We start from the raw sequence: 57,500 nt of genomic DNA, 5'->3' as shown, positions 1-57,500 counted from the left end.
TTAACATCTGCTTCAGAAAAGTAACTTTCTGAACCTCCATGGAAAATAAAATTTTGAGATGAGAGCTGTAACATCAAGTTCCTGACCAAGCTTGACTAAAACCAGGAAAATTATTGAAGCTTTGCAATGTTTATGGAGATTTTTCTCATCTAAATGAAGCAGTTTATGATTGATAAAGCGATTTTATGATGGTCGTGGAGGACTTTAAAGACAACCCAAGAGAGGGAAGACCATCGACTGCAAAAATGAAAGAATTGTGCTTTTTATGTAGAATCTAGTGGATGAAGATCGTCGGATTACTATCGATATGATAGCCAATGAAACTGGGATTCCATGGTTCCGCATTTTCAATTTTAAATGAAAACTTGGTTTGAGAACTTCAGCACGTTGGTCCTAAAAGCGTTGCAAGAAGACCAACTGCATCAAAGAGCCGGAACTTTCTCTCTTTGCAGTTTTAACGAAGATTGAAATCAAATGAATCAGAGTTTTTTGACCGGATTGTTACTGGAGATGAAATCTTGATCCATCAATATGACCCAGAAAGTAAAATTCAATCAAAGCAATGGTTATCAAGAGGTTCAGCTGCACCAGTGAAGTTCAAAGTACAGACCGCCCAGAAGGTTATGGCAACAGTGTTTTGGGACTAAAGGAGTGATTTTGATTGATTTCCCTTAAGCGACAAAAAAACAATCACCGGAACTACTACAAAGGTGTTTTAAAAACTGAAGACTGCATTGGCTAAAAACGTCAGAGGAAAGCATTGCACCGCAGAATTTTGTTCCATCATGATAACGCTCCAGCACATTCATCAATGGGTTGCAAAGAGAAGTCCTACGGAAATTAGGAAACCTCTCCACATCCTCTCATAGTCCTTGATCTTGCTCCTTCAGATTTTTCCTGTTCCCAAAACTCATGAAACACCTTAAGAGGAGTCCGGTTTAACCTTGATGCTGCCAAACATGCAGTTCAACATGGTTTAATAGAAAGGCCCCAAAATTTCTCAAAGCAAAGAAGGCAGAGGTGGGAACAGCGCCTGAAAGTGTATAGAGTTAGATGGGTAGATATGTAGAAAATGATGCTTGAATTTCCTTAAATAAAGAAAGTATATTGAATTTTTTTCTGAACTTTTTGACTCTACCCTCAAATATATATATATATATATATATATATATATATATATATATATATATATTGTATATATAAACATAAGTTATACTTGTTTTCTTTTACTTCATATATTTCAGTATGATGAAAGAACCAAAGAAAAGTAAATATGCAAAACATGAGAGAGAGAGAGAGAGAGAGAGAGAGAGAGAGAGAGAGAGAGAGAGAGAGAGAGAGAAATAACAAAACAAAGCTATTTAGAAAACATCCGACTCTCTTTTCACTCACCGAGGGGAGAGAGAGAGAGAGAGAGAGAGAGAGAGAGAGAGAGAGAGAGAGCCTTCCTCCCGATGTCGAGTGTAAACAAGGCGCTTGGGGATGATGTTTCCTTGTAGGTCAGAGCTCAATAGACGCGGATAAACCTCCCTTGATGCTCAGCAAATAGTTCGTAGCAATTTTTCTTTACATTCAAACTCGTCTTCCGAACACAAATACCGCATGCGATTTTTTATTTATAGCTTTTCCAAAAAAAGGGCTTCTCCAGGAACCGCCAAAATGGACCGCTGAGCGGTTTCTATTGGTTCTTGGTTTTTGAAACTGCCATAATGGCAGGTGGGCGTTTTCTATTGGGCGTCTTGGTTTCTGGAACGAGAAGGCAGAAGCTGCGGAGAATCTCTTTTCATTGCTTTTTCTTATTTTCCTCACAGATTGATTCTATAAATATTCCCGGCGCCAGAGAAGCAACGATTCGTTTACATTCATTTTTTTAATAACGACTGGGTGATATTGTGACATATGGCGTCGCAAAAAGAGGGGGCATATGATGTTTTTCATACTTTTATTAACGTCAGAGACAGTAAGTGGCCCTGGTAGCTGTAACGGAAGATAACTTATACAGGTAATTATTCGAACTATCTATCAACGCTAGAAATGCGATGATTTAGTCACGATCATTTTTTAATTTTTCGATAAAGATGGAGAGATGTTATGACCAAACATTTTCTGCAAAAGAAAAAGTCACTAACGTATAATACTTTTTATCAGCAACTTTCATTGACTTTATAAACAATAAATGAAATTATTTTCCCAAGAAAACATTTATATGACCTATAAAAATAGAGAAAATTAGGCGTTTTCTACCGTGGTTGCTTCTCGGAAAGCCTCACCCTTCTGTTTTCCTATTCCTTTTTCATATTTTTTCATTTTTCGGGTCTACGCCCCCCCAAAAATAGGCATTTTGTTGCCTATTGCACTGGTCTTTTCACATAGGTGAAAATAGAACGTCCTCTATGTATTCTGTTATTATTGTCTTGAGCAAGATTTTCTTTAAATTTAAACATTTTTGTAATGGTGATGGACTAACGTTAGAATTACGATGGAGTCAAAGAAGTGCAGCTCGCCCTCATAGGCCTACTTCATTCTATGATTTTGATTTAAATGTGAAACTGAAATTCTTACTATTTTTTCACCTATAATAATAATTTCCAAGTGGATCTTTCTTGTCCTCCCCGGGGTGACACTAGGGAATCTGGGAATTCCGGAGGCCTTTAGGGGATTCCGAACGCTTCAAGACAATCTCCAGGCTCTGTAGTCTTTGGATTTCTTGCACAAAACTAAAGAACAGAGTTTTATGGAGAAGAAATCGGAGACGAAATGCTTCGAAGATTTCTTTGGGAAAAACCCACGTTCTTGGAAATGAATAAGCCCACGCTTGTGGAGAAGAATTCCGGAAGCTTTTGGTGCTTCCGAAGACTTCAAGACGGTCTTCAAACTCTGAAGCCTTTGGATTTTTTTATGGAGAAGGAATGGGATTTGGTCCTTCCTGGAGACGAAAGGCTTCGAAGACTTCTTCGGGGGAAGAGGATCCGACAGGAGCTGAAGATGGCTTCACAGGATCCTGGAGTCTTTAAGAATTTAAGAAGACGTTATAATCCAATGGACGTTTCTCCAGGAAAGCTTAAGGAGCTGAAGACTGCTTCAAAGGATCCTGGAGTCGTGAAGACGTCTTCAAGAATACGTTTTAATCTAGTTATTCAACGACTTTATTTTCAGTGCGCCATTGTGCTCTACGTTACTGATTCTGATTAGTCTGCGTCCCAGACTAATTTTGAATCATGGGTTTTGTTCTGAAATTTTGTTTCCCATAAAAAAAAATCAAATGCGGTGCGACAATGGACCCAGTTCACGACTGGCAGCCGCGTTTAAACAGGGAGTCTTCAACTCAAGTCTTGCTTCAACTGACCTCCTGTCCCGCGCAGCGTAGCGCGCTCCTCTAGTTACTGTTTAAGTAATATATCACCGATATACAGCATGTAGATAAAAACTAGCGTTGAAATAACAATGGTCATTGCACACTGACCGTTTGCCTTTGGTTTTTCGTTGTTTCTTCGAGAAGGCAATTGCTACAAAAACAAAAAGTTCATCATATTTTTTTTTTACACTAATTACTGATTGACGTTATGAATAAAAAATCAAATGAAGGTCATTATTACCATTTCTTATTTTTTTATCAACCTCAGGAGCAGATATGAAACGTTTTTTGTTACACTTTCTAATTAAAGCACTGAAGTCATATAAAAACCTGATATGACAATGATAATATCTACTGATTCCTATTTATCTTATAATATTAGTACAAAGTGAAATTATATCTATAACACTGTCTTGCATCCAGTTTTTACTTTGAAATAATCCTATCGGGTGACTATGTATAATTTTCAACATAATTCTGCGGGCATTTGTGTACAGTCTAAGAATTATATTCATTATTATCATTCCCGCTTCTCTTGTCAAAATTAAAACTTGGTTTTCGTGTGTCGAGATCACCTAGTCATAATGCTGATGTACTGTAGCATTATTATTATTATTATTATTATTATTATTATTATTATTATTATTATTATTATTATTATTATTATTATTATTATTATCTATCAAAGTCATCCTATCTGACTGGGTGGTTTTCATAGTGGGGTTCCTGGGTTGCATCCTGCCACTTTTCTCACTGTGTGCGCTGTTTCTAATAGCACACTTTCCATGAGTCCTGGAGCTACTTGGCATCTAGTTTTTCCAGATTCCTTTTCAGGGATCTTGGGATCGTGCCAAGTCATTTCCTATGATTGTGGGTACAATTTCACTGGCATATTCCATATCCTTCTTATTTCGATTTTCAGGTCTTGATACTTATCAGTTCTCTCTCTCTCTCTCTCTCTCTCTCTCTCTCTCTCTCTCTCTCATTTACTCTGGTGTCCCATGGTATTGTCACATCAATGAACGATACTTTCTTCTTGATTTTGTCAATCAACGTCACGTCTGGTCTATTGGCACGTATCACCATATCTGTTCTGATACCATAGTCCTACAGGATCTTTGCCTGATAGTTTTCTATCACTCCCTCAGGTTGGTGTTCGTACCATTTCATTACTGCAAGCTAGTTGGCGTTTCTTGCACAGGCTCTAGGAGGGCTTTTGCTAATGAATCATGCCTCTTTTTGTACTGGTTCTGTGTGCAAGCGCCGGACATTCACTTACTATGTGGTTTATGGTCTCGTCTTTCATATTGCACTTCCTGCATAATGGCGATGTTGCTTCCATCTGTTGTTCTTTGGACATATCTGGTTCTTAGGCCTGATCTTGAGTTCCTCCCCTCTGTAGCTATTGCCGTGTTTCATCCCTGGCCAGTTGTTTTTATCTGTCTCATGTACTGTCACGTGCATTGGCGTGTTGTGCCATTCCTCTGTTCCGTTTTCATTCTTCTGTCTCTGTATATTTCTGGGTATTCGTCTACTTTATCAGTCCTTCTTCCTTGCACTCGTTAGCCAGTCGTCTCACTGGTTTCAGATATTGCCCCAGTGCTCTGCTCTCGATGTTGACGTAGTTCTCTATGTGAATATGGCCTTCCTTCCTTTCGCTGTGTTATGTATAGTCTCTCTGTATTTGCTCTGGGTGTAGTGTTTGTGTATTGGTCATGTGTTTTCCTGGTTTTTTCTGGTCTATGCTGCGGAGTTCAGCCCTCGTCCATTCCACTATATACCCCGCTGCATCTGATTACTGGTACTGCCCATGTTTTATGGCTTTCGTCATGTTTCGGCGTTGAGTTTTGACTTGAGTATCACCTAAAGTCTCTGCATATATTCTTTCCTGATTATTATTATTATTATTATTATTATTATTATTATTATTATTATTATTATTATTATTATTATTATTATTCATGGCAAAGGAGAATTTAACAGTGATGAGAAGTCATCGTGCTTACCCCATACAAAAATGGGAAAAAAGCACGTTAAAAGAAGAAGAAGAAGTTAGCAATATCATCATCACCAAGCACAATAGCAGTATAATGAAAATGAGCTAGAACATGATTATTTATACCTTAGTTATTGCTGTTAATTTATACTTTTCACCAATTGACAACTTCCCATCAAAAAATATGATTTTCATTATTATTTTTATTATTATTATTATTTCTAAAAGGCCAATGACACCTTAACTACCAAGAGTTCGCTGAACAGAATAACGGTAAGAAAAAAAAGGGAATAGGACGAATTAAATGAAACATGAATAAAAACAATAAACAAAATTGGACCAATATTTATAATCAAATTAATATTACAATAAATTAGTGATCAACGAGAAAAGAGTTTTGTATTGCAAAGGAATAATCCTTCCAGGGAGGTATTACAAAATGAAGTCTTACGAAATGACTAGTCTTGCCGACGTTTGCTGTTTTTTTAAATGGCTGAATTATTTGCTTGTTTGAATGAGCAAACTGCTTTCAATAACTTAAGCGGTGTGCCTAAACCATAGTTGCTAATTTTCGACAGACTTTGCGTTTAAAATTAAATATAGGCCTATCTACCCACTGAAGTCAGCTTATTGTGTGCCAGCAAAATACTGAAGAAACTGGTCTCTAAAAATGCCATACAGTACAGTTTAAAACGTTCTTTTCGTAATTGTCTCAATACAGCAAATGGGTGAAAATACTTGAGATCCTTTTACTCTATTTCTTAACAAAATACGTTTGTACTTGGATGAATATACTGTTATCTCAAACACTTTTTTTCATCTTAATAATTAAGGTTACCCCCTTAATTATTGTGTGATTCATCAAGACTCGTAGCATTCACATCTCTCGTCCTGGCCTCACAGTGCCAAACACCTCAAACTCTGACCTCACTTTTTGTAAAGACCTCAGCTATTCACACTTCACCCTCGACCGCCACCGCACCCCCCGGAAATTTCACATTTTGATACAGAAATAAAAAAACTTCCCCCTTATCAGAACTTCTCACTCTCTTTAGACCTAACCTAACCGCACTGCTCGACCGGTTTCCAAGACATCACACCCTAATAAACTGATATAAACTAAGTATTCACATGTCAACAGTTGAGCCCTACCGAACTTAAGGTCATATCCTGAACCTTCTAAATTACGAGAAAACTCCCTCCCAAGAGACCTCACCTATTTACAGGTCAATCCTAACTCATACTGCAGGACCTCGTACTCTGGCTCCTTCCCCATTACAAAAATCCCCATCAAAAACACCTTACGCATCACCTTCTCCCCGCCCCTCTCTCTCAGCCTCAGCCTTCAATAAAAAGAATCTAATTTTAACCCTTTAAACGCTGCGGGTCCACTAATATACTGACAGGGCTTAATTGGCAAATAACTGCTCAGGGTGCAAAATCATAAAAATTGCCAACATGCCTTTTTATGGCAGAAGGGCAATTTGTGTCCTAAAGTCGAAGGCTTGTATGTATGTGTGTGTGTGTGGTGTGTGAATGTGAGCAAGAGTAAGTGTGTATATATACATGTCGTTGCTCAAATGGGTGGTGGGTAAATATATTCGACTGTGGGAAATTTGAAAGGATGATCAGGTTCATTTAGTAATAATTTTGGGGGAGAGAGAGAGAGAGAGAGAGAGAGAGAGAGAGAGAGAGAGAGAGAGAGAGAGAGAGAGAGAGAGAGAGCGAAAAGGTTCATTCAATTTTGATTCTATGATTGTATAAAAGGAAATGTCAGTACAATTTAGCATTATATGATGAGGAAACCAGATACAACAAACAAATATAGCCTAACTCTTCCTTCCTCCATCCATCTCTCTCTCTCTCTCTCTCTCTCTCTCTCCATTCCAAACCCTCTCTCCGGCCAAGTGCTAATCCTTTCGGATAATTCAGACACTAGAGACTAGGACAAATGCGTGATGTTTATGAAAAACTCTTGCAATGATAAAAACATCATATGCAACTAACCGACATTTGTTACTAATGTTAGACGTCTGCAGAGAATCTATCTGTCTGTCTATCTAATGATTCTTTCCCTGAGACATCTCCGCATTCAACGACCATCCTTCCTCATTATTCATCTTATTCAAGTTCCACATTCGTTCCCACCAACTTATTGATCCATTTCCCTAATAAAAATAATCTACCATTTTGCTTCGTCGTCTTTTCATTACACAATTTTTAATATCGATACGTGGTCTTCATTAATACCTTTTCCTCTCCCTCGGAGTTTATTCAAATGTCCGCGAAAAAATAACACGCCAACTTTACGAGATTATTAAATTTCCAGTTAATTACTCAGAGAGAGAGAGAGAGAGAGAGAGAGAGAGAGAGAGAGAGAGAGAGAGAGAGAGAGAGAGAGAGAGAGAGAGAGAGAGAGAGAGAATAGGGAAAAACAGAATGCATCAATCTGACTGCTACAGAGAGAGAGAGAGAGAGAGAGAGAGAGAGAGAGAGAGAGAGAGAGAGAGAGAGAGAGAGAGAGAATTGGCAAATAGAGAAAACAGACAGACAGACAGACAATCTGATAGCCCAGCAGAGAGAGAGAGAGAGAGAGAGAGAGAGAGAGAGAGAGAGAGAGAGAGAGAGAGAGAGCTGGAATATAAATAAAAACAGACACAGGCATCTGACTGCCACGCAGAGAGAGAGAGAGAGAGAGAGAGAGAGAATTGGCATATACGAAAAAAAGACAAACAAGCAATCTGACAGCCATGCAGAGAGAGAGAGAGAGAGAGAGAGAGAGAGAGAGAGAGAGAGAGAGAGAGAGAAAAGAGATTTCACTTTTAGAGAGAGAGGAAGAGAAAGAGTGGTCTTACTCTCATCTCCTGAGAGAGAGAGAGAAACATGAAGTTAAGGCTGTAAAGCCAAGCACTAGGGTACTTTCAGCTATTCAGCGCCTAAGACTTGAAGAGTGAGGTGAAGTAGTTGGACTGCAAGCCACGAAATAAATGAGGTGAAGTACTACAAGGGTCTTCAGGTGAAACTGGGAGAAAATCCCACTTTTGTACTAAAAAACAATAATTACTGAGGTTGGACCACAAGATGGAAGAAAAGAAGCAGGAATGAATGAAAAGCGAAAGGTTAACGAGTGGATGAGGCTACGGGACGAAGGGACGCTGCATACTCCACTTTGCTAACGCCTACAGTACGCCGCATGAGGTGTACTGACAGCGAATTTTAGTCATTTTCTTGACCATTAACGTTCAGGATTCTATGAATTACTTCACTTTTAAACTTTAAGCGAGTACTCAGCAGAAAATACCACTATACCAAGAGGAAGGGAAAACAGAAGATGATATTCCTTCTCTTTCAGATTAATGTAATGGAACATCTTCCTTATGTCTACATTTTATTTGTTGAGGGACTTCAAATAGTTATAATAGTTAGAAATTTTCAGATTACGTTTTTCTTTTATGTTCAAATCGATCAAGTATTTTAGCACATATATATCGCTTAATTAAAGAACATATCTTAAAAAATATATTCTTTTTTATACGCGTTGTCTTTATTGTTTTATTACTGAAAAAACGGCTGTTTTTACAAACTTCTGTTTTGGTAGCAATAAAGATTGTCTGTTTTCATTAAGCCGGTCTTACGGCAGCACAAACCGTAAGTGCAGTCAAGTTTTAAAGAATATAAGAGACCTAGTGTGGACCTCTGGACTCTACCACCTAAAATGATAATGGTACCAACAAGGACAAGGAAATGTTTGGAATTATGATTTTTGAGATAAGCCATCAAGGTGGATACTTCAGTACACTAACTTTAGTAAGATTTCTTAAAATCATTATCTCTTCAGTAATTACCATTTCATAATCCGACATTTGACAACTCAACACACTTTAATGAATACCTTACATTAATGAGTATGATCTGTGATTACTTTTGAAAATAATATTAAGAGGCTCAGAACTCTTTGCAGGTATCTAATACTAATTATTACATAATTACTTATGACAAGATAAGGGAAATGAAATATTACGAGATTGAATTACTCCTTTTATCGTCCAGAGTAAATAAATTTGTGTGAATTAATTGTTGACAATCAAATGATTTGGTTATAATGTGACGCTTTATACGTTCTTGATAGCCACACAGAACTGAATTTCCCTAGCTCTCTCCCAGTAAAACCGCACTTGATACTTGAAAGTGTTCATTCGGAAAATATATGGCAACTGTACTAACCAAAGGACGTGGCATGTGTTCCTTGTTTGTAAACCGTGAATGAAAAATGTTTCTTTATGGTCAATAATGATATTAATCTGTGGATATTACAGCTATTCGTTTCTGTTACAGTCACTGAAACTACTGGGGTAGCATTTCCCGAGTATTTTCTCATATCTGAAATTATTAAAACAGGTATACTGTAGGTACAGATTTTACATTTATGAAATCTCGTAGATTACGGGGACATGGTTCCAGAGCTCATGAAGTGAATGGACACGGCATTTTGTACTTGAGAAATTATAGAAATGCTGTTATATTGTCGAATAAAATGTTGGATGAAATTCTAGGAAATTAATGTAAATTCATGAAGTGTTTGATGAAACTGATGGAAATAACAAAAATCTAATAAAATGATTGATGAAGTTTTGAGTAACAATGGAAACTTTACTGAAATGACTGATAAAATTCTTGGAAACAAATGAAACTTTCATGAAATTTTGATGAGATTTTGGGAAACAATGGAGACTCTTACGAAATTTTCGGAAATCATGGAAACTCTCATAAAGTATTTGAAGAAATTCTGTGAAACAACGGAAAATTTTATAGATTGATCAATCAAATTCTTAGGAAAAAAAAGAAACTTTCATGAAATGTTTGATGAAATTTTGGGAAACAATGGTAACTTTTAAGAAGTGTCGGGTGGAATTCTGAGAAACCATGGAAACTCTCGTGAAGTTTTTGATGAAATTTTGGAAAATAATGGAAAACCTTTATGAAATGATCGATGAAATCCTGGGAAAAAAATGAAAACATGAAATATTATGGAATTTGGAAAGTAATGGAAACTCATGAAATGGTTGATGATTTTCGAGGAAATGACGGAAATTCTCACGAAATACTAATCATAATGTGACAAGCTGACATATGTAGAAGAATTAGCCTGAATCTTGAATTTCCAGTCCTGCTCAATAAAATGCCTGAAGTTATGTCAGAGAATTTTGAATATCATGGTGTCCCCTTAAAGCGTATGAAGTAATCGTTAAGTAATCATTTGCATGCTAACACTTCATTTTACTGTATTCACGTAATCTAGAGAATAGAACACCAATTACGGAAAAATGAGACGGTACAGGTCCAGTTACTGGAGAAACTAAATTCCTGCCCAAAATCTAAACGTGCAGCGAACTTTTTTCCTGTGTCCTACAAACAAAGTATATTAGTGGTCACGAAGCGTTTTAGTTGGTTGGATAAGTCCAGAGAGCTAAACCAGGCCTTTTATACCTTTTATAATCCTACCACAGTTACGGGCTGCTCCGAGGCAAGGGCCAGTGCTGACATAAGGCCAGCTTAATCTAAAACCAAGCGACCAAGGTCACGAAGATAGTAGACAGGTCTCTATTTTCATTTTACCCTGTAATCTTCTCTATGGCCATCCTAATTTAACTGTAATCTCCTCTTACTCTCCTTAACTTTTCTCTCTCTCTCTCTCTCTCTCTCTCTAGTCTCTCTCTCTCTTTCTCTCTATATATATATATATATATATATATATATATATATATATATATATATATATATATATATATATATATATATATATATATTTTTTTTTTTTTTTTTTTTTCTTGCAACTTTGTTTTGTCATTCGTTCTTCAATAATCTATTCTCTGCGGTTCCGAACAATGGCCTTGTTCTTCACCGATCCTCTTCTCATTTCTTAATAACTTTTGCGATATTTAGGAAAATATTCCCTCTTATGTTGCTCTTCCATTTTTCTGAGAGTAATTTGCTTGGGAGACAATTTGATGGTGGATTAATGTTTTCCAAACTTTTAATGATGTAGAGTAAACTGTATTGCTTTTGCTTTACTAGGAAATGAGATGATTTCGTCCAACATCATTAACTTTCTCGATTACAAAAATTTTACGAAGTGGCTTTTGCCCGGAGACAAAAGTTTTCCACATATTTAGAGAAAATGGCTTATGCAAATGATGTAGGGTACACACAAACAAGAGAGAAACGCGTTTTTACTAAACGATGGATAACGCCAAACTCATGATGGCAACGTGATTATGACTTTGTTACTCTAGTAATGTGCTGAATTAATCAATCATTAGATCAGACACCGAATGATACTTCTAATGTTACCTAATTACATTTTCCAGTTTACCTTATCAAGAAATAAACATATAGAATCTGCATATAAACAAACACTTGAAAACCATAAATATTCTTGATTAGAGAGCTTACTTCAAAGTTTTCATGCACTTCCGGATTTCATCGTTAAACGATTCAAAATCAAAAGATAACAAAGGAGACTGAAAGAATGATAAAGGCATAACTTTGCGGAGGTTATGGTAGGATTTTGATTTCTGGCTGAGTAGGTAAGACAGATGAAACAATATAATTATGAAAGGGGGAGAACAGTGTGGGTTTAGAAAAGGAAGAAGGTGAGGATTAGGTACTTAACATGAGATAACAAATTGTTTGTGATATTATGATACAATTCTCAGAGGCAAGTTGGAGGATGCTGAGTTATGTGGTGTTGAGTTGACCGTTGAGAGGCAATGCAATTTTTTTGAGGGCGAATCAAGAGCATATAAAGGAACGGTGACTGGTCTGACTGAGAGTGACAAAGGGGTACGTTACGTCTCAATGAAGGGCAAAGTATATATGTGCAAGTTTGTATGTGCTTGCGGTTCAATACACTGTTGGTGAGGCTTCTACCAAGGTGTATTAAGCTGCAAGTGTTGCGGAAGTTGCCCGCAAAGGGGTTCATCGACAAAACTGCAGTATACATGCGAATGTGACTTGGTCATTGTTTTATTCCCGCTTTTGAGATGTTGCAAACATTAGAATATGTATATTATATATATATATATATATATATATATATATATATATATATATATATATATATATATACATATATATATATATATATATATATATATATATATTCTAAAATGTATATATACATATATATATAGATGAATATATATATATATATATATATATATATATATATATATATATATATTATATATATATAACATATATATATATATATATATATATATATATATATATATATATATATATATGTATATATGTATACAGTGTTTATGTGTGTAGACGTAATCAACACTTAATCACACATTATTAAGGCAGAAATAAATTTCTGACTCACATCAGGGACTGAACCCATCTTTCAAGTTGAAGGCAAGGGCTCTGCCAACGAACCACACAGGTCATAAAAGACCTGTGTGGTTCAGTCGGCAGCGCCCTTGCCTTTCAATCGAAAGAATTGGGTTCGATTTTGATGAGAGTCAGAAATTTTTATGTGCATATATTCTTTGTGGTCCACAGCTCGGTATTCCTAGCCCCACTAAACGGTCAGAGGGGCGAGTTAGTTCATATAAGTGATAACATCGTTGGTTTTTTTTTTCTTGTAAAATCGAATGCGTTCTGTTGACCTCAGTAGTGAATTATGTGCCTTGTGGTAAGTTGACTGAGGTGGAACGCAGCCAATGTAGAGAAGAGCATGGAGTGGTAACTCCATAGAAAACACTCTTTTAGCACTGTATGGTGAAATTACATACATACATACACACGCACACACACACACACACACACACACACACACACATAGTATATATATATATATATATATATATATATATATATATATATATATATATATGTGTGTATATTTATATATTCATAAGAATATATGAACATACATACCAGTATATATATATATATATATATATATATATATATATATATATATATATATGTATGTATGTATATTATATAATATGTGTTTATATATACATATATTAGACTACTGTGTTGGTTTCTCATCAGATATATACTGTATATCATATATATTTCTTATAACCACAAATACACCTCAATATCCCAACTTCATCAAACTTCTTTGCATACACTTATCACTGCAAGTTTATATCCGAGCAGGGAATAAATGAAGAAACTTTCCTCTGCCACGGCGACTAGAAAAATGCGTTGACGTGTTCGCTGCAACGTCTTGTGCTCGGGGTCGAATCCTGCCACGGATGATCAAAGGTTGTCATTTATTCCCTGTTCGGATACACGCTTGTACTGATAAGCATATCCAGGACCCACTTATAAGTGGGTCCTGAGCATATCCAAAAACGCGTGATGAAATTCGAGAAAAATAAACCTTTGTATGTTATTTGTTTAAAAGACCGAAAGAACGAATATATACAGTATATATATATTATATATATATATATATATATGTTATATATATATATATATATGTATATGTATATATATATGTATATATATATACATATATATATATATATATATATATATATATATATATATATATATATATATATATATATATATATATATATATATATATTATATAATATATAGTATAATATATTCATAATTATATAAATGGATATATACATATATGTGTAATATGTATATGTATTCAACATATATGTATATATATATTATATATGTATATATATGTGTGTGTGTGTGCTTAAAAAATCACAGTAGATGCCTGTGACTTCAATAGGTAAGCGAATACCGCAAGAAAATGACAAGCAGAATTTAATTTTCCTGTGGTATTCGCTTGTACATATATGTGTATATATACAGTATATATATGTATTAGTATTTATATATATATACATATATATATATATATATATATATATATATATATACAGTATATATATATATATATATATATATATATATATATATATATATATATATATATATTTCCGTTACAACTGTAAAAGAACAAGTGTTCATAATAAACAAGCAAAGAGAATATGATACGAGGGGGAAGCATTTTTCTCCATTATCGCATCAATTAATTATTAAATTGCTATCCCATTTTTGGACGTCAGTGTCACTTCTCAGTCTGTTATTCTGTTGTTGTCGACTAATAAACTCCTATCAAAATTTAATTGCTCGCCTTTTGCCATTTCAGATCACTAAGTATATTAATTACTTCATTATCATTAAAGAAAAATCATAACTTGGGTGTGCAAAATAATCATCAAAGCCAGCTGAGGAATCAATAAAATACCGAACCAACAAAATTAGAACCATCACTTACATCAAACACACACACATACACACAAACTTGCAAACACAAACACACACAAAACCATCATTGCCATCATCAGATAAAACAGTGACATCCACCACCATAAAAAAAAAACAAACAAACAAACAAACAAACTAACAGCTGCCATAACAACAGAGATCGAATACGAATATAGAAACTGGTATCTTTCGTTCATAGTTTGGTGTCCTTTGAAAATTCACGTTTTGCATAACGGTGCACTTCATCCCATGCGCCCTCTCTCGTTACTTTATGACAAAAAGAATCATTCTTGTCGGCACTGAATGTTAGTTACCTATGTCAGGTGCGCCCTGACATTTCACAATTCCCAGACATAATGAGGTTCTTGATTAGTACAATCACACATTCATCACTTCTCCCACCACTGGTGCTGTTGCAGACTGCAAATGCATGGAAAAATTCTTCCTTCTTCAGCGATTTATTTATTTAATTTTTTTTTTTAGATATTTGTCACTTTGTGTGCCCAGCTTCATTTCCCAGATGCTGTAGTTAGCTACTGGCAGATTGTTCGATTTACAAGATTGACGAAAGAAAGCGGGAATAGAGGCAATTTAAAAAGCTAAAAAGTGGGTGCAGCTTGCGGCCGAAGGGACGCTGCAAACACCCTTCAGTAACGCTTACAGTGCACCACGTGAAGGGCACTGACGGCACTAGCCCCTTACTGGAATCAGCTATCGTTGCTGCGGCTGTTTTTAATTTCCGCACAAACATTTCGGTTTCCCTTGCTACTGATTCAAGAACAACCAAGACATTTTCATTCGATAAAACAAGTAGTTACTCAAGACATTAACCAAGTTTCATTTTCTTGGATATGACTGTAGATCATTCGAAATAATGATGGTCACTGGTGCAACAACAATAATGGTGACAATAGCAACAAAATGAGCTGCAGTAATAATAATAAGAAGAAGAAGCAGGAGGACAATAAGAATAACACAGGTAACATTAATAATAATTCATATACACCTCCGCTAACGGCAATACGTAGTTTTCTCCACTCCTCTCCTTTCCTTCCTTCCTTATTTCCTTTTACAACGAAAAGAGGGATCACCGCCGGCCTTCTTTCCAGCCCCAGAATGCAAATGAAGGAAGCCAATGTTATTGAATTACACGGCAATTGAATATTGGCTTCATTGTTCAGGTGTGTACGATGAATACAGGGTGGTGCTAATGAAGTCTTTGTTTTGAGACTTTGTTTGAGAGACAAAGCCGGATTATGCTCCCTTAAAATACCAATACAAGGCCACGAGGACCATCTGGAAGAAAGACAGAGCCACAGCTTCGAAGAATGGGGGAAAAGAAAAGAGAAAATGGGAGAGGAAATGGAAAGGTGATTGCGTGGCGAGAGGGGGAATAAGGGTTGCATCGATGGAAAACGGAATATTCTATCTGGGGGGAAAATTCTGCACACAGACTGTTAATATACTATATATATATATATATATATATATATATATATATATATATATATATATATACATATATATATATATATATATATATATATATATATATGTATGTATATGTATACATATTATATATGTAGAATCTACTGGTCACTTTTTACCAGATACATATGTAATTGTAATAGCCACAATGCCCTCTTAACTTCTCGAATTCTTCACGCTTTTTTGGATATGCTTGTCACTACAAAGCCTTGTGATTATGGTGACACGGGTTCGTTTCCCGCGACCGGACATCCAAGCCACTTCAATTTCTTGCACTTGGATCTTTACGGCTTTGTAGTGACAAGTGCGAAGAATTCGAAAAGTTAAGAGGGCATTGTGGCTATTACAATTACATATTATTTATATATATATATATATATATATATATATATATATATATATATATATATACATACATATATATATACATGTATATATAAGATATATATAATATATATATATATATATATATATATATATATATATATATATATATATATATATATATATATGTATATGATAATTAACTGGATGGTGTGAAAGAAGTATTGAAAGGAAGGGGCCTCGACATCTAAGGAGCAAGATAGTCCGTGCAAGACAAGAGGTGAATGGTGCAATGTGTGTGAGAGTGATCAATGCAGTATTGATGAGTTTTCAGTGAGAGTGGTAGAAATGGCTGGTAAAGGGGTCACGATTCACCAATTAAAGTACGGAAGAAACTGGTTGTCTCTTGTCTTTCTGGGAGCATCTCGCTCTAGGCGAAAAGGTTTAGATATATATATATATAAATAGTATATATATATATATATATATATATATATATATATATATATATATATATATATATATATATATATATATATATATATTGTCAAGAATTTCCATTCATCCCTCATTAGGCAGCTAGGAACTAAATTATACAAGAAATAAACCCATCTTTCAGTTGAATTGTAGGCCGAGAAATCGGCGAAAATCCCAGGTTAGCGCCCATTTTTTGAACTAAGAGGAGTCCCCTACATTCCAGTCTCCTGGCCAGAAATGCCCAGGTCTACCAACAATAGAGTTCCTCCACCCTCAACCCCCCTACTACAAGAACACGTCTAGATTTCTAAGAAGCAAGATAGTCCATGCAAGACAAGAGGTGAATGGTGCAATGCGTGTGAGAGTGATCAATGCAGCATTGATGAGTTTTCAGTGAAAGTAGTAGAAATGGCTGGTAAAGGGGTCACGATTCACCAATTAAAGCGTGGAAGAAACTGGTCGTTGTCTTGTCTTCTCTCAGGAGCATCACGCTCTTAGGCGAAAAAGTTTGTGTGTATATATATATATATATATATATATATATATATAACATATATTGTCAAGAATTTCCATTCATCCCTCATTAGGCAGCTAGGAACTAAATTATACAAGAAATAAACCCATCTTTCAGTTGAATTTAGGCCAAGAAATCGGCGAAAATCCCAGGTTAGCGCCCATTTTTTTAACTAAGAAGAGTCCCCTACATTCCAGTCTCCTGGCTGGATATGCCCTGGTCTACCAACAATAGAGTTCCCCCACCTTCAACCCCCCTACTACAAGAACACACCTAGATTCCCTCCCCCCCACTCTCTCGGGTAGTCTTTGTGCCTTCAGATCAGAGAGATTATAGACAGAGTAGGGCGCACGCCATGCACAGGGGAGTTAGGATCTTAAACTGTAACCATCTAATCTTTAAGACCATTTTTCCCTTGACTTCTTGACTGGTGCCTGGATGGACGAAGACGTGCCAAGCCCGCGCCGTCTTGAAAAACAAGGGCATAGACTTCCCTGCCGGGCTCCGAATCACACGCTTTCTCCCATGTTCTCTGGGTGCTGGGCAATGACATTGCAGACAGCGGCTGACGATATATTCCGAGTTCACGTATGTCTAAGGTAAAGTCTGAGAGTTAGTCTGCGCCAGTACCCACTGTTCCCCTTTTCAGTCTATTTAATCTTTTCTTAGTGCATCTCCAAGACTTTCACATTTTCCTTTTCTACTCAGGCTTTCCCTTTGCGTAAGCAGCGCCATCTACATTCATCCTTTAAAGCACAATTGTTCAGCACCCTCATAACCTGCAATTAAGTCCTCCCATTAAAGTGTTAAATTGGGCTAACTAAGATTTAGAGGGCAAGATTGTTCATGGGACTTTGTTTAGTAACAAGGGAGGTTTCATTTGCCCCCCCTCCCCCCACCACCCGTGGTTGTACTAACTCTGGAATTCTTTTTCAGGAGACGAGATAACCTCCCCAGTTCGCAAATTTATGCCAGGATACCTGTTAATGACTGCCATCCAAATTTCACAACCATTCCTGGTCGCAGCCTGATCGCAAGAATCCGTTGCCCACACAGAAATCATCTTGATTAACTAATGTCCATTATCTTGGAATTTACCCCTCCCATGTATTACTGCCTGTGAATTGATGCATTTTAGTTACTTGTTTTAACTGGGATTGTTGTATCTGTGGCCCATCACATTCTACATTGCGTGTCTGTAACTTACTGCATTATTGATCTAGCATATGTGATTTATGTGTCTGTAAATCGTTACATTTTTGGTCTCACATATCTGTTCCATTCTCTGATTGTAGAAGAATTCTAATTCCAAATTGGCGACCTTCAGTATTTACGTAAATCAAGAAGATTCTAAGGTAAGTTCCAGTAGTTTTCCTTTTGTTCACAATCGTGGACACCCCCTTGGTACCGAGGCAGTCTAAAATAATAAATTGTCCCAATTCCCATCCACACCATAGACCCAGTTAATGACAATATATATATATATATATATATATATATATATATATATATATATATATATATATATATATATGTGTGTGTGTGTGTGTGTGTGTGTACAGACACGTGTTAGGAGAAAGAAATTTGTCATCGTTAAATCAGAAAAAGAAGTCAGCTCAATAACGTTTATATCAGTACAGAGATAAAGAATTTGTCTTAACGTTGATGATAGAAAGTGAGCTATCAAACTGACATTAAATATAGCAGTTTCCATTCAGAATATAAGGAAAATATGATCTTGAATCATATTTTTCTAAGGGCATGCACCAACGGAACAGAGACACCTACTAACAATTTTTAGCTCACAGTCAAACGAGACAAAAACAAGTAAGAAATGCACCGAAGTTTCTTCAGCGCAATAGTTTTCTGTACAGCCGTTACAGCGTATAATCAAGGCCACCGAAAATAGATCTATCTTTCGGTGGTCTTGGTATAATGCGGGATGAGCCGCGGCCCATAAAACTTTAACAACGACCCGGTGGTGGCATATCCTATACTGTTGCCAGAAGCACGATTATGGCTAACTTTTACCTATAAAATAAAAACTACTGAGGCTAGAGGGCTGCAGTTTGTTATGTCTGATGATTGGAGGGTGGATGATCAACATACCAATTTGCAGCCCTCTAGCCTCAGTGGTTTTTAAGATTTGAGGGTGGACAGAAAAAGTGCGGACAGAATAAAGTGCTGACGGACAGACAAAGACGGCACAATAGTTTTCTTTTACAGAAAACTAAAAAGGACAATAACCCTTATAATATACATATATAATATACGCTACTGAATCAGCTATAGGGCCCTGGACGTTTTTCTTTTATTTCATTTTCATTTTGCGCAGACCTCATATATCTGTCTGGTTTTATTTGAAGTCAGCACGGTCTTCATTAAGGGATACGTATTTTAGGGAAGAGAAAAACTGTTGCTCAAGCATGACCTGAATAAGACTTTTTTGCAATATTATACCTAAAACACAAGCGTCTCACGTCTGTCACAATCTATTTTAGAAACATGTGCAATTTCAGAAGCTCTTAGAACCTCTGCGATATTCTAAAAACTCTTCTACAATTGTTAAAGCATTAATTTTTCATACTGAATTGTGCAATGCGTTATGATTCATGCCTGAAGGATTACCGAAACCCCTGCTTTTTCTGAACTGATAATTCCACAACTGCGAATATTAGACGTAACGCTTTCCCTCTTTTTTTGCGATGTTTTTCTTTCTTTGTAATCTTTCTTTGCTTATTTTAAATATTACATCATTTAAGGACGGAACGTTTTATTAATTTATTGTTTACTGTCTTCACCCCTCTTCACAATTCTTTCTTTGTTATTACATTGTATGAAAATGAAATGCAGTATCTGTTCTTTCATTTCAGCTTCTTCAACACCTTCCCACAATAGCTCATGCTGGACAAGACGTCCTAATCTCTAAACCAACCAACCGACCAATCTGTAGTAATCTCTGAAGGTACATCTGGCAACTTCATGCCGTGATAGGCGGGGCTTTTTCTCAGCTGAAAACGAAAATGTTTCTGTTTGTTCAGACATGAAAGGGCATGATCTTCACTGAAATTGCACATTGATCACGAAAGCCTTAATAATCATGGATTCCAGAAACTTTAGTGTCAAGAGTTAACTATTTTCGAAAAATAAGCAGAGTGAGAGGCCGATTGCAACTGACATAAGATTGATAGAACAAGGGCCTGCGATGATTAAAGTGGGAGCTAGAGGCTTTATCTTTTGTAGATTTGAAGGGATAATTAAATACCCACACAAAAAAATTTTAGCGTAAAAGGAGGCTTTAATCTCCATTGTAAAATCTGTCAGTGCAAATTTCCCATAACGGAAAAACATAAGGTCTATTTAAGTATGTCTTAGTATTAGAGGCTGCTTATGTTGTAAGTAATGTTTTAGACATACCAAGTAATTGAATACAAGTCTAAAACCATCATACACACAAACGCACACACACACACACACACACACACACACACACACATATATATATATATATATATATATATATATATATATATATATATATATATATATATTTATGGAATTGTCTCTGTGAAATATCATGCTACAAGAGATTATACACACGCACATATATATATATATATATATATATATATATATATATATATATATATATATATATATATATATATATATATATATATATATATATATATATATATATATGAAAGTGAGTGTATGTGTGTCTCAGTGTGTGTAATCTCTGATAGCATAATATTTCACAGAGACAATTCCATAAATGTCACCGTCCACATGCAGAATAACCAACGTGCTCAACAAGATGCTGGTATGTACCAGGATATCTCTCGCTCCGATCATTTGCCGAGTTGATCGACCTACAACACAACCCCTCATGGTGACATCGCATCGGTGGATGTAAGGAGGCCGTGAACATGATTTTGAGTTAGGTTTGTCGATCAGATGCTGAGCCCTTAACACTGCTGAGAACGTGTTTAAGAAAATGCTGTTATTCTAAACAAGTAGGGTACCAGCTTGTTACACAAAGGAGAACTATTCCGCTGGCTAAATTGTGAAGCTGTGCTTTCCTCTCGGGTTGACCTGAATGTAACTGTCGTGGACGAATCTTCCACAAACACCAGAAACCGATCATTTGAGCCAGGTAATTTTATAATATATTCCTCATCATCAGCAATGAACAAGAAATTAAACATCTTGTACTGATAGCCCATGAAAATTTTATTCTAGTTTTTGCGACAAAGGGATCGCAAAACGTAGTATGCTTAACCAAGGAAGAATTAATGACTGAGAATTGTATTAGATTTGTGTAGTCCTTTGCCATCCTAGTTCGGGGGAAACTAGACGATCTCATACTAAGCGATCTGCCTAATAATACAGGTTATTCACATTTCGATGTTTAAAATTCATAAATATCCTCATCAAACATGCAGTCGATAACCTTTCCGCTCATAAAAAGAGCGGCACGTCCAAATTTGAGTCGAAAATCCCAATAATAAGCTTCATACATGAATAAATAATGTTCATATCCTCTATCGAGTTGCGCTGCATTGTTTTGCAAGCAGTACGAAGAGCAAACATCATTCGGAGTTGAAACTACAACAGAGAACTGATACAGTTCTTCAGTTTTGAATCTGGGACACATTGCCTCCGCTTTGGATATCGTCCTTTTCATTTTGGAGGGTATCACTTTCATCTTGGGATGCATTTCCTTCATTTATAAAGTTATCATTTTCATCTTGGGATACATTTAATTCATTTGTAAAGTTATCATTTTCATCTTGGGATACATTTCCTTCATTTATGAAGTTATCATTTTCATCGTGGGATACATTTCCTTCACTTATAAAGTTATCATTTTCATCTTGGGATACATTTCCTTCATTTGTAAAGTTATCATTTTCATCTTGGGATACATTTCCTTCATTTATAAAATTATCATTTTCGTCGTGGGATACATTTCCTTCATTTGTAAAGTTATAATTTTCATCCTGGGATACATTTCCTTCATTTGTAAAGTTATCATTTTCATCTTGGGATACATTTCCTTCATTTGTAAAGTTATAATTTTCATCTTTGGGATGCATTTCCTTCATTTGCAAAGTTATCATTTTCATCTTGGGATACATTTCCTTCATTTGTAAAGTTATCATTTTCATCTTGGGATACATTTCCTTCATTTGTAAAGTTATCATTTTCATCTTTGGGATACATTTCCTTCATTTGTAAAGTTATCATTTTCATCTTGGGATACATTTCCTTTATTTATAAAGTTATCATTTTCTTCGTGGGATAACTTCCTTCATTTATAAAGTTATCATTTTCATCTTGGGATACATTTCCTTCATTTGTAAAGTTATCATTTTCATCGTGGGACACATTTCCTTCATTTGCAAAGTTATCATTTTCATCTTGGGATACATTTCCTTCATTTGTAAAGTTATCATTTTCATCTTGGGATACATTTCCTTCATTTGTAAAGTTATCATTTTCATCTTGGGATACATCCTTTCATTTGTAAAGTTATATTATTTTCATCGTGGGATACATTTCCTTTGTTTGTAAAGTTATATTATTTTTCATCGTGGATACATTTCCTTCATTTGTAAAAAGTTATCATTTTCATCTTGGGATACATTTCTTCATTTGTAAAGTTATCATTTTCATCTTGGGATACATCCTTTCATTTGTAAAGTTATATTATTTTCATCGTGGGATACATTTCCTTCATTTGTAAAGTTACATTATTTTCATCGTGGGATACATTTCCTTCATTTGTAAAGTTATCATTTTCATCTTGGGATACGTTTCCTTCATTTATAAAGTTATCATTTTCTTCTTGGATTTCATTTCCTTCATTTGGGAGGAAATCACTTTCATTTTTAAAATTATTTTCTTATTTAGGAAGTAATAATTTTCATTCTTTTAATTTGTTTCCTTCATTTTAGACGTCATCGCTTTCACTTTGGGAAGATATGCAAGTTTATATGTAGGTACTTTATATGGAAGTTATCACTTACATTTGGAATAATTCTGCTCTTTTTCGAAGCTATCACTTTCAGTTTAGAATCTGTTATTCTTTTCATTTCCCGGTATTTCCCTTTCTTGAAAGTTATTCCTTTCATTTTCCGATGTTTCCTTCATCTTGTAAATTATCACTTTCATTTCAAGGTTATGACTGATTTCCTTTTTTAAAATTTATGACCCACACTTTGGAAGTCAGCATTTTCGCTCTGGAAACCATCATTTCAGTTTTGGATGTTGTCTCCTTCATATTGGAAATGACCGCTTTCAACGTGGATTTTTCTACTTTCCTTTTGAAACTAGTTCATTCTGTTTTATGAATATTAATTACGTTTAGAAACAGATAATTTTAATTTCGAAAGTTTTCATCTTCATTTCAGAAATTAACGTCATTTTGAAGTTTACGATTTTCGTTTCCTTTCCTGATTTGTACAATTATTAGTCATCTCACAAACTAACAATTATCTTTGAGAATTATCACTTTCACTTTAGAAGCTGTCACCTTCATATGGGTAATCGTCACTTTCATGTAAGAAATTAGAATTTTGATTTTTAGAAATAGAACTTCAGTTTTAGAAATTATTAATAACGTTGGAAACCATTACCTCCATTTTGATAATGAATCTGGTTGGGGAAGGAAGAAAAGACTATTAAGTGTATTGTGTTTTAATGAGGGTTAAGTCTAATGCTTAGCAAATATCATCAAATATACCCCACAGTGCTTTGGACGAGAGAGAGAGAGAGAGAGAGAGAGAGAGAGAGAGAGAGAGAGAGAGAGAGAGAGAGAGAGAGAGAGAGAGTCTAATAGACTGAGCTGTTAGCTGTAACAACGAACTATACTGAAAAGTAACATGGAAAACAGGTTTTAAACGGCACTTGGAAGAAAAAGAACATTGAAAACAGTCGTACAAATTGACAGATAATATTTGTCACTTTTTCCCTGTCTCTCCTTTTTTGAAGCGTCCAGGAAATCCTGCTAGAGTGTTTGCTACAGTGTCAAGTGGAATTTTTAATTGTTTTTATTTATCCACAGGAAATGAAACACTGAAACAAAGCTGACTTAATCCCACAGATGCCGCATTAGTGAGAGCTCTTATCTCCCATTTCCCTTTCCTTCTTAAGGGTTTTAATAAAAGTCATTGTAAAAATTCATTACAATTTTGCTGAACTATATATACAGAAACATATTTAGAGAGGAACGGAGGGAGGGAAGAAGAGACATCGTTTGCTTTATTCGCCAGCGTGTGTGAGAGAGAGAGAGAGAGAGAGAGAGAGAGAGAGAGAGAGAGAGAGAGAGAGAGAGAGAGAGAGAGAGAGAGAGAGAGAGGTCAGCAATAATTGCAACTTCTGTTAATTATTCATTTCGAAATAATACGGGATCCCATTGAGTATGTAATACTTCTTAACGAGAATAACCTCTTCTTAGTTTCCAGTTACCATTCGCTGCTGTATCACTTCTTCACCGCCCGGAATTTCCTCGGTTTTTGAGGAGAGTAAAGACAAGATAGAGCAACTTGCATCATACAAGTTCGGCCACCGCATCTGCCCCTCCCCACCTCCCGAACCAACAACTTATACACAGCTGGCGTCCTTGATATAGAAGCAATATGACTTACCAAGAAATAGGCTCAGGGGCTCCCTTATTTTTGGGGACTTCTGGTGGTACCAGACGGTGATGCTGTGTTCTGGATGACTATTCTGACTACCCTGATAGATTAATTTACACATTTTTTATATGAGTCTGATAGAATAGCGCCAGCTATTTGTTTCTCGGAAACAAGGTACTAGCGCGAAAGGAAGGAAAAACGGAGAAAATGATGAACAACGACCAAAGTCAACTTTTCTAATTACACTCTCTTTTTATTCTAAGTTACGTTTCATCATCGCTCTCTCTCCCTTATTTTTTGTTATATAATATATATATGTTGTGTATACAGTATAATATATATATATAATGTATGTATAAGACAAAATCCACGAAGGAAAGAGAAACAATGGAGTGCTGCAAGGCCTTTCGACCTGTGGTCCTTTACTTAGCAGTGACAAGTCGAAAAGGCCTTGCAGCACTCCATTGTTTCTCTTTCCTTCGTGGATTTTGTCTTTATTTATATATTCATCACGTTCCATATTTTCGTGATTCAGTTATACACACATACTCTCTCTCTCTCTCTCTCTCTCTCTCTCTCTCTCTCTCTCTCTCTCTCTCTCTCTCTCTCTATATATATATATATATATATATATATATATATATATATATATATATATATATATATATATATATATATATATATACGGTATATAGAGCCTATACATCCTTCCAATTTTCTGCGTATCAATATTACATGCATGTGTGCACACTGTCAGCTTATACTTAAATGTTTCCTGACAGGAAATTAAGTTTTTACACTTTCAATACAGTGCATACCGTTTGGTGCGTTCATTTTCGTGTTGTCCCCTAACTATGATGTTAGCCATTTTATATATAAATAAACAAAACATCTTTTAATTTTCCAAGTCTATATTTTCCGCGTTAACTACAGGAATGGTAATGCAGCGTTTCAAGCTGTACATGATCGACTGAAGTGTGGGAGACACTTAATGTTAAAGGATCATGTAATCGTGTTGCTATAAAATCTGTTTAAGCTACGTCCAGTTCCCTCTCTCTCTCTCTCTCTATGTCTTTTATTTCAGTTAGACATTGAAATTATGTAAAAAGTAAATTCCTACAATTCTCCTATGCATTACGTTCATCCGCCTCTCCTCTTTCTTTTAATTTTCCGCTTCTGCTAACATTCATTGAATTCATGATGTCAAAGAACTGCTTTTTTTTTTTAATAATGTCCTAAGATTCTCTCTCTCTCTCTCTCTCTCTCTCTCTCTCTCTCTCTCTCTTTTAAGGAACATTTTCCCCCCATCCCTCGAAAGCTGGCTTCGTCCCATCGGAGCTCGACGTCCACATTGTGTGTTCTCACTGAGCGTAATAGAGCTTTGTGTCGAAAACAAAAGCTTCATTATCAACGCACATCTTCTCCATATTCATAAAATGACGAAGCCAATATTTGATTTACGGTGTATCTCAGTAACATTTGAGTTCCTCATTTGCACGCGACCGAAAGGCCATTGGAAATTCCTCTCGATAAGAAATGAATGAAAAGAAACCCTCCGAGTTGCTGCTAGACAGAATTTCGATCAACATTTTCGGGAGGTCTCTGGGGTATGTGAAGGGGTTGCCCGGTGAAAGGGTTGTTTATCTATTTTTAATTTTTTTTATTTTTTAAATGTCAATTATAAATTCTGTGTATAATTTACGACAGGAAGTCGGAGTAGATGGACCGTAAGAATACGAAAAATACAGATTGAAGTTATGTTTATTTATATGAATGTCAGTCTTATCTTTTCATAATTAAGCTCAAATTAAAATTATTTTACAGAAGGGAAGTAGATTATCCTTGGATACTTCAGACAAAAAAAAAAAAATCTAACTTGCTTAGAATTTGACTGAATGTCAAGATATATTCCCATCCTATGTTAAATATTAGGATTTGTTTTCTAAAGGAAACATCAGTTTAGTCTACTTGAGCAATCTGTAAACTATTTTTTTTTCCTGTCATTTTTCGGATTTTACGAATAAAAAGCGTAAAAATTCTGCAATATTCTTCTAGAAATGAATTTTCTTTTTCAGTATGAAAAAAGTGTCAACACTCATAAGTTTTCTAAGAATTCTTTTTCCGTACGGAAAATGTCTTGAGGCTTATACCTATTTGTAAGGTTATTTTCAGCATGAAGTATAGAAAATGTACAAAGTATAGAAACTCGTACGCTAAATTTCTTGGAAAATCTTTATTGTACGAAAAAATATATAAACTCATATGCTAATTTTCTGAGAAAATTTTGGAAACTAAAAATCTCTCTTTTTACTGAGTGAAAATTTTGGAAACTGTAAAAATCTCTCTTCCTACTGAGTGAAATTTTGGAAACTAAAAATCTCTCTTTTTACTGAGTGAAAATTTGGAAACTGTAAAAATCTCTCTTCCTACTGAGTGAAAATTTTGGAAACTGTAAAAATCTCTCTTCTTGCAGAGTGAAAATTTTGGAAACCCGAAGTGCAACTCTTTTAGTTGGGTGGTTATTCTGAAAATTGAAAAAAAAATTCTTAACAGAATGAAACCGTGTGAACTGGAAACGCATCTGTTCTTATTGAGCGGAAATGTTGGAAACTGGGCATACCCTTCACCTTACTGGGAGACAATGGATAAACCAACTTTTTTAGTCGGATGAAATTTTTAAAACTGGAAAATAAGTTTCTCGTTGGTAGGAAATTTTGAAAACTAGAAAATCCCTGCCTCTCCTTAACAGAAAATCGAAAATCAACCCTTCTAATTTCCTGAAAACTTGAAAATTGGAACAACAAAAACTCCTGTTGGCTGAGAAATTTGAAAATTAGAAAAAGAACTCTGCTTCTAGGACAGAAATTTGGAAACTGGAAAAACAACTCTGCTTGTAGGATAGAAATATGTAAACTAGAAAAACAACCTTTGTTATGTTGAATTTTTTACACAGGAAAAACTTTTAGATAGTTTGAAAACCAGTGCGAAAAATATTTTTTACTAAGCTTTCCTTTCCTTTGATCTCTCCCTTTTATACATACAGGTAGGCTTGATTATTTTTAGGCTTACTTCATGTGAATGAGAAATTAATAATAATAATAATAATAATAATAATAATAATAATAATTGTTCTAAAGGGTCCCCCAATAATAGAATTGTTAAACGCTCCTGTAAAATATGTAAACGCTTTCGAACTTTACTCTGGGTTCATCTTCAGTCAAAAGTGATTTTTGACTAAAGTTGAACCCAGAGTAGGGTTCGAAAGCGTATAGGCTACAAATTTTACCCGAGCCTTTAGCCATTTTATTATTGTGGACCCTTTGGAATATTTATGAACTCTCGTGACAGAGAGTTTTACTCCCAATAATAATAATAATAATACAGAATCGAAAATTAACATGAACTGAATATATTCTACAATACTATGCAGCTCTTAATTACCAAGACAGTCACATCTTATTCTGATCTAAGATGGAATTATTGCAAGTTTCAAATACGAAAGCAATCTCCGCCCAGCCTCTGAGACAAGATATCCCGACACTATAAGCCTCTTCACATGATGATTTCCGATGAACTGCGTAATTATCAAATGAATATGTGTGTTCCTTCTAAAGCGAAGATGCAAAGGGAATAATGTTGACTGGAATGACTATCATACAACCAGGCGGATTAATAACATTTCTCATTAATAAAAAAAATTCGGCTCTTTCAATAAACTCTTGAATGGAAACTAAAACATTTGCAAATATGCAACATGCTGGACTTATGAAAAAAGGTCCTAATTTCCTATAACATATAAAGCCTAGTCTCTGAACAACATGCATTGGTATTAATTGTATTTCTGTTCATTCTTTCACACTGAATGGAAATGAGATGATTTTCAGACAACGTAAAGCTCTTATTCATTTCAACACTTCATTATACAATACATATAACAGGGCTCGAAATGGAAACATAAAAAAAATACATTCAGGTTTGACAAAAATATTTATTTACAGTTCTTATTAAATATAACGAGAAATGAACGCTTGTCGGAAGCCTCTCTGAATGTCAGGCATATCCTGACTTATACATATACATATACATATACATATACATATATATATATATACTGTATATATATATATATATATATATATATATATATATATATATATATATATATATTATATATATATATATATATATATATATATATATATATATATATATATATATATATATATATATATATATATATTCATGATGTTGCCTTGTAATATGTATGACTTTCCATAGTTTTGATATATTTACTCTTCTATTTATCATGTGTTGTGTGTAATAATACAATTGTTGAAATATTGTATGTAGTGGTGTCAGATCTCAAAAGAGTTAGTGATTTGAATAACCTAACAATAGTAATTTAGAATCAACAATATCTTTCTTGATAATAGCATTGTAGTGGGAGAGAGAGATTCGAGTTTTAGACCAGATGTGCCATCTGTCATCAGTTCAGATAAAAGAGCGCTTTGTTTTAGGTTACGCGATAATAGGTTGGAATAACAATTGCTGACCCATTCTGGAAAGCAACTCAGGGTTTTTCATTTTGTTTTTAAAACATGCCAGTCATATTTAGCCAGTTGCAATCTGTTTGATCATGTTAAGATTTCTGCAAAAGCTTTGCCTCATACAAGAAGAAGACGAGTGATTTTGCAATGTTACATGTATTCCATACGATTTTCTGGTAAAAATGTGTACCTTTTGAGAGCTATGGACAAGTATTGCACTAAAGCACATGTCTTGATAAATTACCTCATGTTTTGTAAGATTGCAATTCAAAACGATTTGCTTCCTTCTAGAACTTTCTCTAGTATCTCGTTCCCAAAATGCCTTAATGACGTCACTTGAGTGTTTCATGTGCTACTGGAATCCCAAAATCTCATTCCGATTTCAGAGACCATTCATATTGGTTCCCTATCTCTTCAAAAAGAGTAATTTTAACTGTATATTTTGTGGTCTTATTAGTCTTAGCTTATATATATGTATATATATGTATATATATATGATTGTGTTATAGACCACAATCATATGTATGTGAAACCACCGGAATGTTTATGTTAACATGATATAGAATGTAAATGAAAAATATCGTAGTTTTACCCTCTAGAAATTTGAGCAAGTTAATATTTAAATTTCAAACCCATTCTTAAATCAGGAAAAATGCATACAACTCAGAATAATTCCCACATAGGAATCACGAAGTATACAGTGGAAGAATTTTTGTTAAACTTAAATTTGCGAAAGACTGATCTATATTTCTGCTATCTGAATTAGATATAGTATGAATATTGAGCGGAAGGTAAATAGGGCTCGAAATGGAGACATAATAAAAATACATTCAGCCTGACAGTTAGTATCCCTGAACCTGCGTATTCTTGGCATCCTTTTTAGAGAAACGAGATAAATTTCATATTGTATCTTCGTTCAAAAGACAATAGAATATTTCAAGAGGAAAGATCCATAACGTTATAAAGTAAATGACTTCGGATAAGTAAACTTGCTAAGATCTGTAAGTGTCAGGAACTAATGCGCTTTGCTCATCATAAAAAAAAAAATTATTGCAACAATGTGAATTTTTGTTGTAGATCAGAAAAAAAGGAAAAATTTATACTTAATTTAGACTCTGTTCTTCACAGTCCCTTAAGGTTGAAGGGCAAGTACGCATCTTCAGACCCTTCACCACTGAAAGCAGGGAAGCCTGTTTGGAAGAGCTACACAGAGGTAAATCACAGCAAAACCAGGTCTCCAGATTCGTACACGTACCAACTACAGTCAAATTCACCAGAATGAACATGCATAACATTCGTAAATTATCGAAGGATCAACACAATGTGAAACTTGTTTCCATTCGAAAATGCTATCTATGAAACCAGCAGTCCAAAAGACAAGAGGAGACGGTTCAGTAGTGAACCATTCAAATCACCAGATCCTTATCTAATCAGCCCGACAACCACAAATAACTCACTTTTAAAGTGTAAACTATTGACTTTTTAACTAGATTTGCTCTACGGAAGCTCTCAAGATGTGCTCTGAGCATTCTTTGAGAATGCAGCAGGGGAATCTGAAATCTGAGTTTTTTTAGTCAGTTACAATTTAGATCAATCTCGCTAGAGCTAATCTATCACCACTCTATGGAAGCCCTAGGGAGCAAACTTTGTTGTAGTGCACACACACTTCTAGAGTAATCTCGCTAGAGAAAGCTAAGGTTAGATTTTACTCTATAGGTACACTTAGCATTGAAGGTGGGCTACAAGAATTGCCTTGCAATGAATTAGGTGTTTCTTCTCCTTTAACCGCTACGCTTTCGGTCTTCCCTGGTATCTTTTCTCCTTTTTCCTTTTTTTTCCTCCGCTAGGGCGTTAGTTTCCAGAGCCCAAAGACCTCTAATTTAAATGCATACACATACATACATACATACATATATATATACAAAACATAAGCACACACATATATATATAGTTAAATAGATAGATAGATGGATAGATAGACAGATATGTATATCAATCTTTCCTCATAAGAATAACGGAATGAATGAAAAGAAATTGCAATCTGAACTCGCAAGAATCTTATCTGAACAAAAAAAAAAAAAAAAAAAGGACAGTTATAAAGGGTCTTGTATGATACGAGCATGTACTGTTAGTAACATGAAGAATAAGACAGGACCAAAAACCGATGGATTGTCTCTGAGAACCTGGGGAGGATTTGGAACTGCAAAGCTGAAACAAAACCGGCTGGAATCTGTGTTATTCTGGGAGAAGACTTGGATGCTAGACTTGCTTTAATTCTTTGACAATAGATTTTGAAAGGATAAAGATAAAACATTTTTCCTGTCGCTCTCTCTCTATATATATATACATACATGTATATATAATATATATAGTATATATATACACATATATATTGTTATAAAAGTTCACTGTTCGACGTCTCTTCCTTGCTTCTTAATCGAATAATAAACATTTACCTTTGTTAAAGTAAGAGGGCAGACAACGTAGGCTGTTAGCATGTGAAGAAGTGAGCGGGAAGCAGTGTTTTCAAATTAAATTCACCATTGGGCGAGACTTTAGTTTAGAGGGTCATAGAGCGATATAGTTTGCTAGGCAAGGCCTTAGTTATACTGTTCTCAAAATCCACTTTTCTTTACTCTGTGTACTGGCGAGACTATTGTCATTTCAGGTCAAGCCCTGGCTAGGCGGAATTTTCAAGCAAACAGTGAGAGATGCCCCACCCTCACAAGACTCTAGACTCAGCTGCCATAACGCATGGACGTGTCCAGGCTGTCTTCCAAGCATCCTTTGTTTTCCCTCCTTGTTCAAATAAGGGAGAAAATTGTTATTCCAACGGGACCAAGGAATTGTATGCAACTGATCACTGCATTAGCTTACCCAGCGGTAAGTCTGAGATGACACCATACCCCAGTTCTCTTCCCTTCACTCAAAACTCTATTTTCCTTGTTCAAATTTTCCTCTCTTAAACAGTCACTGACTTAGAAACCTTAGTAAAACATATCCCACTTATGAAGTCATCTATTAAGTACAATTATTGCTGTCTAGTGAAGCCACATAACTTATCCTCCATGGTGATAAAAGTATTGTTCTTAAATTAAGAAATCATCCCCTTGTGATTAAGTAATGACAAGTGAGAGTTTCTGTAATGCAAGATTGTTATCTGGATATATCTTTTCCAGAACTGTGTACGCCTTGGACCTGAGCAAAAATCCTCTTTCTTGGAGAAGAATCTGCATCATCATTACTAAGAAGCCTCAATTCGACCTTGCAGTAATTACCTGCTATTATATGCGTCTTAGAGGCACATAAATCTGTTGCGTTCATTCTATGTAGCATTGAGGTTTGCCCAAGTAGGACTAATATGCTGAGCTGCTGTTAGCTCCCGTAAATAATCCATTTCATTTTATTTTACTTTTGTTGAAACTAGTGTTCCAGTAAGCTTGCTGAATTCATTCATGTGATTATGAATAAACCTCAATTCTTTGTTAACTAGTGACCTGATCTATTCCATAACTGTCCTTCAGAGTTAATTTTAGCCTTAACTGACAGAATTACACGGGTCTTACATAAAACAAGGCACTATAAATCTAATTAATTAATTATTAAACTCATTAGCCGAATGACTAAAAATTTGGTGATATTTCCTGACTATAATTAGCTTATGCTGGCTATCCCATTATATGATTAATTATTAAACTAATGCATGATATTTAAATTTTTGAACTATTAGCTTTTATTGCATGACAAAGAAAAGGAGATTGACTTCTCTCATAGAGTAACAAGTCTCTGATAGACAAAGCAACCAAAAGTCAGTCTTAAAAGAGAGGCCACTGAATCAGCCACGAAGAGAATTATTACTTTCACTGCAAGGAAATCATATTAAATTTATTCCCATTAATAATGTAAATAACTGTATCAGTGTTTAATTTCATATTTGCCTTTTAGATCAACATAAATCAGCTCAGTAAGAATGTCACGTGTCCATTCCTTGGTATCAAGAAAGGTCCTGCAGTGAGTATGGCCGCCAAGTGCAGGATATAATTACGAAGTCAAACAAAAAAAAAAAATCATAACAAATTATTTTGTTTTCCGTCTTTATAATGTAAAATAACTCACATTTGTGGTATTTTAAGTTAAAACTTGCATTCCCACATAGGCCTCGTTTGTTTTAAAAAAGAAGTACGAGTGGTTTGTACTTTTGTGTTGTATTAACTCGCGAAGCACGGCGGGAGATTGTGTATTCCTCCGCCGGCGTCACTCCCAGTAGAACCGATTTTTTTTTAGCCATCAGCAGTGTGCGGTCATATGATTCGTCTGCCATCTTAAAGGGGTTGCCCGCAAGCCAGCATCCGCCATCTTAAATCTCGGAGTTGGTATAAAAAAGACACGGGTGTTGTTATTCATCTGTGTGACGTCATGAGCAGATGTCTCACTCATTCAAAAAAAAAATCTTCTATTCATATGCACTGACGAACTACTTCGCATAAGACTACCGTACTCGCAAATCTTTATAATAAATACTTCAATTAAAGGGTAAACTAGGTACATATAATTTTATGCAATGTTTAAAGAAAAAAAAAGTTAGCCAATTAGTCAGGATATATAAAAAGCTAGGAAATATACAAGAAGTTCCTATACAAATATACGTCTTGGCAGGGAAATAAATAAAAAATAAAAAAGAAACTCAAGATAATTTAATAATACGTATAAGTACACAAATTAAAGAATATTACCAAGAATTAATAAGAGCATGGTGTAACAGGGCATGCTAATATTGGCAGATAACCCATTACCTAACATAGCCAAATTCATCAGAGTATTCAAGACAAGAAAACCTGCTAGTATTCATTTACATTTTCCTTATTTTCCTCTCATTTCACACACAGTGCAAACTTTGCTCACGCACTTGTATTAGTACTTGCTTCATTTTATTTTTCTTTTCTCTTTCCTTCACTTTCTTAAGCGTTAAGTAGCTGAGGGTGTACGTGCACCACTTTCATAGAAAGAACAGGCCAACAAAGAAAAAAACACACCTCTGTCCCCAAATAGCTGAGGATAAGTTAAGAATTAACCACAATTATTGATAACTGTCCAACACGATTGGGGTCTATTCGTCCAGACTTAAGCATAAAAGCCTTCCTCCCTCCACATGAAAGGAAGTAGCACAGCAAGTACTAGGAACTAGTCACCCACGAGTGCCAAAGCAACCAAAATTGATTTTTATTTTCCACAGTGCCACTAACCTGAGGCACTGTCATAACGAAAAGAAGCGCTTACCTATCTGTTTCCTCTTACCTTTCCTTTTTCTCCTACTTATTAATTACGCTCTGCTTGGACAGAGTGCATTTCACCTTAGTACAATTAGTTGTACTCCAAGAGTGTTGATTCCTAGGAATGTACCAGCGCCCTAGTGCCACCAAAGACAAAAAGTCCTGCGCAACTAAGCCACTACACCTGTACCTCAAGATACAGTGCCATAAGTGTGACCTTTGCATGGCACACTCCAACACAGTGCCACCTTATTGAAAGGTGCCACACCACTGAAGTGTCACCCAAATCTGAGGGACACTTCCCCAATTCATAAGTAATTCCAGTCGTTCAAGGCAGATGATCTTACCCATCCTAACCTACCAGAACCATGGCAACAGAACATTACAGAACCTTCATGGATCTGGGGAAGGAGGCAGGTCTTATGGGAAAGGACCTCACCAAGTGGATAAAAGAACAGCAGGATGGCTTGGCCAAGAAGGAGAGGGAAGAAAGAGTAGAACAGAGGAAGTATGATGAAGAACAGAGGCAACTGGAAGATGCAAGGGAAGAGAAGAAAAGACAACATGAATTAACCCTCAAGGAAAATGAGCTAGCTTTCAAGAAGAAGGCAAGAATGGAAAGTGCTGAAGCTATGGCTACCCAACATGCCTCCAACCCCACACCTGCTGCACCAAATGCTCCAATCTCAAGCATTAGTTCCCTAGTCCTCAAGTGGAATGAAGAAGAGCCAGAAGTATGGTTGGAGGAAATAAAGACTCTCTTTGAAAACTACAATACCACCGAGACAGAGAGGGTCTCAGTGCTTGCCAAGCACATGGAAGGTAAAGCTAAGGCAGCCCTCTGCTTGCTGGAAAAGAGGCAAAGAGGCGACATGGTAGAAGATAGTAGAAGTTCGTAGGGTCATAACAAAAGCCTACAAAATAACCCCAGAGAAATGGAGACAGTGGTTTTGAGGTCTTGCCAAGGAAGTCGGCAGGTCCTGGACCAAATGGGCCTGTCACAAGACCCAGTCTGGTACACGCTGGTTTGACTCCCTGTCGTGCACCACATTCAAGGACCTGTTCAATTGGGCCATGCTGGAGGATCTTTTCCAATGTGTCCCTGGGCCTCTTGCTGTGTATCTTAATAACAAGCAGCCCACAACACTTATGGAAGCCTGCCATATGGCCGATTTCTGGGAAACCTTCATCCAGTCCCACAGCACATCTCAACAACGCATTGTGCCACCTGGGTACCCCTAAGGCTCGACTTGTCCGAAGAACGGACTACCCAGCAAGCCTACATGCACCCACTGTAGCCCCCACAAAGGGCCCTTGTTGAATCTATGGTGCTGCCGGCCACTATAGTGGTGGACATCCGGCCTGCCCAAATCATGTCTCAACCACCAAGTTCGTCAACTTAATAAGCACCTCTTTCTCCGCTGCCGAGCTGCAGAAGATACCTGGCCCTGAGAGGCTGGATACCCAGTTCAACACGGGGGCACCCCTTAATGGCTCTATCCTGCCAGTGGCCCTACCGGTTACGGTAGACACTGCAGCCAATGTTAGCCTAACTGACAGACCCCAAGTGCCAGCCAGTGCCACTGTTGACGAACAAGCTCAGTGGGAGATGAAATGGGCAGAGGGTCACACATAAACCATTCCCACAGTCGAGCTCCAGGTCACGACACCTTGGGGCACGCTACCTCACCACCTTGGTGTAGTGAGTGGAATCAGTCCAGGATTGGAATTTTTGTTGGGTTGGGACCTCCTCTGGGGAAGCCCTTCCCCAATGCCACTCCATAGCCACGCTATCTCCACAATGGAGGCATCAACTGTAGGATCACCAAACAAGAGTACAGCCAATTTGACTGGCATGCCACCAAAACAAGAAGTACCTTCCTCCCACTGAAGTGGTCAATGGAAGTGGCACACGCAGTGCAATTCCAGGCCTAGTCCTCCCTCTTCACGAAAGGACGGCCACCAACAAAGTCATCCATCTGCACGAAAGGACACAAAAGGGAAGCAGCACTGCGAGTGTGCAAGGTGACAGGCCACTCCACTAATTGGGAGGGCTGCCCTAATAAGCAACACTCAGTGGATATCCCAAATCAAGAATCTCCAAGAGGCTCTGACCTCCCGCTGGGACAGGAATCTCTGTTCTCAGCCCAACTCAAGCCAACTGCAAGGTATTGCACCTCTGCATCCCTATTCAGGCATGCCTGACCATAATCTCTGCCAGTGCCACTTGCGACCTCTGAGCAGTGCTATGCTCCATCTGTCTCGGACGTTTAGTCACCCCTAGAACTGGACCCTGTACCTGGCCCCACCATGGTGCCAGATCCAGATCATGAGACAGATTCTCCTACGGGAGATCCAGGAGCCTACACAGCCTTGATCCTCGCAACTTGTAAGCCTCTGGCACCCAGCACCTCTTCTTCCTCACCACATCCGTCCCCAGAGGATGAACCTCTGGTGGATTGAATTGCTACACTTCCTCTGGGTGACCAGGAACTGGCCTCCTCGGATGCAGAGGATGAGACCGCTCTTGCTCCGGTTGTCACAGCAGCCGGAATAGGGAGCCCTCCAGTATCCTCTGAGGTTACCCCTGACTTTGCGCCAGATAGCCCTTCTAGCTTTTCCCCAGAGTCGGTTCCCTCATCACCTCTTAGGACTGTCATAGATAGGCCTTGGAGGAACACAAAGTAGTAGAAGAAAAAGGGGTGGAAGAGAGTCAAGTAGTTGCCAGAGCCACGAGCTCACACTGGCACTCGTGCTTCCTTGGCACAGTGCCTTTCCATCTCAGAGTGATCCTGGCTCCTGCCCAGAAGAGGTAGCCAGTGTGATCTCTGCCTTAGTAACAGCCTAGACCATCAGTAAGTAGTAGTAGTAACCTTGTGATGTCAATCTTGTAATGAGCAGCAATAACTAAGTAAGTATAACTTGTGAAGCCAGTAATCATAACTATTGTGAATAGAGCCACTGAACTCATGACACACATGGCATAATACCTCAATTGAGGAAAACATTTTCCATATAAAAACTCATTTAAGAACTCAGGTTACATCCTTGTTTACTATGATTGTACATTCTAGTGTAAGGAATTGTATACTTGTAAGAATATTGTAATTTAGCTAGTTCATTGTCATTTACATTGGTGCTAATGGGTTATGTCATAATAGATACAATTGAATGTACCATTTGTCTAGGAATCAATTTCACTATCATCAGGGCAGCAAGTAAATATCAGTAGACACCTTTGAGTAGCGTTAGGATTCTGTAGAAAGTAAGTGATTAAAGCTTGTAATCCATTCTAGAGTCGGGTAGATCCATAGCTAGTCGCATTGCAAGGGTAAAATCTATTCAGGGAAAAGAGTAAAGTAATCGAGGCAAACCGCTTGCTTAGTACAGGCCTTCACGCCCGAAAGGGAGTGAATGCCTTCTTGGGGGCGGGGGCTATACAAATATTCAGTGTTCGACGTCTCTTCCTTCCTTCTTAATCGAATAATAAAAATTTACCTTTTTTAAAGTAAGAGAGCAGACAATGTAGGCTCCTAGCGTGCAGAGAAGCGAGCGGGAAGCAGTGTTTTCAAATTAAATTCACCAATGGACGAGACTTTAGTTTAGAGGGTCATAGAGCAATACAGTTTGCTAGGCAAGGCCTTAGTTATACTGTTCTTAAAACCCACTTTTCTTTACTCTGTGTACTGGCGAGACTATTGCCATTTCAGGTCAAGCCCTTGTTAGGCGGAGTTTTCAAGCAAACAGCGAGAGCAGCCCCACCCTCACAAGACTCTAGATCCTTTGTTTTCTCTCCTTGTTCAAATGAGGGAGAAAATTGTTATTCCAACGGACCAAGGAATCGTATGCAACTGATCACTGCATTAGCTAACCCAGCGGTAAGTGTGAGATGATAATTACTCCCAGTTCTCTTTCCCTTTGACTGAAACTCTCATTTTTCCTTATTCAAATTTTCCTCTCTTAAACAGTCACTGCCTTAGAAATCTTAGTAAAACATATCCCACTCATGAAGTCATCTATTAAGTACAATTATTGTTGCCTAGTGAAGTCAAATAGCTTATCCTCCATGGTGATAAAAGTATTGTTCTTAAATTGAGAAATCATCCCCTTGTGATTAATGACAAGTGAGAGTTTCTGCAATACAAGATTGTTACCTGGATATATCTTTTTCCAGAACTGTGTATGCCTTGGGCCTGAGCAAAAATCCCCTTTCTTGGAGAAGAATCTGCATCATCATTACCAAGAAGCCTCAATTCGACCTTGCAGTAATTACCTGATATTATAAGCGTCTGAGAGGCACATAAATCTGTTGCTTTCATTCTATGTAGCACTGAGGTTTGTCCTAAGTAGGACTAATATGCTGAGCTGCTGTGAGCTCCTGTAAAAAAGCATTTCATTTTAATTTACTTTTGTTAAAACTAGTGTTCCAGAAAGTTTGCTGAATTTATTCATGTGATCATAAACAAATCTCTATTCCTTGTCAACTAGTGTTAACTGGCGACCTGATCTATTCCATATCTGTCCTTTAGAGTTAATTTTAGCATTAATTGGCAGAATTATGTGTCATAGGTAAAAGAAGGCAATATAAATCCAATTAACTAACTGTCAAACTCACTAGCTGAATGACCTATTATAATATATATATATATATATATATATATATATATATATATATATATATATATATATATATATATATATATATATATATAGATAGAGAGAGAGAGAGAGAGAGAGAGAGAGAGAGAGAGAGAGAGAGAGAGAGAGAGAGAGAGAGAGAGAGAGTGTGTTTTATCTTTATTCTTTTAAAATCTATCTGCTTTCAAAGAATTAAAGCAAGACTAGCATCCAAGTCTTCTCCCAGAATAACACAGGATTCCAGCCGGTTTTGTTTCAGCTTTGCAGTTCCAAATCCTCCCCAGGTTCTCAGAGACAATCCATCGGTTTTTGGTCCTGTCTTATTCATGTTATTAACAGTACATGTTCGTATCATACAAGCCTCTTTATAACTGTCATTTTTTTTTTGTTATTCAGAGATAAGATTCTTGCGAGTTCAGATTCGATTTCCTTTCATTCATTCTGTTGTTCTTATGAGGAATGTCATTTTTTTTTTGTTATTCAGAGATAAGATTCTTGTATTAGATTCGATTTCCTTTCATTCATTCTGTTGTTCTTATAGAATGATCGATATACATTATATATATATATATATATATATATATATATATATATATATATATATATATATATAGACATTCATACATCTCTCCATTTATCTATCTATATATATCTATAGTATATATATATATATATATATATATATATATATATATATATATATATATATATATATATATATATAGCCAAAGCAATACCTGTATATTTTTTCATAACGACCCAGTTTTACGAATTAAGCGAAAAATGAAATCGATCTGCGGCTCGATGACATATTTAACAACAATACCACTCAGTGGAGAGACACCTGCCAGGTCCTGACAGCAGTTTTTCAACGTTTCATTTCCTGCAACGAAAATATAAGACTGTCACATTTAACACTTGAAGGTTTTTCTGGCTCTTAATGGAGAAGGTTTTATAGCTATCAATTATGTCTGTTTCTTCCTGTATGTCTTGTTGCTTTAATTCTTTTCATATCTGACTGCTTGTCTGTCTTTTCATGTCTGCTTGTTTTCTACTTTTTACATGTCTCACTGTCTGTCTGCCTTTTCATGTCTGCCTGCCTATTACCTTTTTATGTCTGGCTATCTGATTAACATTTCATTTCTGACTGGAAGTCTGATTATCTGAATAATTAGTTTGTTCAAGGATCATTCACTTGAATATCGATCTTTGCTAAATTATTAGTATCAATTATCATTATTGGTTGTAGTGGGACGGACATCAATTATTTCTGTCCGTCTGTATCTCTCTCTCTGCATAAGCGTCCACCAAAATTAAGAATCCCTTCATTGAAATTCTACTAGCACGCATTCTAAGGGAAAAAGCCGAAGAGAATGAAAAAAAAAATATATGGTAAAGTAAAGTGAAAAATGATAATTGTGAAGCAGCGACAAAAAATAAATTCATACATAAATAAGGAAATAATAATTTTTTTGTTTACCTAAAACTCGAGGCACCCTCTCGCACCCCAGCCTCTAAAAAAAAAAGCAATAATATTTAAAACGAAAACTTCACATAGCATTAAACATGCAAAATTAATTCTCCATTTTTTGTTTAGTCTTCCCTTTTTTTTGGCATAACAAGGTTTGCTCACCGGACCGATTGCGACAGCAGTGCTCCTGTATCTCAATAATGATCACGAGTATTAAATATTCAAATCAGATGCTCATTATCTGGAGTTTATATGCAATATTAGTTGCGATTTTTCTCGTTTATGAACTGGGAGGTTATTGACTGCATATTCGACCGGAGTACTTTTTGATTTTGGCGATTTTTGACTGAGGAACAAAATACTGCGGACGAGTTATTATCAAAGAAACTAATTTGAAATAGTCTAGGCTGCGAAGCTTGAACTGGGGCACTTTCAGCCATTCTGTGCTTAAGGTAGTGAAACGAGGGAGTTGGAGTGGTAGGACAGCAAGATAAAAAGATCCAGAAAATAATGGGGAAAGAAATACAACGTTTCAAGGTAGAACTGTCAGTAAACCCCAGTTACACTGAGAAGTGATAGAGAGGTTGGACAGCCAGATTGGAGAAGAAGGTGGAAATGGAGGTAAAGCAAAAAGCCAAAGCGTGGGTGCAGCCAGGGGCCAAAGTTTCGTTGTAAACACTCTTTAGTAATATCTACAGCGCGCCACGTGCGGTGAACTGACGTCACTACCCCCTTGACGGGGATAGAGTATTCGAGTTGGAGCGTCTTCTGACCCCTTGCATGGACTGTCATAGACAAGAGATTTGTCAGCCTCTCACTTCTCTTATACTATTGGATACACTTTCCACTGAAAGCCTTGAAATCCAAAAGGAAATGAATGCAGGAATTCTCCTTTCCAGATACTTCCTTTGCTGTCATAGAGATTTTTCGCTGAGCTGTGAGGGCAGAGAGTCTATTTTTTTCATAACTTAGAGAGTACTAGAATGAGCATCATGAAAACGACCCTTAATTATCATCCACCGAGTTGTGACCCACTCGCTTTTTGTAAAACAACAAATTTGAACAATGGTTTCCATCTTATAATTATAAAAAATAATGAAGACAATGAGAATGTAGGCCTATATCTGATAAGTTATTACTGATACAGGCTGTTAATCTTAAATGGGACCATTTACCATCCTGTCTAATAAGCCATTGTCCTTTCATGAAGGAATATGCAACGCTCTCATATAATCCAGGAGGCTGTTTAAATTCAGGAAAAAATGCCAACGATTTTTTTAAAGGTTCAATTTTTGTTCATTAGGGTGAATATTGATCAGCCTCCTTGTCATTACTCGAAGACTATTTGTGGTTATGGGAAAATATGCATCCTTAATCTTCAAGCTGGGTTTCTGATTTGAAGCTAAGGGCGAAACCAAATGATAATTTTTTTATATTTTCTTCCACCAGTGGTGACACAACTTTTGTGGTTTTTAATTCTCATATTTCTCTCGGCGATTCCACACGTCACTCCCCTTCTCTACGCCCTCCCCCCTAATTAAAGATTGTACTTTTGCTCACAACGAAGGAAGACTTTCACTCATGGGTACTATTTCTTCTGTTTTCAATGTTCTGCGATGATCCTTTCCAACGAGGACGCTGTCATCCACAACAGTGGAATCGTTTTAATCAACCTTTCCACTTCATTAAACAGAAATGAAGATACACATCAGGTAAATCATCATCATCATCATTTCAGCCCTCGAAAGTCCTTTGTTGGATGTAGGCCTTCCTCCACAGATTTCTATCCTCCGCTGCTCTATGCCACTGTTGTTTATGTTGGTCTAAGTCATCTCGCCAGCGGGTTTTTGTCTTACTCGGTTTCTTATGTATCCTCAGGGCGCTCAGAAGGTTGTTCGTGATGTCCATCTGTTGTCTGTCATCCTGGCAATGTGCCCTGCCCAGTTCCACTTGAGCTTACTGAAGGTTTCAAAGATATCCTTTACTTTAGTTTTTTGACGTATCCATTCAGCTGTTTTTCTATCCTTCCAAGTTAGATCTAGCATAATTCTCTCATGCGCCCTCTGCATTGTTCGTAATTTAAAAATCTTTTCTATCAGATTCAAGTTTTGGCCCCATAGGTGACAGTGGGGAGGATACACTGATCATAGACTTTCCTTTTAAGAGGATAGGAATCTTATTTTTTAACACTGTACTGGCTCTTCCAAATGCCTGCCAACCGAGAGTTATTCTTCTTTTTATTTTGCTCTCTTTGGTGGTGTCATGTAGAGAGGAGATTCGTTGTCCAAGGTAGATGTAGTGGTCCACTTCACTCAATTTGTTGGTTTTCAATTTCAAGTATGTCATCTGCATTTTCAGTGTATTTATTGCTCATGACTTTGGTCTTACAGAAGTTCATGTGAGGCCTGCTGATTTGCTTGCTTCATTTAGCTCAGTGAGCATTTGTTGAAGCTCTTTTTTGGTGGGAGCAGCAATAATGATATCATCAGCAAATCTGAAGTGACTCAGGTATTCTCCATTTATTCTTATTCCTTTTTCTTGCCAGTTGAGTTATCAGAAAGCTATCTCCAGGCAGGCAGTAAACAGTTTGGGTGAGCTAGTGTCACCTTGTCTGACCCCTCTCTTGAGTTGGAATGGTTCTGAGTCCTTGTGGAGGCAAAAAAATTATGTTGCATGGTCATAGATGTGAAGGAGGACATTGATGTAAACTGAGTCAACTCCCTGTTCTTCCAGCACTGACATGACCTCCTCAGTTTGACTGAGTCAAATGCTTTGTGTAATCTACAAGTACTACTACTAGTGGGATTTTATATTCGTTTGTTTTCTCAATGATCTGGTTTACTGTTTGTAGATGGTCAATTGTGGAGTAGCCTCTTCTAAAGCCTGCTTGTTCCCTTGGCTGATTTTCCTCAAGCTTACCTGCAATTCGATTAGTGATAACTCTGGTGAAGATCTTATAAATAGCATGAAGGAGGCTGATTGGGGTCGCCTTTTTTGTAGAGTAGAATGAGGATGGCTTTATTCCACTCTTCTGGTGTTTTTCTCTTCTTCAGGCATTCATTGAATAGTCGTGCCAGCTTGACTTGGATTGGCTCATTAGCATCTGTTATTAGGTCCAATGTGATGTTATCTGGTCCCAGTGCTTTTCCCTTCTTCATTTGCTTGATAACGAGTCGCACCTCGCATGCTGTGATCTCTGGAAAGTCATGAGATAGGTGTTGATTTTCTCTTTCGCAAAGATGGTAACGGGGTCTTTCTGAGGAGTAAAGCTTTTGTTAGTAGTACTCTCTTGCTCGCTTAACTATTCCATCACGGATGGTTGTAAGGGATCCGTCTTCTTCTAGCGTCCCAGTGAATTGCAGCTTCCTTTGCCCAAGTTTTCTTTTGCTGTTTTAAACCCTCTGCCCTGTTTAATGACATCTTCAATTACTTCTGTTGTTCTATTGCAGTTTTGTTTAGTTCTGCTGCTTCAATTTTCTCCCACACTGTTGATGGGAGCTTGAGAATTCTATGTTTTTTCATGAGGTTCTTTGTCTCTTCAGAGAATCTGCTGGTTTCGGAGGGCTTTCTGTCCTGGAACTTCTTTGCTGCCTCTTTCAATGGGATAATGATGTTATTATTCAAGCTTTCAAGGTCATTTCATTATTGTTTTGAGTTCTAAATTTTCAAGAATCTCGTAGCGGTTTTTTAACTCTATCTGAAATGTAGATTTGAGAGCTTCAGGTATTTTGATATGTTCTGGTCTTGAGAAGAATAGTTTTTGTCTTTCTTGTTTGGTGTTGATTTGGATTTTGCATCTTACCATCCTGTGATCACTGCCTACGTTGATTTGGTTCAGGACATCAACATTTTTAACTATATTATTATGTGTCTACACGTATGTAGTCTATTTCATTTCGTGTTTCATGGTTTGGGCTTCGCCATGTCCATCTCTTTGTTTTCACTCTTTTGAAAGAATGTGTTCATGATCTTGAGGTCATGTGCTACAGCAAAATCGATCAAGTCATCTCCCCTCTCATTTCTCTCTCCACATCCAAATTTGCCAACACAATCTTCATTCCCTTGTCCAATTTTAGCATTGAAATCCCCATTATGATGTTGTAATGGGCTTTGTTATTATTTAAAAGTGGTATGTTTATGATTCCATTATATATGGTCATCATCATAAAAGTTATCCAGTTCCTCCTGGGACAACACTAATAAATGGAGTATATACCTGTATGATTGTTAGATTGTACCACTGAAATTCTAAGAGTTACCAGTTCCTCCTGACTACTCTGTCATTGTATGGCTGTGAACTTCACTAACAGTGTTGCTCTGTAAGTTTTTTGTTTATGAGAAATCCAACACCATTTTGTTTGCTTTCCTTGCCACTGTTGTAAAGCAGGTGTCCGCTTTTAAGCATTTGGATTTTCTCGCCTGGTCTTCTTATCTCAGAGATTCCGATAATGTCCCAACTGATGTTTTTAATCTCTTTCGAGGCTGCTCAGGTGTATCTCTTCAGAGACGGTTCTTACATTGTATGTAGCAATGTTGAGCACTGTTTTGGGGGTGGGCAGTCGCTTGTACAGCACACAGCCCCTACCCAAATCAGACTGCGTGGTTGGGCCTTGATTTAAATCCGCTGACCCAACAGGAACGGCCGAATTTCGTCTGTGGTTGTAACTCATTTGGGGAGAGTGTGGGCCATACCCTGCCGCGTTAGCCCATGGCGAGTTGGCAGGGGAAGAGACAGCGAGAAGTGAAGTTGATAAGGGATTGGACAGAAAATATAGAAGGATGAAAAAAATGAGGGGACAGTATGAGAGATACAGATTTGACTCTGGACCAAAGGGCTGTCAAAACCCTCTAGATATTGTCTACCTAGGTTACCGACAATATCCCCGTACGGGGATCAGGTAAATACAGTAGGTATATTCACTACCATATGCAGTACATATATACATACAAATACACACACACATAATGTGTGTGTATATATATATATATATATATATATATATATATATATATATATATATATATATATATATATATATATATATATATATATATATATATATATATATATATACTGTATATGCTGAGAATGTTCCCAATGATAGTGGTCTGGTTAGTGCAAACGGCCTACCCGCCAAGAAATGTACTCCGTCGGTAAATAAGCACATCGAACATTCATTGTGTGAGGCATGTGTTAAAAGCTCGCGAACTTATTACACATTGCACATTCAAATCGCAATTTTTAACACATAAGAATACTGATGCGTATTTTCATTTTTAACACATTTCTAACTGCGAAGATGATAGTAATAAAATCAAATTTTTAAGCATTGTATTGTATTGTAATATACAGCCCACCCGTTTTGCTGGCAGTCTATGATTGAATAGCCTTCTATCTGCCAATCTTTGAGCTTAATGTCCATCACGACAGAGTGAATAATCTCACTGAATTCGTGAACGACCAGGTATAAATTGCTAATCAGTTGACCACATTATTCATTACCAGAGCTGAGTTGTTCAATGTACTATCTATTGCTGGTATTCCAAAGGTCTGAAAATAAGCACCAAACATTCCAACCGGACTGTTTGGTGCTTATTACAGGATTTGTAACTAGATAAAATTAAAAGGAGGTGGGACAGCTAAGTTACAGATGTATGAACAATTTAATGGGAAAAGTAAATGCTATTTATTAGGGAAAAACCCCTACCTTTTACCTTTTAAACTACTGCTGCTTAACACTCATGTTATGTTTCTCAGTTTGGTTCCTCTGTACGCCTGTCGGTGACATGGAGATTAAGTGAATTGATTAGATTTGGCGTTTACATACAAGCTATTTCATTGCTTCGTTAATGCTATTGTCAATGATGTGTTTTACAATAAGAAAAACCGCATTATTGTACTGCAATGTAAAAATAGTAGTCTTCTACTGCCACTTCTACTTCTATAACAAACGCTACTTCTAACTTACTACTACCAGTGATGCTACACTCTTACTGGTCCTGTTATTGTCAATTGTCATTATGAATTTTATATTCACCCGTTTATTACCTTTTTCTAGCGTTAATTATCTGTAGCATCGCAATCATCATTAGACTCGTGTTAATGTGTTATGCGTTTTTCTTACCAGATTTTGTGACCATCCTTGTTATGATGCTATTTTAATTTTCATGACCATCCAATTAATTGCTGACAGTACGCAAGGAGAATTCTGCTTATATTACACCCATCCCGGTCTCCTCGTTTTGAGACATGACACATTAAAGTAAAAGGTTTATTTTCAATATGATAATGAGGAAAATGTGGTGTTAATTAAGTCACAAAGGCGAGTTTGTTGTCCCTTTTCTTAACAGAGACGAATATTTGGTAACTATTTCCTTTAAACAAAAACTTCCTGAACCAAAAATGTTTGAAATAGTCTGCGAAATTCCATTTGTTACACTACTTGAATTTTTTGAGGCGTGGACCCAAGTCTAATTTTTTGTACCTAGAAAAAGTTTAGGTACAATATAAACAGCATTCAAAGGCAGTTCTACAAGAGCGAACTTTTCATGTTTGTCCATTCAGCGTTGAACAGGTATATAAACATGCACGCACTCTCAAAGGGAATTCGCGAACAAAAAAAATTTCAATGGATTCTCTTTATGGCTTAACAAAACGTTAAAAAATGGTTTCCTCTTAATAATTATCAGCGCTTGCGAGCAAGCGCTTGGTATTTATTCTTTTGTTTTATTTTCTTTGAACCCTCGCGAATTACAACACATCACGAGGCCCCCAAATTTTCCTTTTGCTCTCGATTTCGTAATCAACCAGGCGTGAAGAGCATGTTTTCACGACTGTTGTGGCATTTCACCAAAGACGAGGGCCTACCTGTGACGCATTTCTGGGTTGAGTGAGGAAAAGTATTTCCATTTCGATTCTACACAAAGAAAGGAGCTGCACCCACGAATGGGTATTTATTTGAGTGGCCCTTTTACACAGGATTTTCGAAACCTCGTTATATCAAGAGAAATTGGGGCACTACTAAGTAAGTATACCTTAGTTTTACCAGACAACTGAGCTGATTAACAGCTCTCCTAGGGCTGGCCCGAAGGATTAGACTAATTTTACGTGGCTAAGAACCAATTGGTCACTTAGCAACGGGACCTACAGCTTATTGTGGCATCCGAACCACATTATAGCGAGAAATGAATTTCTATCACCAGAAATAAATTCCTCTAATTCTTCATTAGCCGGCCGGAGACTCGAACTCGGGCCTAGCGAGTGCTAGTCCACAACTCTACCGACTCTCCCAAGGAGGAAGTATGTAACTAGGCTAATATAGTCTACTGATCAGATTAACAAAAAATGGTGCTGATATCTACCACGCCTTTAACATTTAGTCAAAAGAGAAAAGAAAGAAAGAAAGAAAGAAGGAAAAGAGAGAAGAGGTGGTATTTATCTTTAACCTTAGTGACATGCAGATTCTTGCGAGGATTTTGGAGTTGAATTTTTTTTTTATGACAGCAAGATGACAGAAGAGGTGGGTCACAGAGTACAGCAAGCAAGAAAGGTAGCAAGATGTAAGCATAAGATTGGGAGGAACTGTGGATTGACTACGGACGCCGAAGTTCGAACGTAAGAAGGGATTGCTGAACTAACTTTCATCCATGGGAGTGAAGTGTGCACATTGAACGGGAATGAAAGAAAACGGTGGAAGCAGTAGAGATAAAACGTTTGCATAATATTTATGTAAATAATATTTATGTAGGAGTGGTAAAAGGGTTAGGGTAGGTGAAAGTTGGCTCAGAGTGTTAAGAAATGGTTTGGTCGTATGGTAAGAATGGATGATGATAGGCTGTAGAAAGAGCATATAATTCGGAAGGAGAAGAGGAAGACCTGGCATTGAAAGGAGGGACCCCAGTATCCAGTGAGAAAGAGTGTGTGTGCAAGATAGAAGTGAGAGCTGCAGATGTGTAGGAAGGTTCTGAGATGCTGCTGGAGAGCCTTCTGTGTTAGCGTATTGGGCAGCCAGTCTGTGGAAGATTTCTGCACATGGGGTTCATCCCGATTAAACAATTCGAGTGTGAATGTGGCAGCAATCATTTTTTTTTTCTTAAGATTCAAATATTTAAGCAGAAAACCCAAGAAAAAGTGTAAAATTAAAGGCAATGTACCCAGCGCTTTCGTGTATTAAGTACACATCTTCAGGGTCCGACTAAAATGAAAAGTGAGGCTTACAAAAAGAAAATACTTAAAACGACGACTAAACCCAAAAACAAACAAAGCCTACCAACATTTGTTCCTATGCAGTACAGATCCATTATTACTCAAACCATCATATTAGTGTAAAACTTAGCTTTTCCTTATTTGCTTTTATGGACGTAAGTGTAAGTAGCCTGGAATTCACAGCTGATGAATTTTATAAAGTTTGCATTACAAGATCTATAATAAAATATCTGAAGTTTCTAACTCATAACTCTTTTCAGAAAGTTAACGATTATTTTTAATCTCGTAAGAATCACTTACCTTTTAAGAAAGAAAGCGTTTTAATATTGCCATATAATTCAATTCAAGTTTTACTTGAATACAATTATTAATAAAACTTTTACAATAAATGCGTTTTTAAGCCTAGGTGTGACAGGAAATAATTGCGACGAAGTGTGAAAACTTGATCACCAAACAAAAGAACGTCTTTATGCTGTTAGAACAGGGCAAACATCGTGTTCTGTTTGTATTAATGGATGATATCCATTGTATGGACGAAAAACTCATCAGCGCTAGTATTTTGGATTAATATTGTTGAAAGAAATATTACTGAATCTGCTTTTCCTGAACACTTTAATGATTAACGTTCAAATTTTCGTTTTGACAATTACCTCATAAAATTGCAAGGACTTCCGAGTGTTTGTAAGCTTGCATACAGTGAAGGTGGTCTGTATGTTTTCAGCTTCAACGTGTTTTATGATGTTTCCTCGCGTAAGAATCAGTTTAATTCTACTTTGCACCCCTACACATATATGCACTGAAAACATAACATCGCGCTTAGGACTTAGCCTTTAATTTTACACTTTTCCAGTGGTTTTCTGCTTTATATATATATATATATATATATATATATATATATATATATATATATATATATATATATATATATATATATATGTGTGTGTGTGTGTGTGTGTGTGTGTATGTATATATGTGTGTGTTCATGTATGTATTTATGTATTTAAACGCATGCTGATCTGTTACTCGAAGCATTCTTAATAACAGAATTGAAAAATATGTTGCTAAAATCTCCCGCTGGACTAAGAAAAAATAGAAAATGTTTGTACCGTTATGAAGATGCCTCAAAGTGATGACGACAAAACTTCGGTTCATACAATCCTCAGGAAAACTATACAAAATCCACGCCAATCACTTGATTTCACGATCCATGTATGAAGGGGGCAAGCCACAGTAAAAAAGACCAAGTTTCTAAAAGTAGCCTAGAAGCAACGAGTAAGTATTTAGGCTTGGAAAAATCTTAATGCTTATTTGAAGTCTAACTAAAGGAAAACTCCACCTCATTGAGACTGGTTGGTCGGTTTCGATTACGCAGGCCTAAAGACAACATGGGTTCTTGACCAAAGGAAGCCCGTACGCATGACGGAAAATGATAAGATGTGGAAGTAAGAAGCCTAGTATAGACCTCTAGACTTCGCCCAACCAACAAAGACGACTCAGTCTTTGGTTGGCGAACCAAATAAGATTATTATGTTTAGAAAGATGTTCCTCATAAGGTAACAATAATGCGGTAATTTCTCTTCTAAGCTTTGTGCTGTGGAGTCCTATGTAGCAACTCGATATCCATACGTGCAATACTGAATTTTGTCCTTTTAACACCTCTCTTACAAGCCATGAAACTACACATTCTTACTCTGACTGCAATTGGAATGCTACCCTAATTTTGATTGTTCATTTCGAATTTGATTTAATCATCGCTAGAAATTAAGAAGCTAAGGTTCTCCTAACTCTTCCCTTAATTCCAAAAAGATATGTCTTCAGGAATAACAGAGCTTTTGTTTCTATCAAATTTCTTGGTATGCAACACAGTAACTTCAGCACAGCAAGTGCTGACGTTGTTTTGGACAATGAACATTCTTGTTGCAGGTGTTGTAGCTGTTTTTGCCCTTAATTTAATTGCTCATGCTGCAAATATCAAGAAAAAGACATACGATTCAGCGAATTTAATCTCAGTTGGTTTTATAATCTTTTATGAAAAATTCGTTACACGGACGATGATCAACCATACACTTTTGATAAATAGACTGAATAATATGTCGAAAATATGGCTGGTAAGTGTATTTGTTAATATATTTTCTTTTAATTTCAAACAAAATTGCTTTGCCAACGTTTCTGGCTTCCGCCTAACAAAAAGAGAAGCGCAGATTCCTTTGGTTTCTGCTAGATAGACCAAAGAGTTCCCAGAGCCAATTTACCACGCATGAACTGACAGACAATTAGGCAGCACACAAACATATTTCCCGGACACAAAGCAACACGAGAACGACAGAGGAGGAGGCCCAAAAATAATGTGAAAATAATGTAAGAGAAGAATGTTTATCGGGCGTTAAGCGAGGACAAGGAAAAAGTGAAACAAATAAACAGCGAAAGACTTTGTGATAAACAACCAAGTCTGCAGCTGCAAAAGGAGAGAGGAAAATGTTGCGATAATGCAAATTTTTCTCATTTTTTTTTCGTGCTCAGTTGACAAATGATACTTAACTATACATAGAGGCCTCTGAGCTTACTCAGTAACGTGGAACTGAATAAAAACAATTTAAGTTACGCAACAAAGTTTTTAAACAACTCAATTCCGTGGAATCGAAGGCGATTCTACCAAGTGGCAAAAGCAACACTTTAGAGACACCAAGCCTACTGAATAACGTGGGGTTGGAATATACTCACCGTTTTTGCGTGACGCTGGCGATTAGGGGTTTTCATAGGGACGCCGACAGCCAGGAAATCACGCACCTTTAATAACAAAAGGAAAGTGTTAAATGAGAAAACAAAATAAATAAAAGGAGTATTGTCTAGCGCCTGAGTCACAGGCCAGTGGTGGTTTTATGTTATATATATATATATATATATATATATATATATATATATATATATATATATATATATATACACACAGTATATATATATATTACACACACACACACACACACACATATATATATATATATATATATATATATATATATATATATATATATATGTGTGTGTGTGTGTGTGTGTGTGTATATATATGTGTGTTTAAGAATTACATAAATCATGTAATTTCATGAAAATGTGAAAACTTATTTACAGTATTCATTAATATCACCGCATACAAATTAGAAATTTATATAACGTTAGTTACATATTGCAATTAGCTTGGGGATTACATAATCCTTTTAAGCAACATATAATTATAATAGTAAAAACATGATTCGTGGACCTAAATTACTCGTATGAAACCGAAATAAACAAAATCAGAATCTCCATAGACAGCTGTCACTAACAACACGAAAAATAAACCAGTTTCCCATTCTTCCCTAACAATATAATATTAATTAGGAAAAACCTTTTTGCTATAAAGGCCTCTCTTGTAACATACGGGATGAACGCCATCCGTATTCATGAACGGACAATATTACAGCCAGAGATTAAATCGGTATTGACAGTGATTAGCAAGCGATATGTAATATATGCCTCTCATATTTCATCAGATGACTTGTTTCACAAACGGTCCAGAAATTGGACTTTATCAGAGAGAAAGAGAGAAAGAAAAAGAGGGAGATGTAAAAATGAGAATGGGAGATATAAGTTAACATCGGTTTTGACTCGAACTTTCTTCAGAAGTGGCGAAAAAACTTTAATTTAAACAAGAAAGGAAACAAAACATCGTTTTATTCACAACCTCATCAGGTAGATGGAACCAAAATAATGAGAAAAAAAATTAAAATATTTATTTAAACTCGAAATGAAAATGATTAAATTATCATAATACATAAAAATCTAGAAATAAAACTGTATTTAGTTTACACGGAGAAAAGGAGAAAGGAAAAATGAGAAGGAAATTAATAAAAAATAAAAAATTACACACATATATACTGTATATATATATATATATATATATATATATATATATATATATATATATATATATTAAAATAAATATATATATATATATATATACTGTATACATATATATATATGTGTGTGTGTGTGTATGTATATATATATATATATATATATATATATATATATATATATATATATATATATATATATATAATTTTATTAATATTAATTTACTCAAAAACAGACAGGTCAAGGACATAAATTTTATATTTATTTTACTCAGAACCTCGTCCACGAGAAAAGGGTACAAAAAGGATTAAGAATTATATATTTCTTGTAAAAGCTAAAAGAAAGATCATCTTTATTTAATCCAGACCGTCATACAACAAGAGGATGAGATTCAAAGGAGATGAAATGACTTGTGATATTTATTGTAAAGAATAAAAATCTGTCAATTCACTGCGCACCTCGTAAGTAAGAGTGTAACAAAATGAGAGAAGAAAAACAGTTCAGATATTTACTGAAACACCGAAGAGAAAAAGAGATTCTGGAATATTTGTACCACGTAGAAACAAAGTGAGAAAAATTTGTATTCATTCAAACAGAAGCCCAAGAAGGCAGAAAAAATGTAAGGAAGCGACAATAATAAGACACAAGGAAGATATGGAAGAGATACGAGATGTAAATTCATATTCGTGTAATTCAGATTCCCAGCAGAATGCAAGAAAGATCTGGGAAACCAGCACAAAAAAAAAAAATCTAATTCTAGCCAAAACCTGAGTACGGAGAAGGAATAAAAAGAAATAAATGAAAAAATATAGTTTTGATGCTCAGAACTTCACAACGGCGAAAGGAAAAGAGATATATGAAATTATTCATTTACTCAGAAGCAGAAAAAAATGAGATACATATGAAAATATTTGTTTCATTCATAAGCAAAAAAGGAGAGATAAAAAATTAAACTGTGTAGTCATAATCTCATCAGACAACAGAAAAATGGCAAAAGAAGAGTAAGATGTAAAATTATGTTATTTTTTCCCGGAATGTCATTAGTCAGAAGAAAAAAAAAATACTATTTACATTCAATTCAGAATCTCATCAAGGACAAAAATTACATATTTGTTTTTTCGCGGAAATTGTTGTTAGCATATTTCTATACCTGATATGATGTCCTAACGATAGAAATAATTACTTTGTCATTTCAGCTGTTCCATCAGATTATCAGCAGAAAAATGTTTTTTTTTAATACCATTATTACTGCTTTCTTTACTTTCAGTCATCGTCATAGTTCTGTAGTTACAATTAACTGCACATTGCTGTTGTTTTATTATACTAATAAGACTGTTTTTACCCCTCGTCGATGCACACATGCATACGCACATTATATATATATATATATATATATATATATATATATATATATATATATATATATATATATATATATATATATATATATATATATATACATATACATATACACACATATATAAATTATCTATTACACACACACATATATATGTATGTATATATATTTACTGATTATCCAATGGATTTCGTTTTCCTTGTGTTCGTGGGAAGCTAACATGGTAAAGCATTAAGAAATGAGTTGAATATCATATGAGATTAAAAATTAATCTGTTACACTTACCACCAGACTACTCTGCTCGACGGCCACATCATATCATCAAAGCTTAACTTGAATTAGGTGTTGAATATTTTTCTTTTTGCTTTGCTTTAATAATGGCAGAAACGAAGGCCACGATGAATGTACATATTCTAAGCGTAAAGACAAATTTGAACTTATCTTCCTGGTATAAGACAACAGAGTCATGGATTAAAGGACACTCACAAACATGGGGCACGGTTGGGTTCAGTCCAATCATCAATGGGCCTTCGAATCCAACGAAGCATCTTTGTTGATCATTGTATACGAAAGTGACATTTATCTATACACTCACAACAGAGAGAGAGAGAGAGAGAGAGAGAGAGAGAGAGAGAGAGAGAGAGAGAGAGAGAGAGAGAGAGAGAGAGAATATCTTTTAAGACATTTACTATTCAGGTTTTGAGACCGGATCTGAAAACTAATATTTTAAGTTTGGCCAGAAAGCTTTTCATAACTTGTACTTCTTTCCGAAGAAATAAAACGCACAGAAACTTATATAAAAGGTGAAAACAATATTAGTGACTAAAATAATAAAGGTATATATTAATCGTTTATCGACTTCCGGCCGTAGAAGACGATAAAAATAAGGAACTTGATGTTCAAAAAGGGACAGGTTAAACAAAATATATACTGATTTTTTGCTTACTGTACCTAAGAAATATAAAGCATCTCTTTTCTCAATATCAGGAAGAAATTTCACTCGAGAAAATACTAGGAAAGAAATATTTATAGTTTCACGCAATCCTATTTGCTTCATAAAAGGAGCTTTCACTGGCTGCTCGTACGAGTAAGAGGCTAACTCAGTCCAACAACATCGGAAAAGAACTTTTTTCTTTCTTTTTCTGACAAAGATATTCATGGAAAACGAGACAGCACGAGGAAGACCGCAGCGTTTTATAGCTGATCTTTGCGTATTGGTTAGCGATGCCGACACGAAGAGGTTTCGGGTTAAATTTATGGATTGCATCGATTTCATTGTTAATTAGGTCTATTTAAATTTCCCGTTCCTAATTAAGGAGTTTTATGAGTTATCAACCCGAAATTCAGTACTTTGGGACATTCCACTTAACGTCTACTTATTTCATGAAGCACAAGCATTTCATCGTTGTTTTAAGAAACAAATCGGGCAGGATTTGTTGTCTTGTTTTTACTTAGAAACCAAGCATCATTTAGCTAGACAAAAGGGAATACAAAACGTAATCATTTGATTTTTTCCTCCTCGCGTTAGATCGTAATTTTCCCATGAAATGTTAGAATTGTTTTTTCTTTTTTGACAATGTAAAACGATCAATACCCATAGAACTGCTCAGTAATATTGAAATTAGACATCAGAAATGAATGACAACTTTAAATGTTTCAAGAGCTGAGTACTTATAAATGAGTTAATACTTGATTTAAATTTAATGCTCAGTACCTCCAATTGTTTCAGCTTTTAATACCAGTGTCTGATTTATATGAAAATGTAAAATTACTAAAATATACTGTTAGGCTTCCGAAAAACTTTATTTTTCATTATAGATATCTGACATCTATATTACATTACATCAGTCTGAAGAGGATTTTCGGGCATGTTAGGAGAAAGGGGCAGAATCCAAAACATAAAGCCTGTAAATATAATTAAGAAGTTTTCGGAAGAAGGATTAAAGTTACACGAAGAAAACGGTAGAATAGAAGGCCAAATATTCGAAAACACGAAATACAGGTGACTGGCAATTGAGTTTTCTATGAGTTTGTCTCGCCCTTGATTCAACCTTTAAAGGAATAACGACGGAGTAACTGACATCCTGTTGTTCTTTGCAAGCAACCCATTAATATATATATATATATATATATATATATATATATATATATATATATATATATATATATATATATATATATATATATATGTGTGTATATATATATATACATATGTATGTATGCATGTACGCACACACACACATAATCATATATGTATACACATATTTATACGCTAAAAGCAGAGGAACTCCAACGATTATCCAAGTTTAAAAGACGTTCCTTCAAGAACTGAAAGACCAACAAAGGTATGAATCCTTCTTTCCTTAAGAGGATCATTCTTTGCTTCTCAACCACCATCTTGACAAGAGTTGCCAATGAATTACGCTCGTCGTTGAATTTGGGTCTTCGGGGCAAAGAGAATCCGTGGAGCTGAATAACGCAATGAGAAAGTGAGGGGAAAGATGTGAGGAATTAAAAGATTGTGAGGGGGGGGTGAAGAAATAAAGGGGGATATGAGTTGCTAGAAGAGAAATTGTCTTATAGTTATAAAATTAAGCGTAAAGCATAAGATGTTAAGTTGTAATGATAAACGTAGATGCTTTTATTATGAAATTGAAAATACTCCTCCCTTATTGTAAGTTAAAGAATCAATGAAACTTTCTTTCACAAGATGTCATAATGAACACTTGAGATATACTGTATATCTTACCTTTCCCAGTTTAAATGAGGATTTCATAACAAATAATGCATGTTATCTGGATTATTTGATACAATCCGCATCTTAGATTATGACTGGCTAAAGAGGCAACACCTGAGATGTTAAATCATTTCTCCGACACCTCAAAAATATAATTATCCTTCCGTATTCTACCCAAGCTCGTTCTAAATATACCACATACGAATCTTATTCCTTTGTAAAATGCAAATGAGATTTTGAGAACAGGGATCCCATTATG

General features: G+C 36.0%; 1 protein-coding gene across 1 annotated transcript; it reads left to right on the top strand.

The window, feature by feature from the left end:
* The first annotated feature begins 35,309 nt into the window (after positions 1-35,309).
* On the top strand, positions 35,310-35,840 carry LOC136834113 (troponin T, skeletal muscle-like). The gene has a single exon (XM_067096371.1). It carries the CDS (start codon positions 35,310-35,312, stop codon positions 35,838-35,840), a length of 531 nt encoding a protein of 176 aa, XP_066952472.1.
* The last annotated feature ends 21,660 nt before the right edge of the window (positions 35,841-57,500 follow it).

Source organism: Macrobrachium rosenbergii, chromosome 53, assembly GCF_040412425.1.
Source record: "Macrobrachium rosenbergii isolate ZJJX-2024 chromosome 53, ASM4041242v1, whole genome shotgun sequence".
Classification (NCBI taxonomy): Eukaryota; Metazoa; Arthropoda; class Malacostraca; order Decapoda; family Palaemonidae; genus Macrobrachium; species Macrobrachium rosenbergii.
This window is presented reverse-complemented; position numbering and strand designations above follow the sequence as displayed.

Excerpts from the sequence above, each read along its gene's own strand:
- LOC136834113 (XM_067096371.1), top strand. The coding sequence starts at position 35,310 with ATGGCAACAGAACATTACAGAACCTTCATGGATCTGGGGAAGGAGGCA.